Here is a 72,089-nt window from a genome sequence, read left to right as displayed (position 1 = left end):
GCTGTGAAAGTGCCACACTCAATATGCCAGCAAATTTGGAAAACTCAGCAGTGGACATAGGACTCGAAAAGGTCAGTTTTCATTCCAATCCCAAAGAAAGGCAATACCACAGAATGTTCAAACAACCACACAATTGCACTCATCTCACACTCTAGTAAAGTGATGCTTAATATTCTCCAAGCCAGACTTCAGCAATACATGAACCATGAACTTCCAGATGTTCAAGCTGGTTTTAGAAAAGGTAGAGGAACCAGAGATCAAATTGCCAACATCTGCTGGATCATCGAAAAAGCAAGAGAGTTCCAGAAAAAAACATCTATTTCTGCTTGATTGACTATGCCAAAGCCTTTAACTGTGTGGATCACAATAAACTGCGGAAAATTCTGAAGGAGATGGGAATACCAGACCACCTGACCTGCCTCTTGAGAAACCTGTATGCAGGTCAGGAAGCACAAGTTAGAAGTGGACATGGAACAATAGACTGGTTCCAAATAGGAAAAGGAGTATATCAAGGCTGTATATTGTCACCTTGCTTATTTAACTTATATGCAGAGTACATCATGAGAAACTCTGGGCTGCAGGAAGCACAAGCTGAAATCAAGATTGCCGGGAGAAATATCAGTAACCTCAGATATGCAGATTACACCACCTTTATGGCAGAATGTGTGGAAGAACAAAGAGTCTCTTGATGAAAGTGAGAGAGGAAAGTGAAAAAGTTGGCTTAAAGCTAAACATTCAGAAAACTAAGAACATGGCATCTGGTGCCATCACTTCATCACAAATAGATGGGGAAACAGTGGAAACAGTGGCTGACTTTATTTTTCTTGGCTCCAAAATCACTGCAGATGATGATTGCAGCCATGAAATTAAAAGACACTTACTCCTTGGAAGGAAAGTTATGACCAACCTAGACAGCATATTAAAAAGCAGAGACATTACTTTGCCAACAAAGGTCCGTCTAATCAAGGCTATGGTTTTTTCCAGTAGTCATGTATGGATGTGAGAGTTGGACTGTAAAAAAACTGAGCACTGAAGAATTGATGCTTTGGAACTGTGGAATTGGAGAAGACTCTTGAGAGTCCCTTGGACTGCAAGGAGACCCAACCAGTCCATCCTAAAGGAGATCAGTCCTGGGTATTCATTGGAAGGACTGATGTTGAAGCTGAAACTCCAATACTTTGGCCACCTGATGTAAAGGTGACCAAAGGTCTTTTCATTGGAAAAGACCCTGATGCTTGGGAAAGATTGAGGGTGGGACGGGAAGGGGATGACAGAGGATGAGACGTTTGGATGGCATCACCGACTCATTGGAGATGAGTTTGAGTGGACTCCGGGAGTTGGTGATGGACAGGGAGGCCTAGCGTGCATGGGGTTGCAGAGTCCGACAGAACTGAGTGACTGAATTGACTGAACTGAACTGAATAGTCTCTAATCCTTTGTATTTCTGCATTGTCTGTTGTAACCTCTCCTTTTTCATTTTTAATTTTGTTGATTTGGTTCTTCCTTCTTTTTACTTGGTGAATCTGGATGAATGTTTTTCAATTTTGTTTATCTTCTTTAAGAACATAAACAAGCTTTTAGTTTTTATTAATTTTTACTTTTTTTAAAATTTCTTTTTGCTTGGATCTTTATGATTTCTTTTCTTCTACTAATTTTGGGTTATTGTTGTTGTTCTTTTTTCAGTTGTTTTAGGTGTAAAGTAAAGCTGTCTATTTGATGCTTTCCTTGTTTTTCTTTTTTTTTTTTTCCTTTTTTTTCTTTCATTTTCTTTTTTTTTTCTTTTTTCCTTTTTAAATTTTTCTTTTCTTTTCTTTCTTTTTTTTCTTGTTTCTTAAGGTAGGATTTTATTGGTATTAACTTCCCTCTTAGGACTGCTTTTGCTGCAACCCATAGGTTTTGAGTTGTGTTTTCATTGCCATTTGTTTCTAGAAATTTTTTGATTTTCCTTTTGATTTCTTCAGTAACATGTTGGTTATTTAGAATTGTGTTGTTTAATCTCTGTGTGTGTTTTTTATAGATTTTTTTTTCCCTTTTAACTGATATCTAGTCTCATAGCATTGTGGTCAGAGAAGATGCTTGATACAATTTCAATTTTCTTAAATTTACAGAGGTTTGATTTGTGACCCAAGATGTGGTCTATCCTGGAGAATGTTGCTTGTGCACTTGAGAAGAAGGTGTATTCTTCTGCATTTGGATGGAATATCCTCAATATACCAATGAGATCCATCTCATCTAATATATCATTTAAGACTTGTGTTTCCTTACTAATTTTTTGTTTTGATGATCTGTCCATTGATGTGAGTAGGGTGATAAACTCTCCTACTATTATTGTGTTACTGTCAATTTCTCCTTTTATGTCTGTTAGTGCTTGTCTTATGTACTGAGGTACGCCTATGTTTAGTACATAGATATTTAAAATTGTTATGTCTTCCTCTTGGACTGATCCCTTGATCATTATGTAGTATCCTTCCTTATCTCTTGTAATTTTCTATATTTTAAGGTCTATTTTGTCTGACATGAGGATTGCTACTCCAGCTTTCTTTTGCTTCCCATTTGCATGGAATATATTTTTCCATTCTCTCACTTTCAGTCTATATGTGTCTTGAGGTCTGAAGTGGGTTTCTTTTAGACAGCATATATATGGGCCTTGTTTTTGTTTCCATTCAGCCAGTCTATGTATTTTGTTTGGGGCATGTAATCTATATACATTTAAAGTAATTGTTGATATATTTGTTCCTATTGCCATTTTCTTAATTGTTTGTGGTTGATTTTGTTGTTCTTTTTTCTTCTTTTGCATTTCTTGACCATGTAAGTCCATTTAATATTTGTTTTAAAGCTGGTAAGGTGGTACCGAATTCTCTTTAACTTTTGCTTGTCTGAAAACCTTTTTATTTCTCCATCAATACAGTAATCTTGGTTGTAGATATGTCCCCTTCAGAACTTTAAATATAGTATGCCATTCTCTTGTGGCCTGCATAGTTCCTGCTGAAAGATCAGCTGTTAAGCGTATGGGTTTTCCCTTGTATATTACTTGTTGCTTGTCCTTTGATGCTTTTAATATTCTTTCTTTATGTTTAGTCTTTGTTAGTTTGATTAGTACATGTCTTGGCATGTTTCTCTTTAGGTTTATCCTGTATGGGGCTCTTTGTGCCTCTTGGACTTGATTGACTATTTCCTTTTCCATGTTGGGGAAATTTTCAACTATAATCTCTTCAAAATTTTTCTCATACCCTTTCTTTTTCTCTTCTTCAGTGATCCCAATAATTTGAATGTTTGTGTGTTTGATATTGTCACAGAGGTCTCTGAGACTATCCCCAGTTCTTTTCATTCTTTCTACTTTATTCTGCTCTTCAGAAGTTATTTCCACCATTCGATCTTTCAGCTCACTGATTCATTCTTCTGCCTCAGATATTCTGCTATTGATTCCTTCTAGAGTATTTTTAATTTTAGTAATTGTGTTGTTTGTCTCTGCCTTATTATTCCTTATTTCTTCTAGGTCTTTGTTAATTGATTTTTGCATTTTCTCCATTTTGTTTTCAAGGTTTTGGATCATCTTTATTATCATTATTCTGAATTTTTTTCAGGTACTTTGCCTATTTCCTCCTCATTTGTTTGGGCTTCTGTGTTTCTAGTTTGTTACTTCATTTGTGTAGTATTTTTTGGCCTTTTCATTATTAAATAAATATTTTTAACTTATTGTGATTGAGGTCTCCTTTTCCTAGGCTTCAAGGTTGAAATTCTTTCTTCCTTTTGGTTTCTGCCCTCCTAAGGTTGGTCCAGTGGTTTGTGTAAGCTTTGTATAGGGTGAAATTTGTGCTGAGTTTTTGTTTGTTTGTTTGTTTTTCCTATGATGAGTGAGTGAGGTTGAGTGAGATCTTAATCATGTCTGCTGATGATTGGGTTTGCATTTTTGTTTTGTTTGTTGTTTAGATGAGGTGTCCTGCACAGGGTGCTACTGGTGGTTGGGTGATGCTGGGTCTTGTATTCCAGTAGTTTCTTTTGTGTGCGTTCTCACTATTTGATACCCCCTAGGGTTACTTCTCTCATAGACTAGGATCTTGGAGTCAGTGTTCCCACAACAAAAGACTCTCAGGGCTTGATCTCTGGTCAGGAATGAAGATTCCACAAGTGGTATGTTATGGCATTAAGTGAGATTAAAACAAATATCCAGATGAGAAACCAAAGATGAACCCCATACAAATGATAGTTACAAATTCAAGCAAATAATAATTAAAATAATGGAATATACACATATACATATATATGCCCGTGAGCCAAGTCAAAGCAAACTAACAAAAATAAAGTGCAATAGATTGACTCAGTGAACAAAGGAAATAAAAAAATTATATTTACCAGTTAAGAACAAAGCTAACTAAAGCACAAACTGGAAAACAAAACTAAAGCAAGGTCCCAAGTAGGGAAGAAAGTAAGGAAAACCAAACTAACAAATATGTTGAGAGGAAAGGAAAGAAAGAAAGAATAGATATGCAAAATTAAACAGAAGTAGATGAAGAAGATTTATATACATTAAAGACTAACTGCAAGGGGAAAAGAACAATAGAAGAGGCAAACAAAGGAATAAATGTAGAAAAATATAATAGGTTTAAAAATATTAAAAATTAAAATTGTAAAAAAGGGGGGGACAGAAGAAAAAAGGAAAAGCTCCACAAAACTGCAAAAGCCCAATGTAGAGGCAGAGGTTTATAACAACAATAAAAAGTGTGACTCAATATACACATATACGTATATACCCATAAGCAAAATCAAAACAGTCCAACAAAAATTAAGTACAATAGATTGACCTAGCGAACAAAGGAAACCAAAAATTATGTCTACCAGAACAAAGCTAACTAAAGCACAAACTGGAAAACAAAACTAAAACAAGGTGTCAATTGGGGAATAAAGCAATGAAAATAACTCTAACAGATATGTTGAGAGGAAAAGAAGGAAAGAAAAGAAAGAAGGAATAGATACGCAAAGTTAAATAGAGGTAGATAAAGAAGATTTATATACATTGAAGATTAACTTCACAGGGAAAAGAACAGTAGGAAAAGCAAACAAAGGGATAAATGTAGAAAAAATAATAGGTTCAAAAAATTAAGAATTAAAATTAAAAAAAAAAGAGAGAGAGAGAAAAAATGCAAACTCCACAGAACTGCAAAAGTCCAACGTAGACGCAGAGGTTTACAAAAATAATACAAAATGTGACTGGGGAAAAAAATAGCTCAAAAACTTAATTAGATTTCATAGTGCCAATAAAATCGACAACTAAAACAGAGAGGGGCGAAAAAGAAAAGAAAAAGGAAATCCAAAATAATCTACAGAACAAGTCAAAATATAATAATAATAAATGCTTTTCTTGAGTCACGTCGGTCAGAGTCATTTCCCTCTCTGGCAGTCACAGTCCACCTCATCTTCCTAGGATGCCCTCTAACACTGTGCTGATCTCTGGACCTGTTGTGGGGGCAGCGCAGATTCTACTCTGTGTTCTTGCCTCCACTTTCAGAACTAGTGCGGTTCCTTTTGTGGGAGCTCTCAATGACCTTTTATATATTTCATAGACACAGAGTCTGTCTCATTGATCATGTGGATTTAATCTGCAGCTTGTACAGCTGATGGGAGGATTTGGGGTCTTCTTCCTTAGTCACACTGCCCCTGGATTTCAATTGTGGTTTTAGTTCCACCTCTGCAAGTGGGTCGTCCACTGGGGTTTGTTCCTGAGGCTGCCCTGGAGGAATTTGGTTTGCCCCTGTGAGGTCCAGGTGTGGAGATGGTGCAGTTGCTTGGGTTGCAGGGGTTCTGGAAGCACCAGGTACTCAGGGGAGTTGGCGGCTAGGGCAACAGGAAATATAGTGCTCTAGAAAGGTATGGCAACCAGTATTGGCCAATACACTTCAGTATTCTTGCCTGGAGAATGCTTCTCCCTGACAGAGAAGCCTGACAGGCTATAGTCCACAGGCCGCAAAGATCAGACACTGCCAAAGTGACCCTGTGCGCATAGGAGCAATATATATATATATATATATATATATATTTTTTGTCTGTGACAGCTCTGCCCCAGTGAGAGTTGAGTGTGAAGCTGGTGTAGTTGCTTGGTTTGTGGGGGCCCTGGCAGAGCCAAATGTGCAGGGACACTGCCTCCGCTGAAGGAGTTATGGCCCTATCAGAGTCTTTTTTTGAGCCTGTTGTAGCTGCCAATCAGAAGGCCTCTTTGGCCAGTCTTTCTCCATAGCACTTAGTTCAGGCACTTAGAGTGCTTCCTTGCCTGGGGTCCTTCTCTGTATTTCGGTGCATCAGTCACTTAAAGAAGCACCCTGGGTAGGGTCCCACTCTATATTCAGTGGTCAGACATTTGATGGTCCATCCTCTCTATTGTTCAGCTGCCAATGCTGGCATGTGGGGGAAGAGAGGCTATAGTGATGGCTCCACCCCCTACACATGACTCAGAAGTATTGCCTTGCTTTCATGTCTGCCCTGCTTTCCTCCACAGTCATTTGCCACCGCAGTCTCCTCTCTCACATCCCCTCGATCCATCTCTCCACAGTCAACAGCAGCCCTTGTCTGGGGATTGCTCCACAATCCCTAAACTCCAGCTCCAACTGCTGCAACTTCCAGGAGATCTGTGTCCCTGTCTGGGGTACGTATGGCTAAGGCAAGGACTGTCTGATTCTCATTCCAAACATTTAGGCGGCCACAGATTAGCTGTTTCACTCTCAGCCTTAGATGTTTCTTCTCTGACTCAGACATTTGCCCTGATGTGGGGATTGGAACCCTGGTTCAGGTCCTCCACCTGCTGAGGGCAGGTCCAGTCCTTCTAATACTCCTGTTTCCCCCCTCATTCCTTCATCCTACTGAGTTTTGTGTGGGTCTGTTAGGTAGTTTGAATAGGAAAAATGAGTCCAGAATGGCAGTGGCTAAAAGACAAGGAAGGGAAAAGCCCATGAAAATAGAACGAAGGAAGGTGTGAGGACCAGAGTGAGGATCTCAGGTAAAACAAACAGCACTCTTGGCTAGCCCAGTTTACACAGTGCAGGCCCAAGGGGATGAGGGAAAAAACATATAAAAAGAGGAGCCAAAATTGGGTTGGGGGCCTGTCTTCTCTTAGCATGTTTTGGGTTGGCATTCCCTCATGCTTTGAGGATTTATTTTCCTTTCCTTTCTAAATAAAACTGTGCTGTAACATGGAGCTGTAACACTGGTCCATCTAAGGACTGTAACGCTGGTCTGTCTGTTGCTTCAAATTTTTGTTGCATGAGACAGAACCGAGGAAATTACAAACTCCCCAACAGGTCTATACATTCTTTTCCACTTGTCAGGTACTCCTGTCCACTCTCAGCTGGTGTTCTGCATGTACTTCTGTATCTGAAGGTGTAATCCTGATGTCTCTGTGGAGAGAGATGTACTCTATGTCCACCTGCTCCTCTGCCATCTTGTTCTCCCCCTATGCTTCTTTTTAGTGTATATATGCTTTAAATAACAAAATTACTTTTTTAATTGGCTGTTTTCAAGTGAAAATATAATTTTTAAAGTGGTCTAAAATGAAAATCTATAGCAATCAATATTTAAGAAGTTATATGTAAATTATGATATAATGCACATAAAATAACTACACATTTAACTGATACAAAATATCAGTTTAATTACACTGGTTAATAAAATTATACATAGCTATGAGAATTCATATATTTACTTGAAAACAAATTTATGTAAGTTCTGAAGATGCATTTTTTATTATATCTAAAAAGGAAGTGTCAGTTTCTTTAGACTTTAGCTTAAGAAATAAAAAAATTTGGCTCGTGCTTAGTTGGAATCCGATTAAAGTAGATTTCAAAGACATAAAGTAGATTTCAAAGTTTCCATGTAAACTTTCTTAATACAGATATTCTCAGTAATTTATATACAATTTAATATATTGCTCATGCTTAGAATTTTCAAATAACAGAGCTATCATTTGAAATATCACTTCTATAAAAACTGATTCCTTTCCAAACTAAACCCCAGAGTTGAATGAAATCCCACTTGTAGACGTAATTTTCCCCAAAATATCTCTTTCAGTGAATTAACCTCACTTGGAAATTGCTATTTTTTCCCTCTCTTTTTAGAAACTAGGTTATAAGCTCCATGAGAATAGGAATCCTATCTGTCCTATTCACCTATCCTAGGTCTATTATAGTGTCTCATAAGTGGTAGTTGCTTAACAAATGTTTATTAAATCAACAAATGTATATCATCTCAATGCCAGTGAACAAAGGTGAGATAAAGACAAGAGACAATATTTTAAAAGTAATAAAAAGTATTCATTATTTCTCCTACTATAGGCTTAAGTAGCCACATGGTTCCAAGAAGATTCATTTTATTTTTATTAAATAAAATTTTAATATATATTTGGCAATATATTCACCTGGATCAAATTTAAGTAAACTATATACATTGAGGAAACTTTATTGCACTTATTTTTTCTACCAAATTTCTCCCCTTCTACTTCCTAAAATAGTGAAGTCACTCAGTCATGTCCAACTCTTTGTGACCCCATGGTCTATAGCCTACCAGGCTCCTCCGTCCATGGGATTTTCCAGGCAAGAGGACTGGAGTGGGTTGCCATTTCCTTTTCCAGGGGATCTTCCCAACCTAGGGATCAAACCCAGGTCTCTCACACTGCAGGCAGACACTTTACTGTCTGAGCCACCAGGGAAGCACTTCTTTTTTTTTTTTTTTTTAAATATATTTTTTATTTCCTAAAGTAACTATACTTTTAATATATTAGGGAATCTTTTAGTGTTTCATTATGCAAATATAAGCAGGTACAAAAAAATTGTATTACCTTTCTCCCCTTTTTATTACATAATGGCTATATATGCTATAAACACTCTTATTGTTTACTTTTATCTCTTAGAAATATGTTCTGGAGATCTTTCTATATTGGCACACTGCCAACTGCCTTGATCTTTTGTATAGGTACATGGCATTCCATTTTATGAATGTGCAATATTTCACTGAAATCATTCCCTTGTGTTGTTTCCGATCTTGTGCTGTTAACAATGCTATGGTGACTTTATAACTTTTGCACATATATCCTTTTGGATTCTTGCAGGTACATCCAGAGGATAAATTTTCAGAGCCGGAATTTCCAGAAAAAAGAGTAAGTACGTTAGTAAATTTCAACAATGCCACTCCACAGTGATTGTGCTATTCAGTATGCCCATAGTGTCTTAAACTAGGTCTTCCAAGAAACAAATACCAAGATGGAGACACCATAATGTTTGTATTTTATGGCAAGACAAGAAAAATTATAACAAACATTTTTCTGCCCATTTATACCTCCTCCCTTCCCTTTAATATGTATTGTACATCTGCATTAACCAGATCTCCTTAGAAGATAACCTGCTTTCTTAACTCTTGTAAAGGATCATGATGACCCACTACTCACTCTGTATGCACAGATGTGCACTGCATAAACTGTCAATTGACATATAACCCTTTGTCTCAAAAAGTATATGACTGTGCTTTGACCTCTAATGGGCAGAACAGTCCTTAGAGCTTTGTGAAAGACAGTCTCCCGGTTTGGCTCAAAATTCTGTTTCTTTTTTCTTTTTTTGATCAACAATTGATTAGCCTTTTTGTCAACAATGAAATTAAACACGAAAGGATTTTATTTAAGTAAATGTCTGGAAGGTGATAGAGACAGAGTTAGGTAAGCCTGAAAAAGTCTTTAGATAGTAATGCAAGTCTTGTCTCAGTGAAGAAGAGAGAGAGGGAAAGATTGGGTGGAACCATCCTAGTCAGTCATGCTGTTTAAGAAAGGTAGATCTAAAGCCAGCCAACAAAGGGCTCTTTCTTGACGGGATGGATCTGCTTTAGAATCCTTGTTTGGTCTCAGTCACTGACAGATGACAGAAAGGGGAGGCCAAAAAACAGTAGTTTAGGACCCTAGGTCAACTGACTCCCTTGTTGGAAGTTTGCTCATTGTGTAAAAACAAATACAAAGTAAAATCAAGAGGCTGAATTCTCTCTCCTTGTTGAAAATTAGGGGAGAGATTTTCCTCCCTCTCCTTTTTCTTTTAGAACATTTACCTTAAATATTTTTAATTATAAGTATTTTCTCATGTCTTTGAAATGTATGTAAATCCTTTTGAAGACTAGATAGAACTTTTGTCAGATTTATGATCTAGGAATGAATTTTTCAACAACAGGAGAGTATTTCTTTGAAATGTAAAGATCATGGGGGACAGCATCCAGTTCTCCCAGTTTCTGTGGGAGGGTAGCAGCCTATTTTAGGCTACTTAAGCACCTTGCTCCAAGTTACAAAACTACTTCCTGTCATAAAGAGATGAGAAGTTTATTTTTCCTCAGGATAAAACCAATGAGCTAACACAGATGGTCATCCTAATTACCAGGTGAATTTAGATGAACTGCCCTGACTGTGCTGTTCTGTGCTCAGTCTTGTCCGACTCTTTGCGACCCCATAGACGGTAGCCCACCAGTCTTCTCTGTTCATGGGATTTCTCAGGCAAGAATACTGGAGTGGGTTGCCATGTCCTCCTCCAGGGGATATTCCCCCACCTAGGGATGGAACCTCCATCTCTTGTGTCTCCTGCACTGGCAGATGGATTCTTTTTCATTGCGCAATCTGAGAAGACCCTAGAAGGAACTATATGTGACAAATAGTGTTGTCCAATCCTCTTACTTGAGGAGTAGTTATTATTTATCTTGAAAACATATGTATAAAACATCTTGAAAACATATGTTATCTTGAAAACAAACGTATATGATGGTATGTATCTGCTTGGATATACAAAGGGGTGAGGTTTCTTTCTGCATTTGCAAATTCTTAGTGAATTCCCTTTAATGCCCATTACATTCTGGTTTAATGTTTATTCCGATAATAACATTATCGGAATTTACCATTTACCATATTACCATTATGGATAGGATTTCTGGGTTGAGGACTCGATATTTAATTATATATATATTTTACAACAGTTGCAACAGACAGGTACTTTGGTGTTAATTCACCACTATCTTAATTTTTTTCACTTGTCAAGGTACTCAGCTTTCTTGTCTTCAAATGGACATAACTTCACTCATTTGTTCATCTGTATCATTGTGTGGTAAGAAGAGGCTAAATGAAGTTTGAAAAGAATATAACTTTGAATATATAAAGCACTATGTGTGTATAAGTTTATTAATTTTTACTTTTATCAACACTAGTTGAAAGCATCACTTTGGAGACATTTATGATTTTTTATTATCAAATGCTTAGAAAGGCATAAAATATATTGGAAAGATTTATATGCCATAAATAAATTTGGCAAATTATGTTCACTGCATGGTCCAGAAAAGCACTTTTTAGCCCTTCAATTTAACATGAATGGAATTTGCGTGACTAGATGAGGAGAAACATTGAGTCCTTAGTAGCAGAGAAATGCAGGGAGAAATAGAAGGGATTTTAAGCAGTAAAAGAGCTTTGTATGAATTAATAAATGAGCTACTTGGTAATGATAATTATAACATTCATCTCTACGTTTGTACGATATAAATATATCTGGGAAGAGCAAATAGACATAAGGTGGGGAAACATAACATTGATATAACATATCACATAATAGATCTTAGTTGAAGGACTGCACTCACTTTAAATAGGGCAAGTAGAAAATTATGAATTCCATAACTCTGAAAGGTTTCTCTTCTTCCATTCTTTTCAACATCCTTGCTGAAGCCCAATTGTGACATAATACATTATTTCTTTTGTTGAACTGACTTTCTTCATTCTGTCACTCTTAAGCTATCTTTAAAGAAAACTGTCTTCAGTGATATAGGCATCGTAGCTCTGGCAGCACCTCATTCACTTGTAATATGAGCATTGTGCCAGGCAAACACCATTTAGATACTACCATTGTTAGGCTCAACAATCAATGAAACAAAGCACTCACCTAAAATAGAGGCACTTAAATACATATTCACAGTGGAAAATTCTCTATTCAAATTACTTAACACACAGCTTAAAAACCAAATCTGGCACTGACTCCTATATATCTAGACTGTGATGTGTGCCATTATCTTTATGCCTTTCCTGTTGTGTTTTTCCCGTGGGGCACATTTACCTATTCTGCATTCGATCTCGGTAACTTTCTTTGACCTTTTCTTGCTTTCATTTCGCTCCTTCTGATTTACAAATCCCTTTCAATCTATAGCAAATGCAATGGATAAATAGCACAATTTTAACTTCTCACCTCTTTATTTTAAATACACTTTCTGCAAACCGCTGGTAGTATTTATAGCAACACACCAATATCCAGCTTTTCCATAAGAGATAACAGTCAATACTCACTAAAACGTTAATCTTCTCCATTCTAGACAAAGGAAAAAACTATTTGGTTTCAACTGAGTAGGAAAAATTCAAAAGACAAGAATGTACTACAAAGTTCTAAGATGCTAACGACTCATTTGCTATTTAAAAATGTGGATATGGCATTATCTGTATTAGAGGAGACACTTGAAATAATAAGATTATTAAATTATTGTTTCAAAGCTCTCCCTGATTTTTTTTTTAAAGGTGTTTTAATCATTTCCATTCAAGATGCTACAGGTGTTGTTTGACCTACTCCAGCTGTAGATATTGACTAAAGTGATCAAATGATGCTTATTTAGTGAAATAGCTTCAGTAAAGGCACTCATGGAGAAATGTTTCAATTTTAAAAAAGAAAAGAAAAATAAAATAATAACAAAAATCTTCCTAGTAGAGAAATCTACACATCAAATATAAAATTTTATGTATCAGTTAGGATTATATCAAATAAATGATAGAGACTACATTGTATTCCAAATCTTTCCTCATTAAAAGCCTGTGGTGTCTGCTCAGCTCACGTTGGATTCTATGCTTTTCATCTAAGCGCTGATGATTTTTCTCTTAAGTGGAGAAACAGGGATCCTTTGATGCTGCTTTTTTTTTTCTATCAGGGCCCAGGTTTCACATTTCTTTTTTGTAAAATGCTTCTTCCACATTTTGTAAATGCTAAACAATTACAATTTTTAAAAATGACAATTTTAAAAAGATAGCATGGCATTTACTCCCTACTCCTAACTTGTCTTTCAGTTTGAAATGTCTTTGCCCATAATCCTCCTTCTCTCTCTCCCTCTAAGAAAACTGCAGGCAGAAGTCTGAGTTCTATTTCCTGCTGCTGGAAATAGACCTGTTTGGTTCCAGGGCTGTTGTGTGGTAAGCTTGTCTAATTCCGTTCTTCTGTTTTGGGGAGCAGGTATACCCACATACATATTTTTTAGTAGCAACCCTATCAGATCTCTATAAGCCAAATACTTTTGTCTTATTTCTCAACGTGTTCAAGTGTCTGGGCAGAGATAAGGGGCGATATTATTGGTATACTCTAAAAGCATCATCTCAATTTATTTGCTGGATTTTCATTTAAAATATCCTGTTTGAAAAGCTCCTGTTGCCATATACATAAAACAAGGAATATACACTCTCTCTCTCTCTCTTTTTTTTTTTTTTTTACAGTATTACAAAATTCTGTTTAGGTTTTCTTAATTTCAATTTTTCAGGCACACTGTGATTTAGAGCACTGCGGAGATAATTTGAAAATAATTTTTTTTTTCAAAAAGTTATGTCATTTTATTATTTAACTAGCATCTGAACACAGACCTATTAGATTCCCTAGACCAGGTTCTCACATTCTGCATTCTAGTTTGCATTCAAGGCCCTATTCATTTGTTGTTAAGCTGTGGATGAGTTTATTCCAGCTAACTCAAAAGAAAAAATGAAACATCTTTAAGAATATACAATCAATTAAAATTTACCTGTTCATACAACTAAAATAATTTTTAAATCATATATTTAAAGTAAAGATTAGTGTTTAAATACCATTTCATATCTCAATTTCTCTGCTGACTTGGAGACTCTTCTAATATTAACTTGTCATTATTATTAGACTTGAGCGCCCGCTGTGAACCACCTTGAAGCACACAGAAGAATCTCACTACAGGCAAATGCAAGAGCTGAGATTTCAATGGCTGGTAAGTATATGTGAACTTAAAAATAAACAAAAATGCAAACTAGTACAGCCGCTATGGAAAACAGTGTGGAGATTTCTTAAAAAACTGGAAATAGAACTGCCATATGACCCAGCAATCCCACTTCTGGGCATACACACTGAGGAAACCAGATCTGAAAGAGACACGTGCACCCCAATGTTCATCGCAGCACTGTTTATAATAGCCAGGACATGGAAGCAACCTAGATGCCCATCAGCAGATGAATGGATAAGGAAGCTGTGGTACATATACACCATGGAATATTACTCAGCCATTAAAAAGAATTCATTTGAACCAGTCCTAATGAGATGGATGAAACTGGAGCCCATTATACAGAGTGAAGCAAGCCAGAAAGATAAAGAACATTACAGCATACTAACACATATATATGGAATTTAGAAAGGTGATAACGATAACCCTATATGCAAAACAGAAAAAGAGACACAGAAATACAGAACAGACTTTTGAACTTTGTGGGAGAATGTGAGGGTGGGATATTCCAAAACAACAGCATGTATACTATCTATGGTGAAACAGATCACCAGCCCAGGTGGGATGCATGAGACAAGTGCTCGGGCCTGGTGCACTGGGAAGACCCAGAGGAATCGGGTGGAGAGGGAGGTGGGAGGGGGGATCGGGATTGGGAATACATGTAAATCCATGGCTGATTCATATCAATGTATGACAAAACCCACTGGAAAAAAAAATAATAATAAAAATAAATAAATAAATAAAATAAAATAGAAAAAAAAAATAAACAAAAAGCCTAACAGAGGTTTAATTGCCATCAGATGCAGTGTTAAAAAAAAAAAAAAGTATTTATCCTCTATCATAAAAATATACTTTCTCTTAAAGAAAAATCTTATTTGTATTTTAAAATATGGGCTCTGCTAAGCAGGCAAGTACTTCAATTTTTTGGTTGATTACTTTCCTTTAGGGATAAGACCAGTCTTACAGATGGGATAAATTTAGACCATCAAATACAAAAATGTAGTATAAAGATATATACTACTTTGAGTCACACACACTCATGTGTCGGCTTCTTCTGACTCTCATAACCTTGGTAGAGTTAGAACTTCATTTTAGTCTATGCTCTATGTGTGTTTTTTTTTTTTTTTAAACTGCAACTGCTAGATTTGTATTGCTCACAATTTCATGTTGATGTCTTGAGTACATCTACAAAGACATACTTGAGTACATCTACGAAGACTTTGTCTTTCTCATATTACTGATTTATCTACCCACACATCTAATTGGTCAAGAAATCACAGATTTGGCCAAAGGGAAATATTAATAATCATTTCTTTCAATCCATCAGTTGACAGTTGATCAAAATGAGGCAAGAAGAGGTCAACACACAGGTGGTTTGTGATGTAACTACAGCTCAATGCAATATGCCAGATTCTAAAGATATAAAACTATTACATTTTATTCACCACATGATGACCTCTCATGCCCAGACCAGAAAGCTCTTACCGTAGTGGGGACATCCCTCTCCAAAAATTACTGGACAAAGCTAAAGTCTGGGAAAATACCTTACCCTCTACTGTGTAATATATATTCATTTGATCTTTCAGATATAGTTTCCGTTTTTTCTTCTTTTAAGAAAATCATCTTTCAAAAGGAACCCTCTTACACTTTTGGTGGGAATGCAAACTAGTACAGCCCCTATGGAAAACAGTGTGGAGATTCCTTAAAAAACTGGAAATAGAACTTCCATATGACCCAGCAGTCCCACTGCTGGGCACAGACATTGAGGAAACCAGAATTGAAAGAGACATGTGCACCCCAATGTTCATTGCAGCACTGTTTACAATAGCCAGGACATGGAAGCAACCTAGATGTCCATAGGCAGAAGAATGGATAAGAAAGCTGTGGTACAAATACACAATGAGATATTACTCAGCTATTAAAAAGAACGCATTTGAATCAGTTCTAATGAGGTGGATGAAACTAGAGCCTATTATATAGAGCAAAGTAAGTCAGAAAGAAAAACACCAATACAGTATATTAACACATATATATGGAATTTAGAAAGATAGTAACGATGACCCTATATGCGAGATAGCAAAAGAGACACAGATGTAAAGAACAGACTTTTGGACTCTGGGAGAAGGTGAGGGTTCAGTGATTTGAGAGAATAGCATTAAAACATGTATATTATTATATGTGAAATAAATCGCCAGTCCAGGTTTGATGCATGAGACAGGGTGCTCAGGGCTGGTGAACTGGGATGACCCTGAGGGATAGGATGGGGAGGGAGGTGGGAGGGGGTTTCAGATTGGGGAACACATGTACACCCATGGCTGATTAATGTGAATGTATGGCAAAAACCACCACAATACTGTAAAGTAATTAGCCTCCAATTAAAATAAATAAATAAATAAATAAATGCTAAACAAAATGAAATCATCTTTCAAAAATTCAATTATAAGATGCATATACTAAAGGAAACACATGATACGTATTCAGTCTGATGAATATTTGCAAATATATTGTATATGCATATCTTAAGATATGAAATATTACCATTACCCCAGAAGCCTTTCTTTTAGCTCTTCACAGTAACATAACAGTAACCATGATTCTGATTTCTATCAAGCCAGATTGGTGGCTCAGATGGTAAAATATCTGCCTGCAATGACAGAGTCCTGGGTTCCATCCCCGGGTAGAGAAGATCCCCTGAAGAGGATGCCAACCCACTCCAGTATTCTTGACTGGAGAATCCATGGACACAGAAGACATGGCAGGATACATATAGTCCGTGAGGTCACTAAGAGTTGGACTCAACTGAGCCATAACACTTTCATATTAATTTACCTCTTTGTGAATATTATGTAAATGAAAAGATACTTTATTTCTTTTAGGGTTTGGCTTCTTTCACTAATCATGATTTGTGAATTCCATCCATGTTGTTGAATGTTTTATTTCATTGTTATACTGTACGGATCATATGAATATACCATAATTTATACATTTTTTTCCACTATTGGTGAGCATTTAGATTACTTATACTTTTGACTATTATAGTGTTGTTATTAATATCCTTGTACAGTCTTTTGGTACACAAAATAATACACTTCTAGATATTCAGAAATGGAATAGTCTGGTCATAGATTGTACTCAGATTTGGCAAAATATGTCAAAGTTATATCAATTTACAGCCTGGAGAGTGATATATTACAGTTTGGATTGCTCTATGTCCTTACCAATCTCTGGCCATATCAGTTTTTTATTCTGTGATTTTGTTTTTTAAATACCCTAATAGGTCACAGAATGTTATTTTGCTTTAAATTTCATTTCCTTAAGGACAAATCATGTTAAATACCGTTTTGTTCATTAGAGATATTTTTGACTCCATTCAGATCTATTCTTCATACCTCCCTCTCCAGCTTTCTGTCCTTAGAGGCTAACTTGTATTGACTACACCTAGAGGTTCCCTTCCCTTCTGGGTTCCATCACTGTGGATTACTGCTAGTGGACAGAAGGCAGGCAAGGAGGGAATGGAATTAGACATTTATTCTCTATTCTCTTCCTTTGGTTATGTACAGACTATGATCTTCCACAGAAAGGCTTCAGCTTCTACAGATTACATCCTTTATATGTTGATGGTCAGTTTCCTACTCTTGTTGTTGTTCCATCGCTCAGTCATGTCCAACCCTTTGGGACTCCATGGACTGCAGGATGCCAGGCTTCCCTGTCCTTTACCATCTCCCAGAGCTTGCTCAAACTCATGTCCACTGAGTCAGTGATGCCATCCAACTCCATCTGCTTTTCCCTTCTCCTTCTGCCTCAATCTTTCCCAGCATCAGGGTCTTTTCCAATGAGTCGACTCTTCACATCAGGTGGTCAGAGTACTGGAGCTTTAGCTTCAGCATCAGTCCATCTAAGGAATATTCAGCATTTATTCCCTTTAGGATTGACTGGCTTGATCTCCTTGCAGTCCAAGGGACTCTCAAGAGTATTCTTCATCTACCCAGCCCAAAAACATCAGCTCTTTGGCATTAAGCCTTCTTTATGGTCCAGCCTTCACATCCATTTCACTATTGGAAAAACCATAGCTTTGACCATTCAGACCTTTGGTGGCAAACTAACATCTCTGTATTTTAATATAATGTCTAGGTTTATCATAGCTTTTGTTCCAAGGAGCAAGTGTCTTTTAACTTCATGGCTGCAGTCACCATCTGCAGTGATTTCGGAGCCCAAGAAAATAAGGTTTGTCACTGTTTCCATTGTTTCCCCATCTATTTGGCATGAAGTAATGGTACCAGATGCAATAATCTTAATTTTTGAAATTGAGTTTTAAGCCAGTTTTTTCACTCTCCTCTTTCAGTTTCATCAAGAGGCTCTTTAGTTCCTCTTTGCTTTCTGCTATAAGGGTGGTGTCATCTGAATATCTGAGGTTATGGATATTTCTCCTGGCGGTCTTAATTCCAGCTTGTGATTCATCCAGCCTAGCATTTCACATGATGTATTCTGCATATAAGTTAAATAAATATACAGCCTGGAAGTACTCCTTTCCCAATTTGGAGCCAGTTGGTTGTTCCATGTCCAGTTCTAACTGTTGCTTCTTGTCTTGCAGCAGGTTTCTCAGGAGGCAGATAAGGTGGTCTGGTATTCCCGTCCAATTGATGTTGGCAATTTGATCTCTGCTTTCTCTGCCTTTTCTAAATCCAGCTTGAACATCTGGAAGTTCTCAGTTCATGTACTGTTGAAGCCTGGTTTGGAGAATATTGAGCATTACTTTGCTAGCGTGTGAGATGAGTGCAATTGTTCAGTAGTTTGAACATTCTTTGGCATCGCCTTTCTTTGGGATTGGAATGAAAACTGACCTTTTCCAGTCCCGTGGCCACTGCTGAGTTATCCAAATTTGCTGGCATATTGAATGCAGCACTTTCACAATTTCATCTTTTAGGACTTGAAATAGTTTAGCTGGAATTCCATCACCTCCACTAGCTTTATTCATAGTGATGCTTCCCAAGGTTCACTTGATGCCACACTCCAAGATGTCTGGCTCTAGGTGAGTAATCATACCATTGTGGTTATCTGGCTCATTAAATTTTTTTTGTATAGTTCTTCTGTGTATTCTTGCCACCTTTTCATAATGTCTTCTGCTCTTGTTAGTTCTATACCATGTCTGTCCTTTATTGTGTCCATCTTTGTGTGAAATTTTCCCTTGATATCTCTAATTTTCTTGAAGAGATCTCTGGTCTCTCCCATTCTATTGTTTTCATCTATTTCTTTGCATTGATCACTGAGGAAGGCTTTCTTATCTCTCCTTACTATTGTTTGTTACTCAGCATTTAGATGGATATATCTTTCTTTTTCCTAACAGAGTTTTGCCAAAAGAATGCACTGGTCATAGCAAACCCCTCTTCCAACAACACAAGAGATGACTTTACACATGGACATCACCAGGTCAATACCAAAATCAGATTGATTATATTCTTTGCAGCCTTTTTTTTTTTTTTGCTTCTGTTCTTTTCTTTGCTGTTTGTAAGACCTCTTCAGACAACCATTTTGCCTTTTTGCATTTCTTCTTATTGGGGATGGTTTTGATCACCACCTCCTGGTCCTTCAGGCACTCTGTCTATCAGATCGAATCCCTTGAATCTATTTGTCACTTGCACTGTATAATAGTAAGGCATTTGATTTAAGTCATACCTGAATGGTCTAGTGGTTTTCCCTACTTTCAATTTAAGTCTGAATTTTGCAATAAGAAGTCATGATCTGAGCCACAGTCAGTTCCTGGTCTTGTTTTTGCTGACTGTATAGAGCATCTCCATCTTCGGCTGCAAAGAATAGAATCAGTCTGATTTTTATATTGACCTGGTGATGTCCATGTGTAGAGTCATCTCTGTGTTGCTGGAATAGGGGTTTGCTATGACCAGTGTGTTCTCTTGGAAAAACTCTGTTAGCCTCTGCCCTGCTTCATTTTGTACTCCAAGGCCGAACTTGCCTGTTACTCCAGTATCTCTTGACTTCCTACTTTTGCATTCCAATTCCCACCCAAAAAGAGTGTTATGAGAACCTTGCTAGCTTTTTCATATTTTACTTTCTCTTGTGATTTTTCTGTCTTTTCCACAACTATGTATATAGTTCTTTTAAACCCTGTATATATCCAAATTTGAATGTGCTATTTCCTGCTAAAAATAAAAACAATAGGCATTGCTATTTCTAAATCATACGGACCATGTGGGGGATGATAGTGTAGGCATGGTGGAAATTTGAAAATTGCAAATTAAGTAAAAGATATTAAGTAGAAGGGTTCTCCAGGTGGCCCTAGTGGTAAAGAACCCACTTGCCAATGCGGGAGACCTAAGAGATGAGGGTTTGATCCCTGGATTGGGAAGATCCCCTGGAGGATGACATGGCAACCCTCTCTAGTATTCTTTCCCAGAGAACCCATGGATAGAGAAGCCTGGAGGGCTATGGTCCATAGGGTTGCAAAGAGTTGGACACAACTGAAGTGATTTAAGCATGCAAAGTAAAAGTTACAGTGTTTTAGGGTAGACCCCCACCAAGATCTTAAGTCATAAATGTTTGAAAGAAAGTGAAAATGTTCGTTGCTCAGTCATGTTTGACTCTGAGACCCCATGGACTTTAGCCCACTAGGATTCTCTGTCCATGGAATTCTCCAGGCATCAATATTGGACTGGGTAGTCATTCCCCAATTCAGGAGATCTTCCTGACTCAGAGATCAATCCCAGGTCTCTGGCATTGCAGGCAGGTTTTGTTTTTTTTGTTTGTTTTATGTTTTTTGTTTGTTTTTTTAACCATCTGAGCCAAATATACTTATCACCAGGGTAGAACTCATGTTTAAGCAAATACACTATTATAAAACATGCTATTATACTGACATCTAAGGTTGAGTCCTTAGACATGTTGTAGTTGCTTTTAGAATAATTTAAACTATGTTTTATAGCAACAAAATTTGCATTAATACATGCATTATGATCTCAAAGGGCTCAAAGTTGTGTATACCAGATTTGCCTAAGGATTTTACTAGAGTGTCATAAGTTCTAATCATTGTCTACTCGCTAGTCCTAAGGTAAGGCATCTAACAATTAAAAGTACTGTCTTCTGAAATGATGGTATTCCTCATGTGTTCTCACATACTTTTAAATTTTGTCTCAATTATTACATTCAAACCTGATTCAACTAAATACCTTTCTTTGAGGAGTCAAATAGCCTTCATAGCTGCATATAAACCAAATCATTCAGAGAGAAAGGAGGACTTACAGGAACTGAAAATTTATAAATATACAGGAAGAGTGAGAGTGATGATTGCACTTTCAGTTTTAAATATTTGAGCCTGGGGCCTATTCTCTTTTAAGTATTAGTTAAGGAGGGGACTCATCAGTTCAGTTCAGTTCAGTTCAGTCACTCAGTCATGTCCGACTCTTTGTGACCCCATGGACTGCAGCACGCCAGGCCTCCCTGTCCATCACCAACTCCTGGAGTTTACACAAACTCATATCCATTGAGTCGGTGATGCCATCCAACCATCTCATCCTCTGCCATCTTCTTCTCCTCCTGCCCTCAATCTTTCCCAGCATCAGGGTCTTTTCAAATGAGTCAGCTCTTTGCATCAGGTGGTCAAAATATTGGAGTTTCAGCTTCAACATCAGTTCTTCCAATGAACACCCAGGATTTCCTTTAGGATGGACTGGTTGGATCTCCTTGCAGTTCAAGGGATTCTCAAGAGTCTTCTCCAACACCACAGTTCAAAAGCACCAATTCTTTGTTGCTCAGTTCTCTTTACAGCCCAACTCTCACATCTATACATGACTACTAGAAAAAGTATAGCCTTGGCTTGACGGATCTTTGTTGGCAAAGTACTGTCTCTACTTTTTAATATGCTGTCTGGTTGGTCATAACTTTCCTTCCAAGGAGTAAGCATCTTTTAATTTCATGGCTGCAATCATGATCTGCAGTGATTTTGGAGCCTGTAAAAATAAAGTCAGCCACTGTTTCCACTGTTTCCCCATCTATTTGCCATGAAGTGATGGGACCAGATACCATGATCTTAGTTCTCATAGTTATGAAAAAACAAAAAAACAAATAGACCTAACAGCAGTACCAACCTGGAGCTAACTCAAGTTGAAGTTTAACAAACTTTTATGATAGCACTACTCTGCAACTCCATAGAGTGTACAGAGCCCACCAGGCTCCTCTGTCAGTAGAATTTTTCAGGCAAGAATGTTGCAGTGGGCTGCCATTTCCTACTGCAGGGGATCTTCCTGACCCAGGGATTGAACATGTGTCTCTTGCATCTCCTGCATTGGCAGGCAGAGCCTTTATCACTGTGCCACCTGGGAAGCCAGAACTGATATACAAGTTAACAACTGAGGACATTTTCATGTGATTACCAGTTCTTTATCCTCTAGTTTACTCCCCTACCCATTTCAAATTGGCATCATCCTCAAACACTCCTTTGATAACTATTGTAAAAGTCAATAGTGAACCTGTAATTCTAAGTCTTATCTATATATATGCATCAAGTGATAGTGTAGACCATTCCTTCTCTTTGTAAACTCAGTGATACAATATCTAGTCCCTTAATTTGATTCTTTCCTTTCTGGCCACTCCTTTTTCACTCTCTATCCTGATTTCCTTTTCACTATCTACCTCTAAAACATTATTCATGAGATTCAATTATAGGCTCATTTCTCTGCTCATTTGACATTTTAGTGGGCTAACTTAATAGATTCATGAGAGTGATGAGTGATACTTTATTTCAATGATTTCCAAATTGTTGTTTATAATGCCCCCTTATAATGGGATATTGACATGTATTCTAGAATGACTTTGTAGATATATTTCATGTGGATGTCCCCCCAAAGACTTGAGTTTCAACACATTCCAGATTATCTTCTTCTCCAAAGCTGTTCTTTCCTCTTTATTACCTTTCAGTTAATACAATCACTATTCCATGAGTCACCCAAGCTAGGAAAGCTCATTATGATGCTCAACTCATCCATTTATCTCATCTCTCACATTCAGTCAGTCAGCACATCATGCCAATTCCATCTCCTGAATATCTTTGGGATCTATCTTCTAGTTTTTATTCCCACAGTTACATCTCTTGTTTGCAGGCTTATCATCCTTTTATGGTTTGCAATGCTGGGTTACTAAATTCCCTGTCTCCTATGGTTGACTCATGGATATTGTGTGCTATAGAACAGGGATTCTAATATTTTCTTGGAACAGGAAACATCAGAGAAAAAGTGGCTCTTCCCAAACAAAAACATAGAAAATGTATAAGAAGCATTTTTATTAACTTTTAATGCCATGTTGAATTCTATAGTTCTTTCTAAATCTTACACTTTTTCTTTTAAAATATTGAGGAATGTAATATAATTTTTTTATATTTATTGTTTGTATTATATTTTTTCCTTAAACAAAATTATTTCTTGGTCACCTTCACACATATGAACACACATATGTGTATATGTATATATATATATATATGCATATATATAATTTATATATTATATATTTACATATGTATTTATATATTTTTATAGAAAAATATTTATGAATTCATAAAAATTTATGAACTCATTAAAAATGAATCTAAACTATCTAATTAGATAGATTTATTTATTTATTTTTTGGAAAGAACTAACTCTTGGGGTGTACTGAAAAAATGAAAATTGTTTGTAATCAGCACTTTTCCCCTTAATGAATAGGGCCAACGAGTTGGTATTAAAATGTGCATTTATAAATAGGCTTCTGCAGACATGTGACATTACACACCTGCCCGAAAGCTTTAAATTGCAAATGCAGCCTTTCCTTTTCTTTTCTATTTTGTACATATTTATAGCAACTGATCAATTTGTTTTTCATATGTGATAAGACTTCTATTACTTTCTGTTATTTAACATTTCCAGTGCTCCGTTTAATAGCAATAAGCTGGATAACTTTAGGTATTAATAAATTGTATCAAATAAAGAATATAGGTAGATTGCAATCCATAAATTATCATTATGCTATGTCTTTAGAAAAATGCTTTGATTTTAAAAATGTTTTATTACTAAAGAAGTTGCTTATGCCCCTTTTTTCTTCCTGAAATGCCTTTAAAAATTTTAGATTTAATGTCTCACAGAGACACTGTAAACTCATAAAACATAGACTGAATATATGGACAAGTGTATGATTATGGATTAAGACTATGAACAGCTTTGGTTACCATAACTTTCCTCTATTAAGGAGTGAAAGAAAAGCAAAATAAAAACTGTTTGCATTTTGATAATTAATTATCAATGAGAAGAATAAATACCTTATTGATAAAAGCTAGACCCATTGAATTTGTAAAGAATTATTCTGGAGTCTTAGTATATTTTATCTATGCAAAACATTCTAATATGAGTAACAGACACCAGAGTGACAAGAACTATAGTAAAAAGACATTATTTGATAATTTATCTACTTGAAAATTAACATCAAGACTATAAAGAGCACTTCAGTATAATGACTCAAATACAATGAAAAATTAATGTGGCAGATTATCATAACCAATAAACAATGCTCCTTGGATAAGTAATTAAACTAATAAGTGAGGACAGGGACAAAAGACATATACTTTTGTCTTGATATTACTACAGATAATACTAAAGAGACTCACACTGTTTTCCTTACTTCTTCAAGAACACAAACTGAAATAACATATAATCAAGATTACAGTCCAGGTCACTGAACTCCCATCGTTGAATCTTTTTATTTATTTATTTTTTTAATCAGAGTCTGAATCTGATAAAATCTAGTCAGATATATCAATTTAAGAGCTTTGATAATGAACAGATTCCCTTCTTCACTTGCCCTCAATTTTTCCCAACAGCAGGGTCTTTTCTATGAGTCGGCTCTTTGCATCAGGGGACCAAAGGATTGGAGCTCTAGCTTCAGCATCAGTCCTTCCAATGAATATTCAGGATTGAGTTCCTTTAGAATTGACTGATTTGATCTCCTTGCTGTTCAAGGGACTCTCAAGAGTCTTCTCCAGCACCACAGTTTGAAAGTGTTAGTTTTTTGGTGCTCAAATTCTTTGGACCTTTGGACCTTCTTTATGGTCCAACTCTCACATTCATACATGACTACTAGAAAAACCATAGCTTTAACTATACAGACCTTTGTTGGCAAAGGGCTATCTCTGCTTTTTAATATGCTCCCTAGGTTTGACGTAGCTATCCTTCCAAGGAGCAAGTGTCTTAATTTCATGGCTGGAGTCACTATCTGCAGTGATTTTGGAGCCCATAGGACCAGATGCCATAATTTTTGTTTTTTTGAATATTGAGTTTTAGGCCAGCATTTTCACTCTCCCATTTCACCTTCATTAAGAGGCTCCTTAGTTTCCTTCACTTTCTGCCATTAAAGTGGTATCATCTGCATATATGAGGTTATTGATATTTCTCCCAGAAATCTTGATTCCAACTTGTGCTTCATCCAGCCTGGCATTTCACATGATGTACTCTTCATATAAGTTAAATGAGTAGGGTGACACTATACAGCCTTGATGTACTCCTTTCACAATCTGGAACCAGTCCATTGTTCCATGTCCAGTTCTAACTGCTGCTTCTTGTCCTGCACACAGGTTTTTCAGGAGGTGGGTAAAGTGGTCTTGTATTTCCACCTCTTTAAGAATATTACATGGTTTGTTGTAATCCACATAGTCAAAAGCTTTAGCACAGTCAGTGAAGCAGAAGTAGATGTTTTTTGGAATCCCCTTGCTTTGTCTATGATCCAGCAGATGCTGGCCATCTGATTTCTGGTTCCTACACCTTTTCTAAATCCAGCTGTACATCTGGAAATTCTTGGTTCATGTATTCCTGAAGCCTAGATTGAGGGATTTTGAGCAAAATCTTGCAGGCATGTGAAATGAGTGCAGTTGTAAAGACTTAGACAACACAAATGTTTGCCTAACATTCAGGTAATGTGGGCAATAAATGGTCCTGTTACAATGGGTTGCTTATCTAACGAAACACACACACACACAAATTAAGGTGGAATATATGTTCATCAGAATACACTTATAAATGTGAAAGTCTGTCAACAAACCAGAAGGACTTCATAATACATAAAACTAGCATAGCATATATCCAGAATATATACTAAATGATTCCTATAAATCAATAAAATTTGAGCTATAGAAATAACCTGAAATTTCACTTAAGAAACACAAATGGCCCATAAAACTTATGAAAAGATGTTAAATTAATTAACAGTCAGGGAAATGAAAATTAAAACCATGATTTCACATTCAGTAGGTAGATAAAGTCACATAATACCATGTTTTGATACAGAAGTTTGTTGATGGAAATTTTAATGGTTACCACCATGCTGGAAATCAGGTTAGCACAACCTAGTAAATCGTGACATGTACATACATATCCTAAAGCTACCTCCTTCTCATTATCTACGCTAGTAAAGCTCTTGGACACATGTGTCAAGACATCTGTAAAAATGCCTTATACCGGTATTGTCTGTGACAACAAATTGTACAATCTCCCAGCATTACCCACAGGTGGAATAATAATTTGCAGTATATTCTTGCAATAATTATAATACAGCAATGAAATGATATATCTAGAGCCATACATATCAAAGTAGATGAAGTTAAAGCTAAATTTTTGAGCTCAAGGAGCATCTCGTGAAAGGATATACAGTAGCATTGTACTTCCTTAAGACAGTATTTGATAAGTTGACCTGGATAACTACCCATTATAGTTTATTTTTTTTTAATCTTTTTTTTTTTTTAATCTTTAAATGACATGTTTGTTTCTATGTCCAATTCTAATGTATGCTGTATTTTAGATTTGAAAAATCAGTGTATAAAAAGGCATGGTTGGTGAAGGAAGAGAGCACACTAGGAGGAAAAGAATTTGGAGGACTTTTCTCATGCAATTGACTCAACTCTCTTTCAGAACCTTATATTTTTTATTTATTTCCAAAGTTTCTACCTTTTTCAATTAGCTCTGAATACTCATAGGAAGGACTGATGCTGAAGCTGAAGCTCCAATACTTTGGCCACCTGATGCAAAGAGTCAACTCATTGGAAAAGACCGTGAGTTGGAAAGATTGAGGGCAAGAGGAGAAGGGGATGACAGAGATTGGCTGAATGGCATCACCAACCCAATGAACATGAGTTTGAGCAAACTCAGGAAGAGTGTGAAGGACAGGGAAGCCTAGCGTGCTGTAGTTCGTGGCGTCGCAAAAAGTCAGACATGACTTAGCAACTAAATAATAACAATGACCCTCATCTCAGATCTCTCTCTCTCTCTCTTTTTTTTTTTTTCACATAAGCTAAAGAGATTTTGATAAAAGAAGCAGTAAAAGCAAAAGAGCTAGTTTTCTACAATCTCCTTGGAAGGCTGAGTTTCACATGTCATGTTATTGACATTGGTGTTGGTGGATGAACTGTTAGGAAGAAGACATCGGCAAGGTCAACAGCATTGGCATTGGCGGAGAAGCCAGTGGTGGTGCAGCATTGAGTTAAACCTTGAAGATAATTGAAACTAACTAAAGAAGCAATTTCACATGCTTGCAAAGTAATGATCAAAAATTTTCAAGCTATGCTTCAACAGTATGTGAACCAAGAATTTCCAGGCATTCAAGCTGGATTTAGAAAAGGCAGAGGAACCAGAGATCAAATTGCCAACATCCGTTGGATCATAGAAAAAGCAAGAGAATTCCAAAAAATCATCTACTTCTGCATCATTGTCCGTGCTAAAGCCCTTGACTATGTGGATTACAACAAACTGTGGAAAATTCTGAAAGAGATGGGAATTCCAGAGCACCTTACCTGCCTCCTGAGAAACCTGTATGCAGGACAAGAAGCAACAGTTAGAACTGGACATGGAACAATGTACTGGTTCCAAATTGGGAAGGGAGTACATCAAAGCTGTATATTGTCATCCTGCTTATTTAACTTCTATGCAGAGTACATCGTGAGAAATTCCAGGCTGAATGATGCACAAGCTGGAATCAAGATTTCTGGGAGAAATATCAATAATGACACCACCCTTATGGAAGAAAGCAAAGAGAAACTAAAGGGCCTCTTGATGAAGGTGAAAGAAGAGAGTGAAAAAGCTGGCTTAAAAACATTGAAAAAATGAAGATCTTGGCATCTGGTCCATTCATTTCATGGCAAATAGATGGGGAAACAGTGGAAACAGTGACAGATTTTATTTTCTTGGGCTCCAAACTCACTGCAGTTGGTGCCTGCAGCCATGAAATTAAAAGGTGCTTGCTCCTTGGAAGAAAAGTTATGTCCAAACTAGACAGCATGTTAAAAACCAGAGACATTACTTTGCTGACAAAGATCGCCTAATCAAGCTTATAGTTTTCCAGTGGTCACATATGGGTGTGAGAGCTGGACCATAAATAAGGTTGAATACCTAAGAATAGATGCTTTTGAACTGTGATATTATAGAAGACTCCTGAGAGTCCCTTGGACTGCAAGGAGATAAAACCAGTCAATTCTAAAGGAAATCAATCCTGAATATTGATTTGAAGGGCTGATGCTGAAGCTGAAGCTCCAATACTTTGGCCACCTGTTGCGAACTGCTGACTTGTTAGAAAAGACCCCATTGCTGGGAAATATTAAAGGCAGGAAAAGCGGATGACAGAGGATAAAATGGTTTAACGGCATCACTGACTCAATGGACTGATTTTGAGCAACCTCTGGGAGATGGTGAAGGACTGGGAAGCCTGGTGTGCTGCAATCCATGGTTGGCAAAGAGTCGGACATGACTGAGTGACTGAACACAACAAAAGAAGCAATACTGCTGGTGGTCACCATTGGCAGGGCTGACACTTTAAAAATGGATAATTAAAAATGCATAATAATCAGATACTGAATCAAGGAGTATTGAACTAAAAGAGAAAAGGAGGAAAATAGCAGTTAGACTAAAGCAAGATATCTCATACTACCTTCTAGGTTAGGTTCTCAAAGTGTACATGGAGTCACTGGAGACCTCCCAGCACAATTTCAGAAAAACTTAAGGAATTTCAAATTGTCTTGTTAGAAAAAAAACAACAACAAATGGAATACAATGGCTCCAGCTTTGGGAAGGTTGCTCTCAAAACAGATATTTATTTTAAAACATATTTATTTTGTCATACCTATCAATTTCTTACATCCAAATCTCTGTAGTCTTGGAAATATGGGTTCAGTCATTTTGCAAACATAAATGTATTTCTCTTCATAAACAGTGTGGTAACTGTGTGACACCACTTAGTCAAAAACATTAAGAGATTTTTCGGTATTATGTTGATTCTGTAAATTCAATTTTCAATATTATTTTCCAGTGATAATATAGTTAGGTGTTAAACAAGGAACTTAGAGTGGACATTTGAAATAAACCATATTTATATATTGGGATATGTCTACATATGAACATGGACATTTATAGAAGGTATACTGTGTTGAGAAACATTAAATAGGAAATTTTTGAAACAGTAGTGTATTTTAGGAGCCTGCAAAAGGAAAGCAGTATGCTGAATGAATGGGGCCCCTTCTAGAGAATAGAAGATCACAAACCGCTGAAAAGGGGGACAAGACACTTACCTAGAAAGAGAGAGGAAAACAAAGAATGATGCAAGTTTCCCTTCCCCAGATGAGATGAAGGAATATTCAATGAAAGAAGATGCCTGAATTTTAGAATGAGGAAATCAAGCCCACAAAGCTAAGGCAGCATCCAACCATGAATGCCAAGCAACAATGGTAATAATAACAATAATACCAGGTAGTAATTCTGAGAGATAACAACATTGTGATAGGTTTTATTTATATTTTTTTGTTTGTTTTTGCTTATCTGTTCTGTTTTGAAGAAGTCCAAGTGGAATAATTTCTTATATAGTCAAACAAGGTTATCTTCATATTTTGTAGACTCTAAAATTAGGTACTTGACAGAATGAATGGAGTTAAGCAAGTCACTAAAATATTGTTTTTACTAGCCAGTTTGTTAATATAATTCCATGGTAAGAATATCTATTCTGAATTTCAGATTACTATCAGACTGGAGGGATAAAGGAATTTGGGTGCATACTCAAGACCCTTTCATAAAATGGCCTAGTGCTGTCAGCCCTCCATATTCATGGAGGAATAATCTGTGAATATGAAGGGTGGGCTGTATTTCATCAAACTAAATATTTGTGCAAATACAAGGAAAGAATACACTGCACAGGAAGGGCCTATATTGATGTATTAAAATCCAAGAAACATATTAAAACAATTACATGAAATAATTTATAATCATCATTCAAATACTGGAAATAAGAGTTGGAGTAGCATTTTTAATAGCTCTTATTTATAATATAATATCAAAATAACCATGATTATAGCTTAATGTTTATGTTATCTAGTCTTTGTTGCTTGCAAGACTATATTTTAATCTTCTGTTTAAATGGTTGCTTATGTAACAATTACATATTATAATTGATTATTTACCTGGAAAAGGAGTGTGTGGCAGGGGTATAGTTTTTGATGTAGATAAAAATTCAGAATGATACTTTGGTGGTGAGTTTTTTGATATAACTATGAAGGAACATGTATTAACAAAATATATTTTACATATAATTATTAAACAGATATATACTAAATGGTCTTAGACATGCTTTTATATGTCTAGAATATAGCCGTGAACAAAACAAAGAAATTACTTCTCTCTTAGGATTTTAATTCTATTTCACAAATTTTTTTAAAGCTGTGTTTTTTTTCCTTAAATATGCAGCATCTCATGGTATTTAATAATTATGAATTACCAATCACTAACTAGAACAGGAAAAAGTGTAGAAATGTTATTTTTTATTGTTAGCATTAACATTAAGAATGGCAATCAAAATTTGCTCTTGTAGAGTCACTCTCATTCATGTTTCTCAAAGAACTATAACATTCTAATTAATTTTACAGCACCCAAGAGAGACAGATAAGTATTATTATTCCAATTTCACAAATGAGGGAATTGTAACATAGAAGCTGAATTCACATTTTTCCTCCATACCTCAATAGCTACTGCAGAGCTTCAGCTCATGTATTGCCATGTACCTCTGTGGCAGTTCTTTCATTACTCAAGATAGACACTGTTTGGAAAGTGACACAGAAGAAATCTTTATGAGAACTGCTTTTCTGAACAATATTATATAGCTGATGGGACCTATCCAGAAACTTGTATAGTTAAGGTGGACTGGCGTATGCTCGCTTCTTATTCAATCACTAAAAGATCTAAAGACAAATAAACATTTGGTACAGAGAAAAGGAGATCATTTGTCCCAGGCCTCTTGATTCTATAACTTGGGTACTTAGTCACTCAGTCGTGTCCAACTCTTTGCAACCACATGGACTGTAGCCCACCTGGCTTCTCTATTCATGGAATTCTCCATGCAAGAACACTGGATTGGGCAGCCGTTCTCTTCTCTAGGGGATCCTCCCAGTCCAGGGATTGAACTCAGGTCTCCGGCATTGCAGGCAGATTCCTTACCATCTGAGCCTCCAGGGAAGCCATTATAACTGGGGAGACCCAAATAAAACATTAAGGACAATTTCTTCAACACAACAGAAACTAACCAAATGAAAGAAAAAGGAGAAAAACTAAAGTGTCTCTTTACAATAAACTGACTAATTATTGCTGTATCCAGAAAATGTGTTTGTGCTCAATTACTTCAGAGTAAAGGCTGAGAATGGAAGAATTAATGCTTTTAAATTAGGGTGCTGGAGAAGGCTCTTGAGAGTCCCTTGGATAGCAAAGAGATCAAACCAGTCAATCCTAAAGGAAATCAGTACTAAGTATTCATTGGAAGGACGGCTGCTGAAGCTTCAATACTTTGGCCACCTGATGCGAAGAGCCGACTCACTGGAAAAAACCCTGATGATCTAGGGTCAGAAAGAAGCCTGTCCAAAGTTTAGTCAAGCTGAGGGAAATGATGAGTCCTTCTTGGTCAGTACCTATTCTTCTCCTATCTTCAGTGTCAAAACTTCAGCTTCCTCCCTGTTCTTTAAATATATTAAGAACATCTTTGTTTTCCAATATTTGTACCTGCTTCATGCTTTGTCTGAATTTTTTTTTTTTTTTTTGCCAATTTACTGCATGAATTATTCTCTTATTTCCTTCTGATTTATGCTCACATGTCAACTAACCAGAGAGGCCTTTTCTGACTACCCTATTTAAAACATCAAGCTTTCAAGAGGCTGGCATTCTCTGTATCCTTTGCTGTGATTCACATTCCTCTACATAACAACAGCTGATTCTTCATCTATAGTGTTAGTCACTCAGCTGTGTAAAACTCTTTGTGATTCTATGGAATATAGCTGGCCAGGCTCATCTGTCCATGGAATTCTCCAGGCAAGAATACTAGAGTGGGTTGCCATTTCCTTCTCCAACTTAATCTGTAATTTAAGCACTAAGAACCTAGATGCCTGCCTGCCTGCATGCATGTTAAGTCATGTCTGACTCTTTGCAACACCATGGATTATAGCCCACCAGGATCCTCTGTCAATGGCATTCTGCAAGCAAGAATACTGGAGCCTGTTGCCATTGCTTCCTCCTCCAGAGTATCTTCCTGACCTAGGGATTAAACCCACTGTCTCCTGTTTTTTGCATTGTTAGGCAAATTCTTTACCACTGTCACACTTGGGAAGTGCTTAAGAAACAAGATACTTAGGTTATATTATTTTCTCACATATCCTCAGAACTTAGCATGCCACAGGTGTGCATGGCTCAATAAATTCTTATTGAATAAATGAATTAATATGGAAATTATTAGCATTATTTTGGTTTTCTAAATAAGTAAAATGAGGTATAAACTTTATAAACAAAGTACTTAGAGCCATAGAGTCATTAAGTGACAGAGTTATCTATTAATTTATATGATCTCTGCCTGACTTCAAATCTGCAAGCTTAGCTACCAACTAAAAAACAATGGATTAGGAGTTGTAGCTTCTGAACAAATTCATTGTAATACATATAACTTAATATGGTAAAGCAGAGTAGCCATTCAGTTTGAATGTGATTTTTGTGTTGTCTCAACAATTTATCCATAGCACCTACCACAGTGCCTTGCCTAAAATGAAAGCTATGCAAACAATAACAAAATGAATGAATAAATCAATGACTGGAGTTATGTCATCTGGATTCTTGTCAATGGTTATGTAAACTGAGATATTTGGCTAATGTTTCTGTTCGATGGCTTGCTAGCCACCAAAATTCATACTTCCCCTTTCCATACACTGAGGGGGCTTGTGCTGAAAACTAACTGCCCAACCACAGAATTTATCTCCCATTCTCCTTGCATCTAGGACACATTCCATTGGTATATGACTGATATGTATATACATATATATATATATATATATATATATATATATATATATTGCTCTGAACTGAGGTTTAAAGAAGCATTGCATCTTTTCCACATTTCGTTTACCTTTCTACAGGATGAATTTAGAGATCTCCAGGGCCTTAATGAAAGAAAAAATATGTAAACCTAAGTTATCATGTTGAAGAAAGTCACTCACTCACCAGTAACTCCTGAACAATTGTTTGAGTGTAAAATAACATTCCATTTGATTTTATTTATTATGGTGGTTTAGTCGCTAAATTGTGTCTGACTCTTGCGACCCAATGGATTGTAGCTCGCTAGGCTCTTCTGTCCATGGGATTTTCTAGGCAAGAATACTGAAGTGGATTGCCACCTCCTTCTCCAGGGGATCTTCCCGACCCAGGAATCGAACCCAGGTCTCCTGCCTTGCAGGCAGATTCTTTACCTACTGAGCTATGACAGCTAGTAATAACTTGAATATTATATAAACACTATTTTCTATACCTCATATCAAATTAGTAATTTTTTAACCTTAAACATAATTTCTCAAGCATAAAACAAAATAAAGTAGCAATGTAGCAATTATTTTCAGTTTTCAGTACTACAGCCCTAATTCCAGTCCTAATTAGCTAAACTTTAACGGCCATATAGTTTCCAATGGTCTTCTTTATTCAACTATTTTCATCCTTCAAAATATCTTCACCAATAGTATTTCATAGTTATTTTTCAATCATGTATTGATCCTTTTAAATAGGATAGACAGAAATGCTTAAGATTGACTTTCAGTCTTTTCCAAACATAGCTATCTAGAATTCATCTTCTAGTACTCTGCAATGTAAATCTTCAACTTCAAACAGCTCTTTCACCCACACCTCTTAAAATCAGCTATGATTATTCACCCCATGAAGCTTTACCATTCCTTCCACTGAAATTCTTTTCATCTGTGCTACCAGTGTTTTAAGATCTATACAGTAACATATTTTCTTTGAAGACTCCAAAGTACATTCTAATTAATGTTGATTTGATCTATTTATACTTTGGTTCCTATTATTTTATGGCAGGAATGAAAAATGCTTCATTTTTATTCTACCATCTTGAACTTAATCCTGTTTCTATCATTATGACAATCTTTCCAATTGATATTATAAAAACAGATTCTGAATACAAAAGAGGGGTTCAAGCTGAAACCATCAATTAGAACAGCATGAAAATTGAGATCCATTGGCTCATCTACACTTGTAAGCTTATACCATTTAATTCTATTGAAATGTCTTTCTTATGTATATATAATGGTTCAGGTAATAGTTCAACTATGTTATAATATTATTTTATTAAAAAAGGGGTTTCTATAATAGTGTTAAACCGAGATTTTTTAAAAAAAAAATTAAAAATGGTCACTATTTTTTCAAAGTCCTCAATATCTAAAAACAAGAAAAAAAGTAAACCCAAGATTTCAAATATTCAAATACATCTAGTGTGCCTGAAACACTGATCAAGAAAAAACCAGCCTGGCAGTAGTGGGGTATGATATTTTAGACACTCTGTGCTTTCTGCTCATCAGCGCTGTAAAAAGAAAACATTTGAAGTTTATATTTAGAGATAATATTTGTCAAAAAATTCCATTAAAGTGTCACAATGTAGAAAATGTATTCCCTTTATTTTGGTTCAATTGAGTACAAAATTATTAAAAGAGAAGTCAGAGCAGAGAAAAATTATGGTACCAGGGTAATACTTATCTGATTGATTGACTGGTTGGTTGGTTTATGTATTTTAGAAAGCAAGTCAGGTGATCTGTAAATAAATTAAGGCAAAAATCAAACATTATTATGCTTAAATGTTATGCTAATGGCAACAACAATGTTAAATAAAAATATTTTGCTGGTAAACATAAGAACTGAATAACAAAAAAAAGTACTTTCAAGTGTTTGGAGAATTTTTTTTTGTATATACAATATAAAATTAATATAAAGTTACATATTTCCTATCAATGGCATCATAGCAAAACAGTGTTTCTTTCTTCAAAATAGTCCTTGGTAACTAGAAAATATAATTAGCCTATGATTTCTTCCTTAAATTTCTTCAAATTAATTTGTTAGAGCAATTGTAGTAAACTTTGATAAAAGAGTGTAAAAATAAGGATAAGCAGTGCATATGACAACCAAGCAATAATAAATTATTCATAATTATAGATAAATATAAGGTCTGTTAATTTTTTCAATATTTAATATATTGTTAAAAAATTACAAGCATTTCACATTCAAGTAGAAAATAAAATAAGTAAAGTTGGTTTATTATGAAAGTTTGAACTTTTTGGTGTAAAACTTTTCAAATTAATATTTAGAATTAAACAAATAACTAGCCTCCATGATTTAAACAAAAAAAAAACTACTCAATGGTTGTGATTTTTCTCCTCTAGACATTTACAGAAATGCCAACAACATTTAAAAAGGGTAAAAATACAATTTATTTAGTGTTTATCTTCTCAAATTCAAGTGTTCTGTCAATTACAACTTAAAACTAATTCAAGACATCTGCATAATGTGTTCTTATCAGTGCTGAGAGAGGAATCAAGGTTGATAAACAGATTCAGGAACAGAGTGGCAGGTTAAAAATGAGTATGCTACCAGGTAGCATGCAGAATGCTGGGCTTAAATTGGGAAATTCCAGGAATGCTTTGTTACACAGGTGAGTATTATAAAACTTTGGCATTAAAACAGTAACTTGCCATAGAATGGTCTGAATTAGGCCTGTCAGTTCAGTTCAGTGCTCAGTCATATCCTTTGTGACCCCATAGACTGCACCATGCCAGGCTTTTCTGACCATCACCAACTCTCAGAGCTTGCTCAAACTCATGTCCATTGAGTCAGTGATGCCATCCAACTATCTCATTCTCTGCCATCCCTTTCTTCTCCTGCCTTCAATCTTTCCCAGCATCAGGGTCTTTTCCAATGAGTCACCTCTTCCCATCAGGTGGTCAAAATACTGGAATTTCAGCTTCAGCATCAGTCCTTCCAATGAATATTCAGGACTGATTTCTTTTAGGATTGACTGATTAGATTTCCTTGCAGTCCAAGGGACTCTCAAGAGTCTTCTATAACAAAATAGTTCAAAAGTTTCAATTCTTCTGTGCTCAGCTTTCTTTATGGTCCAACTCTCACATCCATACATGAGTACTGGAAAAACCATAGCTTTGACTAGATGGACCTTTGTTGGCTAAGTAATGTCTTTTAAATATGCTGTCTAGTTTGTCATAGTTTCCTTCCAAGGAGCAAGCGTCTTTTAATTTCATGGCTGCAGTCACCATCCTTAGTGACTTTGGAGTCCAAGAAAATAAAATCTGTCACTGTTTTAATTGTTTCCCCATCTATTTGCCATGAAGTGATGGGACCAGATCCATGATCTTGGTCTTTTGAATGTTGAGTTTTAAGTCAGCTTCTTCATTCTCCTCTTTCAGTTGCATCAAGAGGCTCTTTAGTTTCTCTTTGATTTCTGCCATAAGGGTGGTGTCATCTGCATACCTGAGCTTATTGATATTTCTCCCAGCAATCTTGATTCCTTCTTGTGCCTCATGCAGCCTGATATTTCACATGATGTATTCTACATATAAGCTAAATAATCAGGGTGAAAATATACAGTCTTGACATACTTGCTTCCCAATTTGGAACCAGTCCACTTTTCTATGTCCAGTCCTAACCTTTGCTTCTTGACTTGCATGCAAATTTCTCAGGAGGCAGGTCAGGTGGTCTGGTATTCCCATCTCTTGAAGACGTTTCCACAGTTTGTTGTTATCCACACAATCAAAGGCTTTAGTGTAGTCAATGAAGAAGTAGTAGATGTTTATCTGGAATTCTCTTGCTTTTTCTATGATCCAACAGATGTTGGCAATTTGATCTCTGGTTCCTCTGCCTTTTCTAAATCCAGCTTGAACATCTGGAAGTTCTCGGTTCACATACTGTTGAAGCCTAGCCTGGAGAATTTTGAGCAGTACTTTGCTAGCATGTGCAATGAGTGGAATTGTGCAGTAGTTTGAACATTCTTTGGCATTGCCTTTCTTTGGCAATGGAATGAACACTGACCTTTTCCATTCCTGTGGCCACTGCTGAGTTTTCCAAATTTGCTGGCATATAGAGTGCAGCCCTTTAACAGCATCATCTTTTAGGATTTGGGATAGCTCAGCTGAAATTCCATCACCTCCACTAGCTTTATTTGTAGTGATGGCTTCCCAAGGTTCACTTTACTTTGCACTCCAAGATTTCTGGCTCTAGGTGAGTGATCATACCATTGTGGTTATCTGGGTCATGAAGATCTCTTTTGTATAACTCTTCTGTGTATCCTTGTCACTTCTTAATACCTCCTACTTCTGTCAAATGTATAAAATTTCTGTCCTTTATTGAGCCCATCTTTGCATGAAATGTTCCCTTGGTAGCTCTAATTTTCTTGAAGAGATCTCTAGTCTTTCCCATTCTATTGTTTTCCTCTATTTCTTTGCATTGATTGCTGAGGAAGGCTTTCTTATCTCTCCTTACTTTCTTTGGATCTCTGCATTTAGATAGATATATCCTTCCTTTTCTCCTTTGCCTTTTGCTTCTATTCTTTTCCCTGCTATTTGTAAGGCCTCCTCAGACAACTATTTCCTGTGCACTGTCACAGACCTCACTCCATAGTTCTTCGAGGTCTATCAAATCTAATCCCTTGAATATATTTGTCACTTCCACTGTATAATCATACGAGATTTCATTTAGGTCATACCTGAATGGCCTAGTGGTTTTCCCTACTTTCTTCAACACTTGCATTGGAGTGTTTGAGTGTCTCCTGCAGAGGCATGGGTCATCAGTGGCCTGCTGCGGGGGCAGGGGCTCTGACTGAAGCTGACCTGGGTCACACAGCATGTGGCATAAGCCCTCTTGGAAGAGGTTTCCATTAGCCCAACCATAGAGCTGCCAAGCAGAGGACCCACAAACTGAAGAACGATTATATCAAAGAAATTCTTACACTGTTAAGACAGTTCTAGGGCCCACAGCATATTTCCCAACCTGGAGATCTGGCAAAGGGACAGAGAACCCCCAGGGAATTTGACTTTGGAAGCCAGTGGTATTTGATTACAGAACTTCCACAGAACTGGGTAAATAAACTCTTGGAGGACACAGAACCTTTTGCACACCAGGAGCCAGGAGAAAGGAACAGTGTCTGCACAAGAGACTGAGTCAGACTTGCCTGTTAGTGTCCAGGAGTCTTCTGTGGAGACCTGGGTTGCCAATGACCTGCTGCAGGGTTAGGGATACTAAATACAACAGTGGTTGCACCATCCTTTTGAAGGAGGTTGCCATTATCTTCATTACTGCTACCATAGTTTGGCCTCAGGACAAATAACAGGGAGGGAACACAGCCCCACCCATCAACAGAAACTGGATTAAAGATTTACTGAGCATGGCCCTGTCCATCAGAACAAGACCCAATTTCCCCCACAGTCAGTCTCTCCCATCAGGAAGCTTCCATAAGCCTCTTATCTTTATCCATCAGAGGGCAGACAGAATGAATTAGGCCTGCATCTTGAAATAAAGACATCTCAGTGAAAATGCTCCTTTGTCACTGGTTTCAGCCCCTCTCATTCACAGGTTAGGAGGAATGGGGTAAACCCTTTAAAAGGTAGCTAAGTCTCTCCAAGAAACTTGGAGGTTCCCATTTTTAGCAATTTGCTCTAGTTTCCTGAAGCTGGCAGAGAGTCAGAGCAGCTGGTTTAGGAAACTGTTGTATAGCCACTTCCCCAGTTTCTGCAACTGCTGAGAACAAACCTGGGCTATATACTTGACCTTTGTGGGAGTCTCTCTCTTGCTCACTTACTTGGCCAGTCACAAACTAATTAACCCTAGCCTCCATTTTAAGTACACAAGGCTTTTCTAGGACTTGAAGGATTAATACCTCTCTGAAAATGCTCTGTATTGAGGAAATACCTCATTAAATCATGAGGGTCAAGCATAATCATGAGAAAATCCATTTGAAAAGATAAAACCATTATAGACATAACCAGGAATGGGATTCATAGGTAACACCTATCTGAGCATGCCCTAAGTGCAATAATGGACATTTGTCTGGAAGCATAGAGATCAGCATACCCATGGACCTTTGTTTTCTGAATTTCATTAGTTCTGGGTTTAGCAGCTACATATCTGGACACCACTATTATGTTTCTGTGCTATGGTTAAACCCAAGACAGTCAAGGACAGCTAATCTGAGACCAGCATAGATATTACCCTTGCTCTCTACCCTGCTTCCCTCCACACCCCCACCCCCATTTTCTTTTAGAAGAAAAGAAAGCTTTTCTCCTAAAAAAATAAGAAACAAAACTTCAAGGTTGTCCCTGAAAGCAGGAATTAAGTAAATGACTCATTCTGCTAGATTTTGTGATTCTTGCACCTACCTTCACAGAAGTTGCATAAAATTCATATTACTCAGGAAAACATTCTGTTACTTGCTTTTTTTCCCATTTAACATTCTGCTTAAAAGGCTATGTATGTTGGTTATATAGAGTCTAGTTCACTCCTTTTAAGTCCTCTGTGGTGTTCCACTGCATAAATAAACTGCAATTTATATATTGATTTCACTACTGATGGAGACATTTGGATTATTTCAAATTTTTCACCTCCACAAACAATATTTCAGGGCTCATTCCTGTGCATGTTTTCTTCTCAATAGGGGAGAGAATTTCAGTAAGGTATATAATGAAAGTGTAATGGCTATGTCACAGATTATGCCTGTGTTCAATTATCCTAGGGTGACTGAAACTTCTAACCTAAGTGGTGCTACCACTATACTCTTCAACAGAAATGTATGAGAGTTTTCTTTCTCTGACATCCCACAAATATGTGATGTTGCCAGACTCATTTTTATTTTGCTAACCACCTGAGCATTAAAAGAATCTCATTTTTCAAAATTTGCATTTCCCTACAGAAATGCAAAATGGTTGAGTCTTTTCATGTTTATTGGCCATTGTGTTTTCTTGTTTGCTAATTCCTCTTTATATCCTTTGAACATATTTCCTTTTCAGCTGTTTGTCTTTTATTATTGATTTGTAGCAGTTATTTATATCTTCTCAATACTTTTTATTTGTTATAAATTTTGAAAGTATCTTCTTATTATCTATGGATGGTACTTTGTTTAAGGTATACTTATTGGTTTTATGGATTACTTTATGTGACACAATTATATTAATAAATATTCTAAGTTTTACTTTGTGTTCTTGTATCCTGTATAGTATTAGAGAATGAATTGCATCCCCACAAAATTTATATGTTGAAGCCCTCATCCTCAATGTGATATATTTAGAGATAGGGCCTTTAGGAGGTAAAGTTTAATAGCTCAAAAGAATGGCTCAAAAGAATAGTCTGCTCAGGCTGTCATAACAAGCCACAGACTGGGTGGCTTAAACAACAAAACTTTACTTCTTAGAGTTATAAAGGCTTGGGAGTCCAAATTCAAGGTGCTGGTAAGTTAGGTTTCATCCTGAGGCCTCTTCTATTGTGTAACCGTGACCTCCATCTTGACATATGCTATCTTGGTTCGATGTGTGCACAAAGAAAGAGATCTGGCTCTCCAGTGTCTCTTATTATAAGGACACTAATCTATCAGATCAGGGTCTTACTCTTATGACTCAATCTATTACCTCCTTAAAGGTCCTCTCCCCCAAAACAGTCAAAATGGAAGTTGGAGCTTCAACATATGAATTTTGGGGGACACAAACATTCAGTTCATAACAGGGGGAGTCCTAATCTGACATGACTGGTAGCCTTATAAAAAGATGAAAGATCTCTCCTGTGTCCTCCTCAAACTGAGGAAAAGCCATGTGAGGACAAAGTGGCCATTTGCAATCCAGAAAGACAGCTCTCAACAGAAACCAAATCTGCTAAAAGTTGATCTTGGATTTCTAGACTCTAGAACTGTGAGAAAATAATATTCTATTGTTTAAACCAGTATTTTGTTATAGTAGCCTAAGCTGACTAATGCATATAGTGGATCCTTCCTTTCACAAAACTCAGAAAAATATTTGCTTTAATTACTTTTACTATTTATAAAATCTTGCTTTTCACATGTAGGACATTTGACCAATAACTGACATATATGACATACATACATATGACACACATATATGTGACATATATGTGCATACACACATATGCATATAGTTATCTCAAAGATAATTACTGACTATGACTAAATGACATCATCACTGATTGTAAAGTTTCATCTATTTTGTATAATAATATCATGATATTTATATAAACTAGGATTTATTTCTACTATATATTTTGTTGCATGGGATGATCTATTCATGTATTAATGCTCCTTTGCCTTAAATGTTATCCTAGTAATATTAAGTCTTGATATCTTATAGGGAAAGAACCTACAATTCTTGTTATTTCTGTTCTTTGACTAGTTTGGTTATTTTTAGATTTCTGAAAAATTGCTGCTCCTCAAGCTTTAGTGTCCATGTAAAGCATCTGTGGTCTGGATGATTCCAGTAGATCTGGAATAGGGCCTGAGACTCTGCATTTTCTCTCCAGCTCCTAGATTTTGATAGTGAGCAAGACCATATCAGAAATAGTCTGTCAAATTTCATTTTTTAAGTAGTTGAAAAAGTTGAAATATTGATGTGAATTACATTAATCCATAAAATAATTTGGTGCAAAATCATTTTGTTTTTAAATATTGATTCCTTTCATAAAGGTATGGGGTACATTTTTTAGACATTTTTGTTATCCATCAACACTGTGTTTTAATTTTCTTCATAAAGGGACACCCATTATTAGAGCTCTATCCAGATACCAAGTGTTTTATATTGCTTTTGAAAATTATGTTATTTTCCCCTATTGTAATACCATCTGAGCCACAAAAAAGCCCTTGTGGCTTGGGTAGTAAAAAATCTGCCTACAATGTGGGAGACACAGATTTGATCCCTGGATTGGGAATATCCCTTGGAAAAGTGAATGGCTACCCACTCCAATATTCTTGCCTGGATAATTCCATGGACAAAGGAGCCTGGCAGTGTGCAGTTCATGGGATCACAAAGAGTCGGACACAACTGAGCAACTACTACTTTCACTTTCATTGTAATACCTAAATAGATAAATTGGTAGAATATATGTTACTCATTTTTGTATGCTGATCTCATATTCATAAACCCCAGTGAACTCTCATTAATTCTAGTAGTGAGATAGCTGAAATTTTATTTCCTTGCAATAACCTTGCTTGTGTTTTTTATTAGAGTTATGCTGACCACATAGAGTGATTATCTTTTATTTTCTACAAATTCAGGGTTATCTGTTGTAGACAAATTAGTAAAGGTTGTCTAGATCTAGCATCTTACCTGCCCTGTCCCCTTTGGGTAGGAATGAAATTGTCAGAAGCTTTTGATTGCTAATATTTTAAAGGTGACAGATTTAGTCATTTCTGTTTTGTTTTGTTTTTTTTTTTTTTTTTACTCAAATTTGTTTGTATATTTTTTTCTGTAGAACAGCTTGTCTCAAAATGTGTTCTAAGAACCCCTGGAGCTTCTGCAGAAATTTTCAGAAGATCTGTGAGGTAAAAAAAATATTTTCACAATTATGCTATACTAAATATTATTTATCTTTTTTCATTCTTTTTATCTCATAAGTTTACAGTAGAATATTTCAAGGTTTCAGAGAAAGAACTGTGATATTTTAGCAGATCTAATGTGATATTAATCCAAATTTTAAAGATACATAGACAGTATTCTCACTACTATTTTTTGTTTTAGAAAATTACAACTACTATTTTGCAAAATACATTATTTATATTTATAAATAGGCAATGTGTTTTTTTTATATTATAAAAGTAATTAATACATGTGCTTTAACAATTCTATTTTATTTTTAAACTGTAAATGTTGATAGAAATTGCTTGCATAAATAAAAGCTCTTTGGAGTCCTCAATAATTTTTAGTGCAGAATTCATAAGACCAATGTGCTTGGTCTTATGACCAAGCATATGAAAACTGCTATTATAGAAAATTATTTACTATGTCTGTAGTTTAAAACTTTATTAACATAAAGGGGTTCATTATTTACTTATCTTTTTGAAACACTGATGTATTAATAACATTTTTAACTGAGCTTGACTTGAAAAGTTTATCTTCTTAGACTTCAAATAATAACCTTTTAGTTTTATTTTTCTTTCTTTTGATGCCTTTTGATTCATTTTCTCCTTTTTATATTTCTTTTTGGTTTTACTTCTGCATTGTTATTCTAGCTTCATGAACACCAATTAAATCATACATGTTTACTCTTTCTTTTAAAAGAAATTCCACACAATTCAGTGAGCCAAATTCGTTTTTGACTAGTTATCATTTCTACAAAATTCCAAAGGGCTGTATGTTTTTAGAGGAGGATTTTGGTGCTCAGTAAGTTCCATAAATTTTGCGATTGTCAATTTGGTTTTACTGAAGAAAGGCATTTCATTACAACTATTGAGAGTTAAAAAAAAAAAAGAGAGATATTTTAAAGAAATCTTCAGAAAAATGAGATTAGCCAAGTTAAATCTCACCATCTCATCAGAAAAAAGCAAAGAAACAAACTTTTATTGTTACCATCATGACTCTTTTACTAATGAAATCAGCATTGTCATTAACTTTTCTAATAGCATTCAGAAATGTATTTGTGGCTTGCTACATATCTTCAGAGAAGAAAATCACTTTTAGTTTGAAGTCTTCTGTGGTAATTTAGTTCAGTTCAGTCACTCAGTCAGTCAGGTCTGACTCTTTGCGACCCCATGAACCGCAGGACGCCAGGCTTCCCTGTCCATCACCAACTCCCGGAGTCCACCCAAACCCATGTCCGTTGAGTCGGTGATGCCATCCAACCATCTCATCCTCTGTCGTCCGCTTCTCCTCCTGCCCACAATCTGTGGTAGACAGGCTTATAAAATGGACTAAACTGATCTTCAACTCCTAGTTTTCCAGGCACTTTGTAAATCTCATCTCCTTGAATGTGACATGGATATAGTGACTCACTTCTAACCAATATAATACAGCAAAGTTGGTGAAATGTCACTTTCATGATTGTTACAAGAGATAGATGATGTCTGTCTTGTTAGCCAACTTTCTTGCTGACTTTCATTAAGAAAGTTGCTGTATTGGAGAGGATCCTGTGGTAATGTACTGAGGGAGGTCTTCATCTAACAGCTAGGAAGGAACTGAGGTCCTCCATTTGACAACATCCCTTGAAGAACTAAGTCCTACCAACAGTCAAAGCAAGGTTAGGGGTGGCTCTATTCTCATTGGAGACATGAGCTACCTCCCAAGCCTTGGCCAACATTTCACTGCAGCCTTTTGAGAGATCCTGAATTAGAAGACCTTGCTGAGCTGTACCCAGATTTTTGATACACAGAAACTATGAGATGATAAAATGTTGTTTTTAGCTACTGAGTTTTTGGGTAATTTGTTACATATCAGTATATACTGAACAGGACTTCCATGATTTTTAACTGAAGCATTACATTGTTTCCTTTCCTTTCTCAGTCTCTTTATTCAGACTGCTAATAGAGCCTTTGTCATATTATATTATTTCCCCAGAACATTCAAGTTGAAATTCTGGAGGGCAAAGATCAATATTCTAAAAGCGTGTCCCTAAATCTAGTGGAGTTTTGATTTGAATTCAGTTCCATTTTCTGTTTGGGAAAGGAGCGATACACAAATCTGTCTAGGTTCTATGTGTATATATCATTGCTATCAATTAGAAGCAAAAAAAAAAAATGAATACATATGATATAATGTTTCATCTCAAAAAATTCATAATATGGGTAATATAATAAACAAGTTTTGTTTAGCTATTCTACTTGACTAGTCCATTTCTGTTCTGTGGTATTTGGGAAATTTTTGCTTTTATTTTTGTATACTAGCTTTATCCTGGTTATTTTTCTGTGTCATTACTTTCTGGGGATGTCTCAAGCTATAGAAGAAAAAGAAAAAAAACATAAAGTTTTTTAAAAATAGTTTCCACCAAGATTTTCACTTTATACATTATTTAAGCATTTCTCTTCTGATTTCAATTAGCTGATTGCGGCCTTTTAATTCATAGTTTTAAAAGTGATGGTCCTGTATCTAACAATTTGTGATGAATTTTTCCCCATGACAGAAACTGAAGACTGAAACTACTCCCTGTGGTTTCTTTTATTCATTACTCAATGCTTCTGTCAGTGAATGGTACACAGAGTTGAAATTTTTCTAAGCTAACTTAACTTGACTCAGCAGGGTCTGGGGAATCTAGCCACAAGGGATAAAAGGGATAAGGCCTGAGATATCATATGCCTATAAGGCAAACACCTGTTTGAATGTCTTTTCTTAACTGACTTTTTGTCAGTTAAAACAATGAAATTCATTTGCATGTGAAACCACAACCTAAGAAGGGAAGAACAGAAAGTCCTGAGAGTTTATTTGATTCTAAATCAATAATACAGGTAAGCCCTGTGGGCTAGGGGAAAAAAAAAAAAAATGAGATGCCTTAACGAAAGGCCAATTGTTGAGCTGCTTTTTTTTCTTTTTTGAACTTAGAGAAGGGATATCTTGGAGATGTTATTTAACCTGTTTCCCTAATGCTATATGAATTAATAAATAAATCTACACATCTATTGTGCATTCAGTAGAAAATTAGGGGATCACATGATTCCAGGAGATTTGCCCAAACAACAATTATGTATTTTCAGCGTTAAACATTGTGTGTTTTCTTTGGGCTTTTAATGCCTTCATGTTCAATTTATGTTTTCTGCCACAGGTGGCGGCAGAGTCTCATGGGTCCAGGGTAGTGAGCATGCTGATGTGAGATCCAAATTGATCACCTCAGCTCAAACATTTTTAAAACATATGTTTATTCTTTTTAATTTTACTCTTAAACTAGGTTTTCTAAACATGAAAATAATATACAATATGGTGTAAATATTTCATACCGAGTAGCAGATAGTGATAATTGGAAGTTGTTTCACTGTGGCACTAGCAACTTCACAGGACAATTCACAGGATATAACATTTAAACTATTTTCTTAAGTATAGATAATTTCTATCCACCATCTGAGTATTTCAAAAATACAAAAAATATATATATTTAGATACTGCTGAGCAACTTGATTTTTAAAATTAATATTCTTTCACTTATGCTGTAAAATGGCTACTTCTTATTCCATGAAAGTGAAAGTGAAGTTGCTCAGTCGTGTCTGACTCTTTGTGACCCCATGAACTGTAGCCCACCAGCCTCCTCCATCCATGGGATTCTCCAGGCAAGAATACTGGAGTGGGTTGCCATTTCCTTCTCCAGGGGATCTTCCCGACCCAGGGATCGAACCCAGGACTCCCACATTGCAGGCAGATGCTTTAACCTCTAAGCCACCAGGGAAGTGCTTATTCCATAGTAGTCCATTAATATATTTAATTAATTACATATTCTTTTAATTTTATTTTTTTTGCCATTTTTCCTTTATTATTTTGCTTATACTTTTGTTTGTTTTTTAGAGTTTTCAGGGGTTTTGTGTTTTTGTTTTTACTATTTAAAGGAAAATGCAGTAAGCATCAATTCACTTATGTCTTTGTGCCCATGTTTGAATTTAAAAGTAGAATAAATTTCCCAAAGTTGAACTGCTAGCTCTTATGGAGTTTTCATAGGAGAAAGAGGTTGAATGAATTTTAACTTTAACTAATAATGTTCAAGAATGCTTAATTTTCTCAAAAGACAGTCAATATTGATTATAAATCTTAGCTAATATTATAAACTAAAAATGTATGTCTTATTATTGCTGTTTTAATTTGCATTTTGTAACCGTGAGTGAGGTTGAGAATATTTTCTTGTGTTAACTATTTATATCTGTTTTCTTTGAACCAGAAGTTTGAGTTTTATAAGTCATCTTTTACTGTGGTAAGCAGTCTTACTTCTCAGTGTTTTCTGACAAAATTCATTTATTTCTTGCTTATATTATAAAAGGATATGGGTTTATATTGATTGTTCTGGGATCAGCTCTGTGAGTAAAATAATTTTGAAACACAGGTTGCAGGCAAGGTCAATATCTAGAATCTGGAATTCTCATAGATGAGAAGCTGAGCAAGTGGCTCATGTCAAGATACACTATAACATCTAAAACTGGAAAGATGTGGGAGCATCTAATATGTGACAAAATATCCCCTTAAAATTCCAGTGCCAAATTGGGTCACAAGTTAAAAACAATTTCGTTGGGGTTTGGGCACATGAAGACAATATGGAGAAAAATATTGTGAACACATAATTCAATCTTTCATTATGTTCTTTATCAATTTTTCTATTGGCCTATTTTATTACTTATGTATTCATAATATATTTTCATATTGAAGAAATATTATTTTATTATATTTGTTATAAATATTTTTGCTCTTAGTTTTCATATACCTGTGACTTTATATATATACTTTTACATATTACTTTTATGCTATATATAATTATAAAATATAAAGTTTTACTAATATTTACTTGTATGGCCTCATATTATTTTAGAATATCCTTACTCCTCGACTATGAAAACAACTGAATAATAAATTCCTAGTAAAAATATCCTAAAAGATAATGCTGTTAAAGTGCTGCACTCAATATGCCAGCAAACGTGGAAAACTCAATAGTGGTCACAGGACTGGAAAAAGTTTTCATTCCAATCCCAAAGAAAGGCAATGCCAAAGAATGTTCAAACTACTGCACAACTGCACTCATTTCACATGCTAGTAAAGTAATGCTCAAAATTCTCCAAGCTAGGCTCCAACAGTATGTGCACTGAGAACTTCCAGATGTTCAAGCCAGATTTAGAAAAGGCAGAGGAACCAGAGAACAAATTGCCAACATCCATTGAATCATAGAAAAAGCAAGGGAATTTCAGAAAAGCATCTACTTCTGCTTTATTGACTACACCAAAGCCTTTGACTGTGTGCATCACAACAAACTGTGGAAAGTTCTGAAAAAGATGGGAATACCAGACCACCTTACCTCCCTCCTGAGAAACTAGTATGGAGTTCAAGAAGCAACAGTTAGAATCGGACATGGAACAATGAACTGGTTCCAAATTGGGAAATAAGTATGTCAAGGCTGTATATTGTCACCCTGTTTATTTAATGTATATGCAGAGTATATCATGTGAAATGCCAGGCTGGATGAAGCCAAGCTGGAAAGAAGATTTCTGGGGAAAGTATCAATAACCTCAGATATGCAAATGATACCACCCTTATGGCAGAAAGTGAAGATGAACTAAAGAGCCTATTGATGAAAGTAAATGAAGAGAGTGAAAAAGCTGGCTTAAAACTCAACATTCAAAAAACTAAGATATTGGCAACCAGTTCCAACACTTTATGGCAAATAGATGGGGAAACAATGGAAACAGTGACAGATTTTATTTTCTTGGTCTCCAAAATCACTGCAGATGGTGACCTCAGCCATGAAACTAAAAGATGCTTGCTCCTTGGAAATAAAGCTATGACCAACCTAGACAGGATATTAAAAAGCAGAGACATAACTTTGCTGACAGAGGTCCAGTCAAAGATTCTTTGCCATCTAGTTGAAGCTATGGTTTGTCCAGTAGTCATGTATGGATGTGACAGATGGACTATAAAGAAAGTAGAGCACTGAAGACTTTTGATTTTGAACTGTGGTGTTGGAGAATACTCTTGAGAGTCCCTTGGACTGCAAGGAGATCAAACCAGTCAGTCCTCAAGGAATCTTGAATATTCATTGGAAGGACTGATGCTGAATCTGAAGCTCCAATACTTTGGCCACCAGATGCAAAGAACTGACTCAATGGAAAAGACCCTGATGTTAGGAAAGATTAAAAGCAGGAGGAGAAGGGGATGATAGAGGATCAGAAGGTTGGATGGCATCACTGACTCTATGCACATGAGTTTGATCAACTTCAAGGAGTTGGTGATGGTCAGGGAAGCCTGGGGTGCTGCAGTCCATAGGGTAGCAAAGAATTGGACATGAGTGAGTGACGTAACTGAACTGAACCGATTTCTAACACCACCCTCCACCAAGGCAGTGAGCTACAATGTACCTGAAAGGAATCCTGGCAGGCTCTAGATTCAGCCCCATCTCTACCGCCCATCAAGGCAGTAGTTTCTGACGCACCCTGGGAGAAGCATCAGCCCACGCTTACCACCAGTTTGCCATGTGCCACAACTACTGAGCCGGTGCTTCAGAGCACACAAACCACAACTGTAGATTCCACGCACCCAACCTAATGAAGTCCACACACCTAGAGCCCAGGCTCTGCATTAAGAGAAGCTATCACAATAAGAGGCCCATGTATTGCTACTAGAGAAAGCCCACATGCAGCAACAAAAACCCAATACAGCCAAATAAATAAATAAATAAATATGTTTTTGTTGTTGTTAAAAAAAAAAAAGAAAGAAAGAAACCTGGGGTAGTAACACTCATATCAGACAAAGTAGATTTCCAAAGCAAAGACTACAACAAAAGACAAAGAATGGCACTACACATTATGAATGAGTCTGTCCGAAAGAGGATATAACATTTATGCATCTAACATAGGAGCACCTAAATATGTAAAGCAAGTATTAACAGACATTAATAGAGAAACTGACAGTAATACAAGATGCTAATATCATATTTACATCCCCCCCCCCAAAAGTCATCCAGACCAAACATCAATAAGAAAAAAGTATCCTTGAACAACAAAGTGGACCAGATGGACTTAGTAGAGACCTACAAAAAATAACACATCCATAAACAGCAAAATACATATATTTTTTTTTCAAGTGCACATGGAAAATTCTCCAGGGTAAATCACAGCTAGCCACAAAACACATCTCAGTATAATTAAGAAGACTGAAATCATATCAAGCACCTTTTACTATAAAGACATGAAACTAGAAATCAATTCTAGAAAGAAAAAGTGAAAAACAGAAGCATGCAGAGACTAAACAGCATGCTACTAAAATCATCAAGTCAATGAAGAAATCAAAGAAGAAATTTTCTAAAAAGTACTTTGTGATATGTGAAAATATAAATACAACTTTCCAAAATGTATGAGACACAGAAAAATCATTTCTAAGAGGAAAACCTATAGTGTACCAGCTTACCTCAAGAAACAAGAAAAATCTCAAATAAACCACCTGACTTTACACCTAAGTGAAATATAAAAAGAATCAACAAAGTCCAAAGTTACTAGAAGGGGATAGTATAGATCGGAGCAGAATTAAATAAAATAGAAACCAAAAGAAAATGAAAAAAGATCAATGAAACTATCAAACAGTCATAAGAGAAAGCTATAATTAAAGGCCAAAAAATTGGACAACCTGAGAAATCTGAATATTCCAAATCAGAATATTCCAAATATTCCAAATCAGGAAGAAATAGGAAACCTGAACGACCAACACTACTAATGAATTTAATCATTAATTTAAAAGCTCTCAAGAAACGAAGTCCAGGACTGGACAGCTTCCTCATAAGGAAATTCGATTAAACAGTAAAGTAACAATTAATACCTGTTCTTCTCAAACTATTCCAGAAAATGGAAGAGGAGGAAACACTTTAAAACTCATTATAAAATTCCTGCATTACTCTGAAACCATAAGCAGAAAATAGACACTAAAATGTAAGAAAGTTACAGGTTAATATCCCTGATGAGTTTAGATGCAACAATTTCAACAAAATATTAATCAACCAAATTCAATAATAAATTAAAAGGATTACACATCATGACAAAGTGGGATTTAGTTCAGGGATACAAGGATGGTTCAATATCCATAAGAAATCAAAATGACATACCATATTGGATGGCATCACCGACTCAATGGACATGAGTTTAAGTAAACTCCCAGAGTTGGTGATGGACAGGGAAGCCTTGTGTGCTGCAGTCCATGGGGTCAAGAAGAGCTGGACACAACTGAGTGACTGAACTGAACTGAACTGATTAATGAAAGAAGGATAAGACACATGGTCATATCAATAGATGCAAAAAATATTGATAAAATTCAACATCAATTTATGACTGAAAATCCTCAGTAAGATGCATATAGGAGGAACATATGGCAGTATAAAAATGTCATTTATGACAAACCCTCAGCTAACATCATATTCAATGATGAAAACTGAAAGCTTTTGCTCCAGTATCAGCAACAAGAGGTACATATTCCCAACTTTTATTTAACAATTTAACATAGTATCAGAAGCTCTAATCACAGCAAGAAGACAAGAAAAGGAAATAAAAGCTATTCAAATTGTAAAGGAAAAAGTAAAACTGTCACTATTTTCAGATGGCATGTACTATGTGTAGAAAATCCTAAAATCTCTACCAAAGAACTAGAAGTAGTAAATGAATTCTGGAAAGTTGATGGATACAGAGAAAAAGGAACCCTAGTGCACTGTTGGTGGGAAGGTAAATTGGTACAGCCACTATGGTAAAGAGTAGAGGTTTCTCTCGAAAAATTAAAGATCTAGGAAATCTTGAGTGTCTATTTGAAGAAAACAAAAACATTAAGTCAAAGAATATATGCACCCTATGTTATGCACCCCTATTAATAATATTAATAATTATTAATTATTAAAACCCCTATTAATATATATATACACCCTTATTATATCATTATTTACAAAAGTCAAGACATGGAAACCATCTAAGTAGTGTTCACTGACAGATGAATAGTTTAATAAAAGATATGAGTCACCTGGGTAAAATGTACAGTCCGGAATACTGTCAATACTATTATAATACCTATGTATGGTGTGTCAACTATATTTCAATCCAAAAATAAATAATTTTTAAAAAGCAGACTTTTATCTTCATTTTTAGATTTGAACATTCCTGCTATGTATGCCTGGTCACTTTAAGTGGCCAGTGGCTTGACTGAGCAGTTTTAGAAATCATCAAAAGAAATTTAACTTTGCTTGGAAAGAATGTTTCCTTTCATTTCCTGCTGTTGCTATCTATTTTCCTGGTAAAGAAAATATATTTGTGAGATTCTAGTGATGTGTGTGTGCACTTTATAAAGATAGGAGCTAAGATATCTACCCTGTTTATTTGCCATTTAATACACTACAATCCTGTGAAGTAGGAGGTCTAGTCTCCCCCTTTATCATTCTGTTTAGGAATCCAAAATGTGAATCAAGAAACATATGTATTAACAGAAAACAAAAAAGTAAATTGGAGAGTATATTAAAGACTAGAGTGAAGAGTTTAATGGCTTGTTCCATCACTGTGGGCCAAAGTAGACAGCTGAAGAGTATCATCAATTATTTTAGCTTATCTTATTTCTTTAAACTGACAAAACAAAGTGGTTCTAAAAGCAATCTGTTTTTTAAGAAACTTTTTAAACAGATAAATTATTTAGTCATTGGATCATTTATCCAGGAAAACCTATGCATGGAATTATATGTCATTTGACCTTGAATTATATGGTGGAAGTGAGAAATAGATTTAAGAGACTAGATCTGATAGAAAGAGTGCCTGATGAGCTATGGATGGAGGTTCATGACATTGTACAGGAGAAGGGATCAAGACCATCCCCAAGAAAAAGAAATGCAAAAAAGCAAAATGGCTGTCTGAGGAGGCCTTACAAATAGCTGTGAAAAAAAGGGAAGTGAAAAGCAAAGGAGAAACGCAGAGATATATACCCATTTGAATGCAGAGTTCCAAAGAATAGCAAAGGGAGATAAGAAAGCCTTCCTCAGCGATCAGTGCAAAGAAATAGAGGAAAACAATAGAGTAGGAAAGACTAGAGATATCTTCAAGAAAATTAGAGATACCAAGGGAACATTTCCTGCAAAGATGGGCTCAATGAAGGACATAAAATGTATGGACCTAACAGAGGCAGAAGGTATTAAGAAGAGGTGGCAAGAACACACAGAAGAACTGTACAAAAAAGATCTTCATGACCCAGATAATCACAATGGTGTGATCACTCACCTAGAGCCAGATATCCTGGAATGTGAAGTCAGGTGGGCCTTAGAAAGCATACTTACAAACAAAGCTAATGGAGGTGATGCAACTACAGTAGAGCTATTCCAAATGCTAAAAGATGATGCTGTGAAAGTGCTGAACTCAATATGTCAGCAAATTTGGAAAACTCATCAGTGGCCATAAGACAGAAAAAGGGCTGTTTTCATTCCAATCCCAAAGAAAGGCAATGCCAAGGGATGCTCAAACTACCACACAATTGCACTCATCTCAAATGCTAGTAAAGTAGTGCTCAAAATTCTCCAAGCCAGGCTTCAGTAATACGTGAAACATGAACTTCCAGATGTTCAAGTTGGTTTGAAAAAGGCAGAGGAACAAGAGATCAAATTGCCAACATCCACTGGATCAGGAAAAAAGCAAGAGAGTTCCAGAAAAACAGCTATTTCTGCTTGATTGACTATGCCATGGCTTTTGACTGTGTGGATCACAATAAACTGTGGAAAATTCTGGAAGAGATGGGAATGCCAGATCACCTGACCTGCCTCTTGAGAAACCTGTATGCAGGTCAGAAAGCAACAGTTAGAACTGGACATGGAACAACAGACTGGTTCCAAGTAGGAAATGGAGTATGTCAAGGCTGTATATTGTCACCCTGCTTATTTAACTTATATGCAGAGTACATCATGAGAAACGCTGGACTGGATGAAGCACAAGCTGGAATCAAGATTGTTGGGAGAAATAACAATAACCTCAGATATGCAGATGACGCCACCCTTATGGCAGAAAGTGAAGAACTAAAGAGCCTCTTGATGAAAGTGAAAGAGAAGAATGAAAAAGTTGGCTTAAAACTCAACATTCAGAAAACTAAGATCATGGCATCCCGTTCCATCACTTCGTGGCAAATGGATGGGGAAACAGTGGAAACAGTGGCTGAAAATTTTGGGGGGCTCCAAAATCATTGCAGATGGTGATTGCAGCCATGAAATTAAAAGGCTCTTACTCCTTGGAAGGAAAGTTATGACCAACCTAGACAGCATATTAAAAAGCTGAGACATTACTTTGTCAATAAAGGTCCATCTAGTCAAGGCTGTGGTTTTTCCAGTGGTCATGTATGGATGTGAGAGTTGGACTGTGAAGAAAGCTGAGTGCTGAAGAATTGATGCTTTTGAACTGTGGTGTTGGAGAAGACTCTTGAGAGTCCCTTGGACTGCAAGGAGATCCAACCAGTCCATCCTAAAGGAGATCAGTCCTGGTTGTTCACTGGAAGGACGGATGTTGAAGCTGAAACTCCAATACTTTGGCCACCTGATGCGAAGAGCTGACTCTTTTGAAAATACCCTGATGTTGGCAAAGGTTGAAGGCAGGAGGAAAAGGCGACAACAGAGGATGAGATGGTTAGATGGCATCACTGACTCAATGGGCGTGTTTGGGTAAATTCCGGGAATTGGTGATGGACAGGGAGGCCTGGCGCGCTGTGGTTCATGTGGTTGCAGAGAGTCGGACATGACGTAGTGACTGTAAGGGACTGACTGACAAACTTGAGTGTCATGTGTTCAAGTGGAACTTCTGCAGGTGCAAATAATAAAATGTTGAAAATAGTTGGTGGGGAAGGATTTCTTTTATACACTCTGGGTATTTGGTATCCTTTCCAAAAACAAAACAAACAACCAATACTTCCTTGGAAGGTGGATGTACAGGAAGTACATTTTCAAGTGTCAAAAAATTCTAATACAAAAGTCCAAGTCACCATTAAGAAGGAATTTGAAGTGGGACTACATTCTACCTTTTTGTAAATGAGAATTCATTATCTATGATGCAAAAAGTCCATAATAATTAATATACTGGACATATAAAATGTTCTAAATTCTTTTTATTTAAGTGAAATGATAGTCAGTAAAACCTACTTTTTTTGGTCATTTTTATTAATTTATACTTAGCTTATATACCCATGTTATAAAAGCAAAAGCATTTTCCATTTGTTTGTTTATCATATTTCTATAAATTATAAGGTGAATTGATAGAAATATAATAAATGTAATAAGCTCCAAAAAATAACATTTCCTATTAAAGAGATGATGACAAAGACTAAAATTATTTGCTAGCCTTTAACTTGTTATAAAATAGCCTATCCCTAAGATGAATTTGAACCTACTGTGACTTATAAAATAACTGAATGTACAACCAACTCTTTAAAGGTCACAGAGAATTGAAAGGGGGTGGTTCGGTAAGATGGTTAAATGCCTTTCTTTTCTTTTTCTTTTTTTTTTTTTGGGTATGAGTTTTTCTGTAAAGGCTTAGAAAAACCTTTGGCCCAGAAAGTTGAGTAGGGATTAAGTTCTTGCAGGGGGAAAAAAAAAAAAAAGTTTGTTCCCTTAAGGTATTATAAGGATCCCAGCTGTTAGGGTACATACTCCTTGGTTATGATTGGTACTGAAATGTCAAAGCTCAAAATCCCAAACCATTAAATTGCCTGCCTTAATCAGGCAAGCATGTCTACTCTCATTTTTCTGGATCAGCCAAGAACTGCCTGAGTTTCTTTCATTCTTTTGGCTGGGTAGACACCTCCTCCTGATCTTCAGTTGCGTAGTTTATGGTTTTGTTTTCCCCAAAGAAAGTCAGTTATTTTTCCCCTATTATACTTATTTATCTTTTTTTTATTTTTTTATTTTTTTTTTATTAGTTGGAGGCTAATTACTTCACAACATTTCAGTGGGTTTTGTCATACATTGATATGAATCAGCCATAGATTTACACGTATTCCCCATCCCGATCCCCCCTCCCACCTCCCTTATCAAACCTTTACTTATAAAACTCTTATGTGTTAACTATATAGAGAATGAGGAAAAGAAATATGACCACTGAATTGATCCAACAAGAGTATATTTTCTGTATCTAGATGTTTCAGAAGAGAAACACATATACACAAAACATTTTAATATTGATTCATAAAGTAGTTTATACAATATAAAAGATAGTACTCTCATATATATATATATATATATATATATATATATATAATTCATGTGACATAGATGTCTGTATGTGCAAACATATAGATACATATATATATATACAGAGAATTAATAGCATGCTAGGCAGGCCTTAACTGAGAAGGAAATGGCAACCCACTCCAGTATTCCTGCCTGGAGAATCCCATGAAAGGAAGAGCCTGGCAGGCTATAGTCCATGGGGTCACAAGAACTGGACACGACTTAGCGAGTAAACCACCACCACCACCACCAGGCAGGCCTTGAATGCTATTTCAGTCCAGTTCAATTCAGTCACTCAGTAGTGTCTGACTCTTTGCAATGCCATGGATTGCAGCACACCAGGCCTGCCTGTCCATCACCAACTCCTGGAGTTTACACAAACTCATGTCCATTGAGTTGGTGATGCCATCCAGCCATCTCATACTCTGTTACCCCTTTTACTCCTGCCTTCAATCTTCCCCAGCATCGGGGTCTTTTCAAATGAGTCAGCTCTTCTCATCAGGTGGCCAAAGTATTGGAGTTTCAGCTTCAACATCAGTCCTTCCAATGAACACCCAGGACTGATCTCCTTTAGGATGGACTGGTTGGTCTCCTGGCAGTCCAAGGGACTCTCAAGAGTCTTCTCCAACACCACAGTTCAAAAGCATCAATTCTTCAGCACTCAGCTTCCTTTACAGTCCAACTCTCACATCCATACATGACTACTGGAAAAACCATAGCCTTGATTAGATGGACCTTTGTTGACAAAGAAATATCTCTGTTTTTTAATACACTGTCTAAGTTAGTCGTAACTTTCCTTCCAAAGAGAGCCTTTTAATTTCATGGCTTCAATCACCATCTGCAGTGATTTTTGGAGCCCGTAAAAATAAAGTCAGCCACTGTTTCCACTGTTTCCCCATCTATTTGCCATGAAATGATGGGACCAGATGCCATGATCTTAGTTTTCTGAATGTTGAGCTTTAAGCCAACTTTTTCATTCTCCTCTTTCACTTTCATCAAGAGGCTCTTTAGTTCTTCTTCATTTTCTGCCATAAGGGTGGCGTCATCTGCATATCTGAGGTTATTGTTATTTCTCCCAACAATCTTGATTCCAGCTTGTGCTTCATCCAGCCCAGCGTTTCTCATGATGTACTCTGCATATAAGTTAAATAAGGAGTGTGACAGTATGCAGCCTTGACATACTCCATTTCCTACTTGGAACCAGTCTGTTGTTCCATGTCCAGTTCTAACTGTTGCTTTCTGACCTGCATACAGGTTTCTCAAGAGGCAGGTCAGGTGATCTGGCATTCCCATCTCTTCCAGAATTTTCCACAGTTTATTGTGATCCACACAGTCAAAAGCCATGGCATAGTCAATCAAGCAGAAATAGCTGTTTTTCTGGAACTCTCTTGCTTTTTCACTGATCCAGCAAATGTTGGCAATTTGATCTCTGGTTCCTCTGCCTTTTCTAAACCAGCTTGAACATCTGGAAGTTCATGGTTCGTGTATTGCTGAAATCTCACTTGGAGAATTTTGGGCATTTCTTTAGTAACGTGTGAGATGAGTGCAATTGTGTGGTAGTTTGAGCATCCCTTGGCATTGCCTTTCTTTGGGATTGGAATGAAAACTGACCTTTTCCATTTGTCCACTGCTGAGTTTTCTGAATTTGCTGGTATACTGAATGCAGCACTTTCAAAGCATCATCCGTTAGGATTTGAAATAGCTCTACTTGAATTCCATCACCTCCACTAGCTTTGTTTGAATGCTATTTACATGGGATGTATATATATATATATATAATATATATATATATATATATATATATATATATATTAGACTTGATTCTTCACTAGGCTAATGTGTTTTATACTTTGAAAAATTTGGTCATAACGGGCAGTCTGACTTATAATTAAAAAAAAAAAAAAGACTTGTTTGCTGATTCATCCCAACGATGTCTGAAGACTTTTTTTCCCTCTTTCCCTCTGTTCTATAACAGACATGCCAATTGTTTGAAACACATGGCGCACATTATTAATTAACTAAAACAGAAAGTTTGCATGAAAAAATCAACTCCACTCTTTCTCTCTGTTGTCCTATAACCCAGTGCACTTTAATGTGCACAACCTGGGGAGTTTGTTAAAATGAAAATTATAATTCAAGGAGTACTGGATAGGCCCTGAGATTCTCTGAGTTTGGTTTAATCGTTGAGTTATGTCTGACTCTTTGTGATCTCATGGACTGTAGCCCACCAGGCTCATCTGTACATGGGATTTCCCAAGCAAGAATACTAGAGTGAGTTGCCATTTCCTTCTCCAGGGGATCTTCCTGAACCAGGGATCAAACCATATTTTCTGCATCTCTGGATTGCCAGGCAGATTCTTTATCACTGAGCCACCTGGGAAACCACAAATTCCCATGTCAGCTGCTGCTGTTGTGTGGATCATACTTTGAAGAATGAGGCTGTAAGTTGTGTTTTAAAGAATTCTTTCCTCTTCCTGTATACAACCCTGTGTGAATTTCACTGTTTTCTGGTTGGCTGTAGGTTTTTACAAGTCTACTGCTGCTGCTAAGACAGTTCAGTCATGTCTGACTGTTTGCAATGCTATGGACTATAGCCTGCTAGGCTCCTCTGTCCCTGGTTTTCTCCAGGCAAGAATACTGGAGTGGGTTGCCATGCCCTCTTCCAGGGGATCTTCCCCATCCAGGGATCAAACACGTGTCTCCTATGGCTCTGGCACTGCAGTCGAATTCTTTACTGCTGAGCCACCAGGGAAGTCCAAAAGGTCTACTAGGCTTGTTCAAAGAAATCTTCTATCTGATTAAGCTGCTCTCTCCCCAAAGCACAGCTCTTATTCAGCTTAGGTTAGGAAGTGAGATTGTTGGGTATCAGGCATTAGTGTCATTTCCTCCAGACTCAGAGAGAATAATGCAAGGTGTCAGCAGCAGCAAAATACCTTTAAGATTATACAGGGAGGAAAACAAATAGGAAAAAATAATTACTTATGATGATATTTTGAAATCATAATGGAGTAATCCTAGTTCAGGCAAACACAACAGAGATGGGTGGCCTTTGAGGATCTCGTCTGAGACATATTTTTGCACCACATAAAACTTGAACTTTCTGAACTATGCCAAATCACAACCTTTCAAGAACACCAGTCATTTTTGTTCAAAAATTATTAACCTGTTGCTAACCAATTACTAGTTCCCATTTGTGTGTCAGGTATCCACATGTTTTTTTGATTGTGGGTTTCTCAAAAAATACATTTTTGGCTGTAGTCCATATTGTTAAACGCTTGTGTAGATTTTATCCCTAGAATCACAGGAAATCTGTTTATGAAACCAAGGAAGAAATTCAGAGTACCTCATATGAAAGGTGAACTGATACCCTCAGTACAATTGATCTAAACTGCATACTTCTACAATGGACTTATTTTGATGGACATTTATGGGAGATATGATTTTCTCAAGCTCTTTGGTCATTCTAAAATATCCAACCTTGGCATATACTCCGACCACATACTTTGTTGTTGTTCAGTCGCTCAGTCATGTGCGACTCTTTGTGACCCCATAGACTACAACACATCAGGCTTCTCTGTCCTTCCCCATCTCCTGGAACTTGCTCATACTCATGTCCACTGAGTCGGTGATGCCATCCAATCATCTCATCCTCTGCCGTCCCCTTCTCCTCCTGCCTTCAATCCTTCCCACTTGCTAACATTTGCCAATTTGCTTCTTCCTTCCAGGCTCTGCATCATCTGGCCAGACTATTAGCAACTACATAAACTGGTGTAGTTCATGAAATAACTGCTGCAGCCATGAAATAAAAAGACACTTGCTCCTTGGAAGAAAAATTATGACCAACCTAAATAGCATATTAAAAAGCAGAGATATTACTTTGCCAACAAAGGTCTGTCTAGTCAAGGCTACGGTTTTTCCAGTAGTCATATATGGATGTGAGAGTTGGACTATAAAGAAAGCTGAGTGCTGAAGAGTTGATGCTTTTGAACTGTGGTGTTGGAGAAGACTCTTGAGAGTCCTTGGACTGCAAGGAGATCCAACCAGTCCATCCTAAAGGAAATCAGTCCTGGTTGTTCATTGGAAGGACTGATGTTGAAGCTGAAACTCCAATACTTTGGCCACATGATGAGAAGAGCTGACTCATTTGAAAAGACCTTGATGCTGGGAAAGATTGAGGGCAGGAGGAGAAGAGGATGACAGAGGATGAGATGTTTGGATGGCATCACAGACTCAATGGTTATGAGTTTGAGTAAACTCTGGGAATTGGTGATGGACAGGGAGGCCTGGTGTGCTGCAGTCCATGGGGTCACAAAGAGTCGGACATGACTGAGCAACTGAGCTGAGTTCATGAACTTTAGTTTAAAAGTTCTGAAAAGTTCTGATTTCTCAATGTCATTTAGTATAGATCAGAAATGGGCCCATCAAACTGTTTGGACCCTTATCCAAAATTAGCAAACTGACTCATAAACTCTACATATCAACAAATTCCAGATGCGACAAAATTATGTCTGACTCATCTTTGTCATGTGTGTGTTAGTCGCTCAGTTGTGTCCGACTCTTTGCAACCCAATAGAATGTAACTCACCAGACTCCTCTGTCCATGGAATTCTCCAGGCAAGAATACTGGAGTGGGTTGACATTTCCTCCTCCAGGTGAACTTTCCAACCCAGGGATTGAACCCATGTCTCCCTAATTGCAGGCAAACTTAACTGTCTGAGCCATCAGGGAAGCCCATCTTTGTTGAGCATCTTCCAAATCCTATTCCTATAAATTTGCCACATATGTTTTAAAAAAGAAAATTGGCAAAAATCCTTAAATTCTTTATGAATGTAACATTTTTATTTCTTGCTCTTTTTATAAATTTTACCAGAATCTCCCACTCAACTCAAGGTCATGTTAACTGTATTCTATTTATTTACTATTCTATATTCAATCACTGAGGAAACATTTCTCCACTTAGGAATGCCTTCAGTCAAGGATGATGCTATTTCTAAAAGAGGTGCATAGTGAGATCTGTTTCATTGGAAATTTGGGGATCAGCCTATTTCCTTTCTTTCAATTATTCTGCAGTATCCTCATAACAGTTAGCAAAAGTCTAATCCTTTCTGACCAAGGCCTTAACTTTTACATAGGGGTATGGTAAAGCTGTAATTCAGCTGGTACTGTAATTCTGCAAATTTAAGACCTGTATCTAGATCTGGTCTTCAGTGATTTCTATTCTCAGCAGTGCCCTAGTCTTCAATAGGTCACACCAACTGTTATGTTATCTCTCTCATTAGGGTATACTTTAGGAATTTCATTTGTCATTTATTTAGTTTCATTTACCAATACTGTATGAAATCAGTTTAACTTCTCCATAGTAGAGGGAATCTAAGCCCACTAGTTTTATCCTAACTCATAGACAGTTGTTTGCTTTCACAGCACCCATTCCCCTGTACTTCATTTCCTAGATGCACCAACAGTTTAATTTCCCATTAAGTCCTTGCATTATACAGAAGCTGACTTCATTCCAGTTCTGGAGAAGAGCTCTGATTTTCCTTACACAATCAGTACCTTTCATCCCCCTAACAACATTCCAACTTAGTCATGGGTGGATATGTAACATTGTCCTTTAGGTTGAATACAAATATTAATATTGGAATACTGGGAAAATGATACACTCATATGAAGGTTAGAGTTGCTTGGTCATTTTTTGTGTGTGCACAACTAGAGAAGCAGAGTAAGAAAACAAGCTACACATAAGACAGAAGCAAGAGGAGAAATGCTCAGACAAGTGGCATCTGGAGCCCAATGAGAGAATGTGTGAAGATTGCTCTATCACTTTTGATCTTTACAGTTATACCCCATACTTCCTAATCCCCACCCTAAAAGAGACATCTTATTAAGCCAATTGGAATTGGGGTCTCTATGGCATAAGAGAATAAAGATTATTACTGCTATATCCTCAATGAGGACATGGTTCTAAGTAATCACAAGCAATAACTTCATATGCTAGTTTATCACTGGATCCTATAGAAACTTAGAAACTTATCCTACAATATAAACAGATATTTTGTTTTCTCTCATTCCAACTTAGCTTAATGAACAATTCTAAATACCATGTCTTCCTAATTTTTTAAACTCATTTACTGTATTTGTCATGACTTTAGATTCATTAACATAGAAAGTTAAACTGTTTTAAGCAAAAAGAGGGAATTATAATCATGTCTTATGAAAGTTCATAATAACAGAACTGATTCATGGGATCACAAAGAGTTGGATACAACTTAGCAACTGAACAACAACCAAAAGTCATAAATGGGTATCAAGAGTTAAAATGATATTATGACTTTCTCTTGTTCATCTCTAACAGTTTTCCAGCTTTCTTCATTGGACTTTCTCCTAACTGTGATTTATTCTTGACTGAGTTAGATGGTGACTGGTTCCACTGTGTTTATAATCAGTTACTCTACCCAGGAATTTGAACTATCTGCATTAAACGGGTTTTAGATACAAGTGCACAGATGGAGCAATAGATTGGGGGAAAGTCCCGCTGAAACAACATATATTAAAACGTGGGAAGAAATAGTTTGCCAAAGGAAAATGTATGTGGTGATGCCTTAAGTTTAAATTCTGATTGTGTTACAAACTTTTGGTGTGTATGTAATTTAGATTATATTTTAGAAGAAAAAGAGTGGAGAGAGAGCTTTTAAAACATTCTCCTATTCTTTGGGTCTGTTTCTCCTACTCTCTGTGTCTGATCCTGCGAGAAATACCGTACGCAGAGATAGGCTTAAGAACTGACAGAAGGCATTTTAAGATGAGTTCACTGGCAGCCAACAATTCACATTCCCACACCCTCCACTGTAGGGAGTTTGAGGGATTTGGGGCTGATTAAGGATAACAGCATGACCACAAGATGGCAGTAGTTCACACAGACTGTATGTGAGTGCTTTAACAAGTTTCACTCATAGAATGAGATCATCAAGGAGGGCATGGAAACCCATTCCAGTATTCCTGCCTGGAGAATCCCACGGATGGAGGATCCTTGTGGGTTACAGTCCATAGGGTCCAAAAAGTAGGACACAGCTGAAGTCACTCAGCACACATGCGTGCTGAGGCTATGGTAGGGGCATCACTATTCAGAAGAGGAGAAAGCCAAGGGAACTACCTAAGAAAGGGAAGTTAGAGTGGGAACGTGCATGTCTAGATAATGTCACTAGAAGTGTTGTGCGGAGCTTCCTGGTCTGAGAATTCCAAAAGGGAAGCAGTGACTTGATCTCTTTATGACTCTGCAGTTAATTTGACTATAGTTAATGAGTGTTAGGCATAGTTTCATGGGTTATACAAAACAAACAGGCTCTACATGGCTAAATGTAGTTATTTGGGCTGTGTTTAAAATAATTGAGTGTGTAAAAATCTGCATTCACCAGGCTTCTGAGCTAACAAGCCTTAGCATGCTGTGACGAAATAAACAACCTAGAAGCAATATACAGAGGACATCTTTGGCTCATTTATATAACACCCAACAAATGCCATTACGAGGAGAGTGTGTTTATGAAATGTGAAAAGCAAGGTGGAATTTTTGAATCCCACCAGATGTTTCATTAAATTCACTTGGAGCCCTTCTTTTTGCAACCCCGCTGCTGTATTTGGTGTAGTTGCTCATTCTTACTGATTTATTTCTTCTTAAAAGTCCCCTCTAATCACTTCTCTGCTGTAAGTGTATGCCTTTTTGTATTTTTGTTTCAGTTTTGTTGCTGTTATTGTTTTAACCTGAGCATTGGAGAGAATAAAAGCCAAACATAAAATCACAATCAACTAATCGACTGAATGAATGGAAACTAAGTATTTTCAACAAATATTTAATACCCACCTTGTGCACAGCAGTAATCAAAATCCATTAAATACCTTGTTCTCATAGACATGTCAGTAGAGTGGATTGCAAATGTTTAGCCTGGATTTAAATACAGGAATCAGAATATCTCTACTTACTGAGCAAATGGAGGTAATTTTTACAAATCTTCTAGTGTATCTCAAGTAAATAAAAAACTTATCAATTAGATTAATTATATTTATTTAATATATTCCACTTAATTTTTATAAGAATGTTTCTGGTCTTATAGTCAGAATTTAATTCTTTAGATTAATACCTCATTCTTGAATCACAATTACATTAAGATCCTTACTCTTGAAGTTATTTTTCATCTTATTTACTAAAGGCTGGAATATACGTAAAGGTACTCCTTTAGTCAAATATTATATATCCTAGGATGACATGCACACATTTTCTCAAGGTTTCTACAACATCTACAATATAGTGAAGTATTTATTTGTTGATGATTGTTAAATGAGGAATCAAATTTCATTTTAATGCTTTCTTGAGTTGACAGCAATAGTAATTTATTCATCATTATTATTTTTGCATAAATAAAGTTGCACATTTAGGTATAATTTAATCCTTATACTCCTCTGTATTTCCTACACAACAATAAACATTTTTAGAATTCAAATTTAGTAGTTACTCCCTGTCATTTCTTTCTGACTGGGTAATCTGTATACAGGGATAGTTTTATTTGTAAAAAAAATTTGGCTCAATTTGGCTTAATCAATAAAAAAAATTCATTATTTCACATAATCAGAAAGTGAAGAGACAAGATAGACCACTCTTATAGCAGAAAGTGAAGAAGAAGTAAAGAGCCTCTTGATGAAAGTGAAAGAGAAGAGTGAAAATGTTGGCTTAAAGCTCAACATTCAGAAAACTAAGTAAATGGCATCTGGTCCCATCACTTCATGGCAAATAGATAGGGAAACAGTGGATGACTTTATTTTTGGGGGCTCCAAAACCACTGCAGATGGTGACTAGAGCCATGAAATTAAAAGATGCTTACTCCTTGGAAGGAAAGTTATGACCAACCTAGACAGCGTATTAAAAAACAGAGACACTGCTTTGTGAACAACGGTCCATCTAGTCAAAGCTATGGTTTTTCCAGTAGTCACGTATGGATGTGAGAGTTGGACTATAAAGAAAGCTGAGTGCTGAAGAATTGATGCTTTTGAATTGTGGTATTGAAGAAGACTCTTGAGAGTCCCTTGGACTGCAAGGAGATCCAACCAGTCCATCCTAGAGGAGATCAGTCCTGGGTGTTCATTGGAAGGACGGATGTTGAAGCTGAAACTCCAATACTTTGGCCACCTGATGCGAAGAGCTGACTCATTTGAAAAGACCCTGATTCTGGGAAAGATTGAAGGCAGGAGGAGAAGGGGATGACAGAGGATGAGATAGTTGGATGAAATCACTGACTCAATGGGCATGAGTTTGAGTAAACTCTGGGAGTTGGTGATGGACAGGGAGGCCTTGCATGCTGCAGTCCTTGGGGTCACAAAGAGTCAGACACGATTGAGCGACTGAACTGAACTGAATTGATACACAGTAGGATCAGGAATCTGGAGCCATTCTCTGCCATTTTCTAGGCTACATCTTCTTTGCTTGTAAACTTTCACTTCAAAGTTGCTTTCTTCATGGTCTGATTATAGCAATATTTAGGGCAACAGTTTTCCTCATTTATATACTGGGTATGTGTGTTTCTCCTTCAAATGAAGAATAAAAGCCATTCTCTCCATATTACCAGCTCAACTCAGATCATATGCCCAGCTTTTGACCAATAACAAATGGCAGGGGAATTATTGGTCCTGGCAGACTTTTCTACCCAAATAAATGATTTCACCGTAACTGGTTTAGGAAAGTAGGGCCATCCTCTCTGGAACTAGAGATAGACTGAGTAAGTTGGAGGGAAGAGGGGAGAAAATTGATAATAGAGGAGAGATTGGAGAAATACTGCATTAGTTTATATTACCGTGTAACAAATTAGCACAGATTTAGTGGTTTAAAGCAATAGCCATTTATTATGCCATAGTTTCTAAAGATCATAAGTCTGGATAGGCATGACTGGGATCTCTGCTCAGTTCTCAAAGGGGTGATAATGAAGTTTTGGCAGATTGTGTTCTCTGGATCACAGAACCCTCTTTCAAGCTCACTGAGTTCAGCAGAATTTACTTTCTTATGTTTGTAGGACGGAAATTCTTATTCCCCTGCTATCAGCTGGGGACTACTCTCAGCTCCGAGTCAGTTCAGTTCAGTTGCTCAATCAGGTCCAACTCTTTAAAACCCCATGGAATGCAACACGCCAGGCTTCCCTGTCTATCATCAACTCCCAGAGCTTGCTCAAACTCATGTCCATCAAGTCAGTGATGCCATCCCACCATTTCCTCCTCTGTCATCCCCTTCTCCTCCCACCTTCAAACTTTCCCAGCATCAGGGTCTTTTCCAATGAGTCAATATTGGAGCTTCAGCTTCAGCATCAGTCCTTCCAATGAATATTCAGGACTGATTTCCTTGAGGATTGACTGGCTTTATCTCCTTGTTGTCCAAAGGACTCTCAAGAGTCTTCTTCAAGCACAGTTCAAAAGCATCAATTCTTTGGTGCTCAGCTTTCTTTATGGTCCAACTCTCATATCCATACATGACTACTGGAAAAACCATAACCTTGGTTAGATGGACCTTTGTTGGCAAAATAATGTCTCTGCTTTTTAATATACTGTCTAGGTTGGACATAGCTTTTCTTCCAAAGAGCAAGCGTCTTTTAATTTCAGGGCTGGAGTCACCATCTGCAGTGATTTTGGAGCCCCAGAAAATAAAATCTATCACTGTTTCAATTGTTTCCCCATCTATTTGCTATGAAGTGATGTGACTGGATGTTATGATCTTTGTTTTATGAATTCTGAATTTAAAGCCAGCTTTTTCACTCTCCTCTTTCACTTTCATCATGAGGCTTTTTAGTTCTTCTTCACTTTCTGCCGTAAGGATGGTGTCATCTGCATAGCTGAGGTTATTGATATTTATTTCTGCAATCTTGATTTCAGCTTGAGCTTCATCCAGCCTGGCATTTCGCATGATGTACTCCGCATTTAAGCTAAATAAGCAGGGTGAAAATATACAGCCTTGACATACTCCTTTCCCAATTTGGAATCAGTCCCTTGTTCCATGTCCAGTTCTAACTGTTGCTTCTTGACCTGCATACAGGTTTCTCAGGAGGTAGGTGAGATGATCTGGTATTCCCATCTCCTTAAGAATTTTCCATAGTTTGTGATCCACACAGTCAAAGGCTTTGGTGTAGTCAATAAAGTAGAATTAGATGTTTCTCTGGAATTCTCTTGCTTTTTCTATGATCGAATGGATGTTGGCGATTTGATCTCTGGTTCCACTGCCTTTTCTAAATACGGCTTGAACATCTGGAAGTTCTCATTTCACATACTGTTGAAGGCTAACTTGGCAAATTTTGAGCATTACTTTGCTAATGTGTGAGATGAATGCAATTTTGCAGTGGTTTGAACATTCTTTGGCATTGCCTTTCTTTGGGAATGGAATGAAAACTGACCTTTTCCATTCCTGTGGCCACTGCTGAGTTTTCCAAATTTGCTGGCAAGTTGAGTGCAGCATGTTCACAGCATCATCTTTCAGGATTTGAAACAGCTCAGCTGGAATTCCATCACCTCCACTTGCTTCATTCGTAGTGTTCCTTCCTAAGACCCACTTTCCTTTGCACTCCAAGGTGTCAGGCTCTAGGTGAGTGATCACACCATCGTGGTTATCTGGGTCATTAAAATCTATTTTGAATGTTTTCTGTACCAGTTCCTGGTTGTTATGGTCTCCTCCAATTTGAAAGACCAACACAGGGAATCTCCCTCACACTGGGTTCCTCTCAGGTATTCCTCTCTATTTCTTCTGGATCTGAGTCCCTTTTATGGGCTTATCCGACAAGGAGAGGCCCACTGAATAATTTTATTCTCTTAAGGTCAACTGTATCCTTCATGATAACATAATCATAAGGGTTGTTTTCTATTACATTCATAACTACTGCTCATAGTCAAGAAAAAGAAATTATACAGTGCATTTACCTCAGAAAGTAGGGATCTGGGGGGAGGGGCAGACGTCATTCAATTCTACTTACCTCAAATATCTTTTAGAAAACAGATGTGCATTACTGAAGGAAAATAGAGAAGAAATAATAATAGAATGATTTCCTGATTTCACAAATGTGTGACTATCTTTACAATTTTTTTTTTTCCCAAACTGAAATTTGGTTAAAAACATAGAAAAATGGAGATTATAGGTAAAATCATAGGTTCAATTTGATATGTAATGTTTGAGATGTTTTCAAAGACTACTTCAAAAAATTCACTGGCAATTTTAAAAAATGAAAAAAAAAAAAAAGAAAAGAAAAAGAAAGAATCAGCTGCCTGCATCTACTTGTAGGGTCTAGTTAACTTGTATCCTCTGTCTCATTTCTAAACTAATAATTTGGGAAGACTCTAGCAAATGCATTAACTTTTAACAAATTTAAAATCCTATATTGTGGGTAAGAATAGACAAGACTTTGAAGAGACTTACTTCACATAGAAACCCCCACGTCAGTAACTGAGAGGTGAGGCATGGAGAACAGGAAGCACAGAGCCATCTAAGAAGTGAGGTCTACTCCCATTCCATGGGTTACTTCCATAAGACGAGCAGAGTCCCTGTTTGTCAAAGCTCACTGTGAGGATTCTTTCTTACCACTGTTTCTCTGTGCTATTGCTCACTGTGGCTGTAGGTCAATCAGACAATCCATTTTAATTTTGAATTCACATACCAGAAAGTCTCTGAACTAAACATGTATTTGTTTTTCCTCCTCTGTTAGCTAATCTTAAGGAACTCCTCCAGAGGCCATTGGTCTGAGCTTAGGGGGAGATATTCATACACTAGGAGAAGGGATGATGGAGATCTGTGAGATTCCACATTTATGCTGCTCATCATGCCTTCTAGATCGGTTCAACTTCCCAGGCGGTCCAGTGGCAATTCAGGAGATGCAGGAGACATGGGTTTGATCCCTGGGTCAGAAAAATCTCCTAGAGGAGGAAATGGCAACCCCTTCCAACAGTCTTGCCTGGAAAATTCCATGGACAGAGGAAACTGGAGGGCTACTGTGAGGTATATGAGGTGGCAAATTGTCAGACATCATTGAGCAACTGAGCATGATCTGTTTGGTTTCATTTAAGATTTTTACTCTGAATTCAGGATAGAGTACTGCTTGACTTATGTATTCAGATCATTTAGGACAGTTTTGGCTTCACAGTTACTTGGTATCTCACTGTAAAATATTCCATACATATCAGAGCTCAGTATAACACTGTTTTTGTTTTTTGCTTTTTCCAAAGTCTATAGTTTTATGATAAAGACAGCATTACCAAGCTTCAGAGCTTGAGTTCTGGCTTTCTTACTTAAGGGTTGGCAGAGGCATCCTCTCTTTCTCTAGTCACCAAATCATATGTTCTAATCAGATCTGTTTGTATAATAGTCTGAACATTCTTTAGTATTCTTTTATTTTGTTTTGTTTTGGGGTGTTATTGAAAAGTGATAGAAATACACATAAAAATAAATGCACTGGAGTGGTAGTTTCAAGCAGAAGATATAATACTGCCTCCAATACCCAAAGGACTTTCTAAGTTAGGAAAAAGTAGTTACAAGAAACTAACTACCTTAGTTAACTTAGGTAGAAGTTAGAAGGGATAATATGGTGTCCTTTACTTGTCTGGTATATTTCAAACCACTAGATCCCCAAAACCTAATATGATAGGCCTTAAAACTGTGTCAATTTATTTCCTATTGGACAGAGATGATGTTTCTTACCAAAGAACCCAGAAAATGTGTTACTTTTTGTTCACAGTACTGATATGCATAATATCATCAATAGTGTTCAGTGCTCAGTTGTGTCTGGCTCTTTGCAACCCCATGGACTCTAGACCAGGTTCCTTTGTTCACAGGATTTCCCAGGCAAGAATACTGGAATAGGTTGCCATTTTCTACTTCACGGAATTTTCCCAATCCAGGGATAGAATGTGCGTTTCCTACGTCCCCAATATTGGCAGGCAAATTCTTTACCACTGTGCCACCTGGGCAGGCAATATCATCAGTAAAATTCACCAAACTGATCTATTCAGAATATCTTAATTGTCCAAGTCCCCTATGACTTTATTATAACAGATAAGAAACTTAATATCTCTCTGGGACATATATTACCTCCATTCCAAATATTCATTTGGAAATAACAATTTGATTGCAAAGAGTCAGACACAACTGAGTGACTGAACAACAACGACAAAAATTTGGAACAAATATAAATGACTATTAGGTGAGGCAATGGGTCCTGTGTACTCCAAGTAAGATGAATTTAGTCCAGGATTCCATTTCTTACCTGTATTAGTTTCCTATCACTGCTATAACATCTTACTATGAGTTTGGTAGCTTAAAATACAAATTTATTGCATTACCGCTTTAGAGATCAGCAGTCCATAAGTTTCACTATGCTAAAGTCAAAGTGTCAGTGAGGCTGGTTCCTTCTGAAGGCCCTCTGCATCCTTGCATTTTTTAGGTTCCAGTGGCCACCTTGGCTTGTGGTCCCATCCTACATCTTCAATGCAAATCACTCCAATCTCTGCTTCCACTTTCACATCCCCTCCTCCTCTAACTACTCTTTGTAAGGACCATTGTGATTACATTGGGCCCACCTGGATAATCCTTATTTCAAAACCCTTAATAACATGTGAATTAAGAGATATAACAGGTAACCTTAACAGGTTCTGAGCATTAAGATGTAAACACAGTTTGGATGCCGTTATACCAACCTACTTCCTGCTCAAACAGGGATGTCATGATAGCATGATTGCTGGGTTTGAAGATGAATTTGGACCCTGTTTCCAAAACCCTTTGAAATTTCTAGATATTTTTCTTTATTCTATATACAGCTTCTGAATAAACAATCATAAGTTTTCCTGCACACTTGGATAATTGCTTCTCCCCCTGCTATGGTATTGCAAAGTCCTTTCTCATGAAGATCCAACTTTGCCTTAAGTACATGAGTTCTGGGTTTGAGAACTAGCATAGGGCTGGAAACCTGGTGATTGACTGCAACTTTCCATTGTGTCTTACCTCAGTTTGCTCTTGCTCCACACTTTGATCTCTTTGATGGCATACATTAAACAATATCTTCCTTAGCTGTCTGTCCATTTAACGTGCCTTTAAAAATACAATGTTCTGTGTCTTCTCCATAGGGCCTTCCCAAAGGGTCAGGCCCCCTGCCCTGTCATTTAAACCCAGATTATTTATCAAGTTAGTAATTACCAAATTAGTATTTACTATAAATGGCAAATTAGCATCTCAGGTTAAATGTCTAAGGTACATCTTGTGTAACCCCATCTCAAGACTCTAAGTTTCACTCCTTTCCTCTGTGTATCCTGATTTTGGATAGATGATTTGTTCAAGGTGCAAATCCGGCCTTCTCTGACATTTTGGCACCCTGAAAATTAAGTTCTATGCCTGATCTTTAGGCACACATGACCTTCAGAAGCAGGAGATAAAATCTTCCTAAGTTATGCCAAAGAATACCGCTAACTCACAATTGTTTGAAAATTGTTGATAAACACACTTGAAGTATGATTAACCCACTTGAAGTATGAAAATATGGAAATAATATTTACTGAATATTTTCTATATATCACAAATATTCCGTAGATGGTGGTAACACTTACAGAAATGAAATTGGAAAAGGTTACAGATTAGGTTTTTTCCTCTGGTGCAGAAAGTGAAAGTGAAATTCTCTCAGTTGTGTCTGACTCTTTGTGACCCGAAGGACTGTAGCTTGCCAGGCTCCTCTGTCCATGGGATTCTCCAGGCCAGAATACTGGAGTGGGTAGCCATTCCCTTCTCCAGAGGATCTTCTCAACCCAGGGATTGAACCC

This window comes from Cervus elaphus, chromosome 31 (genome assembly GCF_910594005.1).
Source record: "Cervus elaphus chromosome 31, mCerEla1.1, whole genome shotgun sequence".
Taxonomy (NCBI): domain Eukaryota; kingdom Metazoa; phylum Chordata; class Mammalia; order Artiodactyla; family Cervidae; genus Cervus; species Cervus elaphus.
Note: the sequence above shows the minus strand (reverse complement) of the source record.